Genomic DNA, 72,089 nt, shown 5'->3' with positions numbered 1-72,089 from the left:
TTTGGAACATGTAAGAGTTTCCTTGAATCAAATTTGTTCAAATTTAGTATGATGTTTTTTTGGTTCAACTTTTTCGATACAGTCATAACCCAAATAACAATGATCGAATGTATTAAATAAAATGTTTAAAATTTCGCATAAATTATACTACACAAAGAATCATTAAAGTATGTGAATCAATCTTGATCTAAAAAAATACAATATCCAAACCTAATTTTAAGTTAACTTCAAGCCAATATTATCTAAATAAAAACAAATTTCAATTTTCGTTATTTCAATAAAAAGAATATACATTCTGAAAAAATACGATTCAGATTAATTAAAACTAATTATACTCAGCTTTAAATTAAAGTAAGGGAGAAAAAGAAAAAGAAAAAAAAAAAACTAAGTACCTCTTGATTAACAACTGTGGTATTGAGGGTTTCACTAATGACGAATGCAGTGACAAAAATTGCAACAGAAATTTTCTCAGGAAACTTTTCCATAGCAACAGATGTGGATATGCCACCAAGACTATGACCCACCAAAATCACCTTCTCCTTTGGAGGAAGAGATTTCATGAATGTCATCAAAGGTTCATAATATTGTGAAATTGAACGAATCTCTTGCACCTGTTCTGGATTAATGCCAGAAGCAGCCATATCCAAAGTTGTAACATTATGACCAGAAGATTTTAACATAGTCACCACATTGTACCAACACCATGCACCATGGCCTGCTCCATGAACTAGCACAATGTGCTTCCCCTTAACACAAATGGAAAAAGAGAGGAAAAATAACACCAGAATAAACAAAACGTTCCCTCCCCTTTTGAACATCTTCCAAAATTTGACCTTTATCTTTCACATATTGATTTGAGAACCATTGTTCCTTTATATATGTAATTGGTGTTTGACCAACTATTTTAATATTGAATTGTTCTTTATATATTTAATTATGAGTTGGCTTTTGGGTTTTAATATTCATATATTTCATTAAACAACATATGGTTTTATACTCGAGACATTAATTAACTAAATAAAAGTACAAAAGTGACAGCAAGAAAGTAAATATTTGTTTAAAAAATTATCATATGGCACATCAATGATATAGCAACCCAAACAATTATCATATCGCAGACGACAATAGACATATCAGCAAACATATAATAATAAAAAGAACATCACCTGATTCCGATTCTAATAAAAAAAATAATATTCTTAAGTTATTTCATAAAGGTGTTCGATAACAAAGTCATAGACTCCAAGTTGTTTCATATATTCTTCATTCCATAACTAAAACGCGCATACTTTGAAACACTGTGATATAAGGTTTCGAGAAGTCTCAATGTAAAAATGAGGTTTGGACGGTGAAATTGAATAATTGAGGCTGCGACGGGACTAATTAAAAGACATATAAAATAGATGTGAAAAATAAAAGGTGTGGTGAGTTTCCTAATTATGATTAGAGTAATCTAATTTGGTGATTTTTAACTTTTTGGGTCCATTAACTTGGTGAGTTTAGTTGTAGCAATTTAGTGTGTTAGATTTTTTATTTTTTATTTTTTTTAAATTCTTACGGATTTTCACGAAGCTAATTTTTGGTTTCAGAGTCTAGCGTAGGGAGGACCTAGAAGATGAATAAACAAATAAGGAAGCTTTGCACGTTAAGAGTTGAGATTAATTTTGATATTATGTTAATATAAAAGTTTGAACTCAATCTAAAAAAGTTATGTTTTCTCTCCTATTTTTTGTATAATTTCCAAACATTATGAAAATATGAGTTTTAAAGTAGTTATTATACAATATTTTAAAAATATATAAGAATTTATAATTCATGATAATGTAAACTAATATATTATTAACATATTTTAATTAAAAATTGTAAAGATAAAGTTTAATTATATAATATCATATCTGTCTTATCAAATTATTATTATTTATTTAACGAGTCTCATTTATAATCTAATAAAACATATATAAATGCTATTTGATGATAAAAAATGAAGTACTTGTATGGCAAAGGAGAAATAACTTACACAATTGAATGATGAATATGCATGCATGCTTTAGCAGAATCCCTAAACACATTGCTACATAGCTCCGGCCTAAGTTTGCATTTAGTCATTAACCACGTTAATATATCATGATTCATCATTATTCATTATAGGTTATTATATTAATTTCATAACTTAATTTGCTCCATGTTATTGAATAATACTTCTAGCCTTGGTAAGCTATTATATTTTTCACTTGTGGCTTACCTTGTGTATTTAGGGTGGATTTATTAAAATGGGCTTTTTAAATTTATTCTAATAAGTTTTATAATCAAATTTTATTATAAAGACTCATAAAAATTATTAAATAAAAAGAGTTGGTAATGAATGATACCTTAACGTTAAAACAATAGTCTACTTAACATAGTTAATTCCATATGAAAAGAATAGAGAATGAAAAAGAGTACAAGTTGTACACGACACATCAACAAATAAAAATCAGTATTTGTGGGCAATTTCTAGTAAGATGGAACAAAGTTGTTTTGGATTGGAAAACATGACCATGTGATCTGAATCTTTTCTCATTTTATCCTCAGCAAAGGGAGCAATTCTCTCAACCATCCACATTTGTGAATCTTCTGTCAACAAATAGTCTCCTTTGCTGATGATGAAAACTTTGGGTATCTTTCCATTTTTGTCATTTGTAATTGCTGTTTCTTTCAATAATATTTTATTATCACCAAAGAGATGACAAGGTCTCACCAATGATAACGCAAATGCTATATGTTTTGAGGTTGAATCTATCTTATCAGGGATTAAACTAATTAATTAATTTTATTAATTATGAGTAATACGCTTAAACAGGTATATATCTAAATACTTGAGCTGTCAAAAAGTTCAATTGGCCCAGTCCTAGTGGGTTAGGACTAAAAAGTTCTATGGGCCAAAAAGTCCCATAAATCAAAAGCTCTATGGGCCAAAAAGCCCATTGAATCAGGGTTAGAGCTAGGGCTTTTAGGATCAAAAAATTTTAACAATTGCAATTTTTCAACTCAAATTTAATTTCATAATTAATTATTAATGCAATAACAACAAAATAGAACATAAATAATGAAATTAAATTAGAGAATGAAATTGAAATTTTTCTTAAAAGTAGAAGATAAAAAAACAAATTTTGCTTAATTAATATGTTATTTATTAAATATTATTTACCAAATAAGTATTAATTATTAAAAAATTATAAAAAATATGACAAAAATAATATTAAAGAAAAAATTATATAAATAATATTCTTTCAACAAATATTTTTATTTTTTATTCTTTAACTAGTATTTTAAAGGTGCTAAAATTATTAGTTATCATTTTTATTATATATATATATATATATATATATATATATTAATTATGTATCTTGAATACTATTTACTGTAATTTAAATTTTTCTAACATAATTTTTAACACGTCTTATTACTCACCTGAACGTCAAAAATATTTTTTATTATATTTTTACTTTGGTTAGTTTAATGGTTTACAATTACATCAGGAAAAAATAAAAAAATAAAATAAAAAGGAAAAATAAGATTAAAAAATGTATTGTTGGAAAAAGTAAATATATATATATATATATATATATATATTTAAATAAATAAGAGAATAAAAAATAAGTTACATAAAATAACTTTATATGTAACAGTGATGATAATAAATTTTAGTTTATCTAGTTTTTAAAAAAAATTATATTTTTAATGATTTTTATATAAAAATGATTAATAATATAATAATTTTTAAAAATCACATAATTTCTAGTAAAAAAAAATTAAAAGGTAGCAAAAGACGTAAAATATTCGTCCAACTAGTTACCACTGTAAAGTGAATTTTGGGAAGGCAAAAGACGTTTTTATATATTCATTTTGGAGTAGGGTGTGTATTCAAAGGAACAAGAGAAAGTTAGTAAGAGATATAGTAAAAAAGGAGAAAAAATAAATTAAAAGGTCACAAAGATAAAATGAAATGTAAAACGTGTAAAAAATCTTAAAATACTTAATCATCTAAACTGACCAACGACATGAGTAATCTAGTAAAAAAAAAAATCATTATTGTAAACTAATAATTACAAAATTTTATATAATACTTTATAAACCATTTATAACATTAATATATGATTAGATAACTTTAGAGATTTATGGATATATTTAAATTTTATTTAATTTTATAATATAATTATATTTGATATTATTTTTATGATAAAATTTTAATATATTAAATAAATAGTTTTATATTTTTAAAAAAAGTTTTTATATTTTAAATATAATTTTTAATTTATTTAAATAAAATAATTTAATAAATATTGTAAAAAAATTGATAAAATAGTTATTACTTACTTTATAAAATAAGTGGTTAGCCCAACCCTAACTCTGACCTCAGCCCACTATTTTCTTCATTTTAGGGTTTAGGACCAATATAAACCCACTAACTATAGGACTTTAAAAATTATAGGGCTATATATAGGGTTAATAAGGTAAGGCTCAGGGCTTTAGCCCATTTTCACAGCTTTACCAAATACATATAATCCAAACACCATCATTCCTTACCTAATCAATATCATCAATTAGCAAAATCATAAGAAAGCATGAGTTTAAACTCAACCAAGAAAACCCTATTTTAAACATCCCCTTATTCGTGCTTCCTTATTTCTTGGATTAGGTATCTCTTTGTAGTAATTTGGTTTTATGGAATAAACTTTACTAGCTCTTTAGTTATAGATGCTTATCATTTTAATTTGTAAAATATTTATTTTACTTGATAAAATTGCAAAGTATTATTCACTTTAATTTCTTTAATTATACTATACACTAACATTAAGAGTTAAATTGAATATCCTTTACTGAAATTAAGATTAAAGTGATATGTATAATTTTAGGGACTAAAATAAAAAAAAAAAAAATTCCTATAATCAACTCTTACGTTTGATTTTGAGTTATTTATCTATATAAAATACCAATTTCGTTAGTTTTCATGAGATGTGAGTGTAATTTATTTATAAATTAAAAAAATTATAAAAATAGGAATAGCATAAATTTAGGATTTCAAGAAACTATCTTGTAGGAGGGGCACTGCGAAGCTCTGCTAGGGCTTTCTAACCCTTAGGCTCTGGTTTGTGGGACAACACTCAGAGGGAGGCTTGTCATTATGGAAGCTCACTATCTTCGTGGCTCAAGAAGATGGAGCACTCAGAGGCAAAGAAAAGGTCTAACGAGGAGTAAGATTTGGTAGATCGAAGCAAGAAAAAGGTGAAGGTCGATGTTTTGTTTCAGAATAAGGACAACTAAACAAACATGCAAGAAGATATTGCAGTTGAAAACCTTCAAGTGAGCTTGCAAGAAGATAAGTTTGATGAAGACCCCGCAACATAGGTGTTATCTGATCATATTTTACCTCTTCCTATCTTGTATAAGCTAAAGTGTTAGAATCTAGGAATTTTAGTATGATCCCGCAACACAGGTGTTATCTGATCATATTTTACCTCTTCCTATCTTGTATAAGCTAAAATGTTAGAATCTAGGGATTTTAGTATGATCCCTGGGATGATGATATTGTTAAAATGGTCATTGAAGAGTTTAATATTCCCCCTGAAAATGATGAATTGATTGTAAGCCCTAAAAATAACTAAGTAACATATCCTGAACTTGAAGTTACAAACAATGGTGTTCCCCATGGAAACAGACCCTAATAGTCAAATTACTAGGCAGATCTGTTAACTTTAACTATCTTAATACAATAAATAAATAACCATATAGGGAAAGAACATGTCTTTAAAGTTTTGGATTTAAATAATGAATTTTTCCTTGTCAAGTTTGATAATAGTGAATACTATAAACTGGCTTTGTTTAATAGGCCATGACTCATCCTAGATCATTTATCTCCTGGCCCAAAGATGGAGGCCTCTATTTAGGTCAAGAGATTGGGATCTTAGAAAGATAGCAGTTTGGGTTAGAATACCTAATTTATCACTAGAACTGTACAATAAAAAGTTTTTGGTACAAGTGGAAACTTGCCTAAGGTCTATGCTTAAAATATACCCCATACATCTTTACTGTCTAGGGATAGATTTGCTAAGACTTGTGTTGTGTTAGATTTAAAAAGAAAAGTTATTCCTTCATTTAAGCTGCTAGGACAAGAGTTTAAGGTAGAAGATCTGAGAGTGATTTTGTTTTAAATTAGAGAGTGTTTAGAACTGCTCTAAAATCTTGTGTTATCTAATGTGTTATATTTAAGAGAGCGGTTAAGATTGGAGAGCGATTTCACGCGGAACCGCTCTCCCAAAAATATAGGTGTAAGATTAGAGAACAGTTCTATGTGAAACCGCTCTCTAAAGTATAAATGTAGACCACGAATCTGAAATTTGAAATTGATTTCTTTTTGAGTTTTCTGCTGCAAAATTAAATTGATTTATTATTATGTTTAAATCAAAATTTGGAATTGATTTCTTTGTGAGTTTTCTTCATTTTTATCGCAAATCAAAATTGAATCTTGAGTTTATATGTTTGGTGTTAACCAAATAGTTCACACCTGCATGAACCAAACGAAAAAAAAAAGGAACAAATTAGTAGGATGATTTTTAACTTTAATAAAGAGAAAAAAGAAAGAAACAGAGAATGAATGATTTACCGTTAACAAAGAGAAGAAGAAAGAATGAATGAATGAAGAAGTACCTACAGATGTGAAAAAAAAACCAATTTGTTAGCGCAAAAAATATGAAGCGAGCAAACTAACAAAGAATGAAGAGGTACCTACAGATATGAAAAAAAACTAATTGTTAGCACAGAAAAGATGTAGAGAGCAGACAAATAGAGAATAAAGAGGTACCTACGGAAGTGAAAAAAAAAATTAATTTGTTAGTAAGAAAAGACGAAGAGAACATAAGAGATCAGAGAAGACAAACAAAGCTTACAGTAAAAGAGATCAACTTTATTAGCTAAGAAGAAGAAATGCATTGAACATGTTTCATTTATAAACAACTTTAATGACTTTAGAGAGCAATTAATAGAGAACCGCTCTCAACAGTATAGTTCTGAGAGTAGTTAACAAAGAACCACTCTCAAAAGTATATATCTAAGAATAGTTCTCTATTAACCGCTCTCAGAAGTATAGATCTGAGAGCGGTTAATAGAGAACCGCTTTCTAAATATATAGTTACAAAGCGATTTTTACTAATCGCTATCTAAGTTAACGCTCCAAAAAATCATTTTTGACGTAGTGTAAAAAATATTGTCAAAGGCAAGAGCAATGTGTTGAACCTCTTCCACCCTCTAAAAATAACACTGAGTTCAGTTCTATGGAGGAGAGCAATGATTCTGCTATTCAGCCTAGTAATTATGAGGTCATTGGTGAGAGCTCCTTCAAAATAATGTCGAGAAAGACCAAAATAGATTTGGGCCATAGATGTTGGCCAATAAACTAATGAGAAAGAAACTAAGACAATCTAAAATAGTAGATAATTCCAACCTTGTTGGGAAAGGTAGGGAGTATGCCTCTAGCTCAAGATTTGATGTCTTAAGTAATAAAGAACCTCAAATGGATTAGGAAAACAACCTTAGTCTAACTATATATATTAGCTCTAATAATAATAGGGAGTCTGTAACTGAGCCTCTACATAATAACCAAGTTCAATCTAAAGCCAATAAAATAATTTCAATAGAATCCAAATTAGGCAGCTACCTTAAAAAGGCTAATAAACCTAAAATAATCCCAAAACAAGACAGAGTAAGTGGGGATAATGTTTCTAATCTTCAACCTATGAATATGTCTAAGTGTGAAGTTGGTAAAGAATCTTTAGAAAATTTCAAGAATAAGGTTAGTTTAGGGGGAAAGAGACTTTAGGCCAATTTTAGCTATCCTATAAGTACATTGATTATGCTTCCCTGAATATGTGGCTTAATCTAACAAACTTGACAAGTTTAATTCTATCTCTAATCTTACAACTTACATGATACAAAGGATGAGAATTGTTTTGAATATATTGAATACAAGTAATAACTTCATAGGAATCAGACTCAACCTAACAAGTAGACTGATAAAGGAGTTGCAAGAAAAGCTATCTCGTAGGAAAGAGTAGGCCAGAGAGCAATAAAAACCAGAACACAAAATTACCCTTCCAACCTTTGATGATGCCTCAACAAGCAGCTACTTTCATATTGCCATACATAACCCTATTAGTATTTAATTTTAGCTGACCCCTTGAAGGAGGAACCCATCTGATCCTAGGTTGATCCATAGCAATCGTGGGGAGTGAGAACTGTCTATTCCTCTAATAAAACTTAGAATCCTCAACTCAGATAATTTTTTGAATTAAAACATAGGTCTAAGTAGAATAATTATTGAAAACAAAAGATTCCTATCCTTCCATAGGTACCAAATAATAAACTCAAACAGTCTCTGTCAATTAATAAACTTGCTAAAGCAAGAGCTAGACAAGTTTCCTTAGAGCCAAGCTAACAAGCCAGTAGAGAAGTACCAAGCCCACTAATCAGAAAAAATAAAATGATCCCAAAACAATCACCTAAAACACGCATTATAGAATCATCACCAACACCACACCTAAGACAAGAAGCTATACCAGTCAATCCCCTCTTAGCTCTCTCTTCATTGGTAAATAACCTACAATGGAAAATTTCCAAAGGAAGAAAGCCACTTTATGAGGGTCATCCCATTTCCAAACAAGCTTAAAGACATCAAGATAAACGGAGGGAGGATGACGTGCCTAAGAAATTAGCTGATAGGCTATTTTGACTGAAAAAATACCATTGTTAGACAAGACACAAGAAACTGAATCTAATATACCAGAGAGAATAGAAGGATTGATTTTAGCAATTTCCTCACATATGTGGTCAGGGAGCAGGGAGCTAAGTTTATCAGTAAATAGAATCACAAGAATATCCAAATCCTGCTCAGAAATAGGATACAAAGAATGAGAACTCATATTAGGGCAGCTAGAGACCCATTGATCCTTCCAAAACTTAATTGAAAGACCATTCCCTAATTCCCAATAGAGGCCTTTAGAGAACAGAGACCAAATTGAAGATATACTTCTCCAAAGAGAATAAACCTTATTATTTATCTTAGGACTAGGGATGAAAACAGGCCAGGTCGCCTGATAGGAGCCTGCAGCTTGGCCTGGTTTAGGCCTGACCTGACCTTTTTAATAAATAAACAAGACTTAGACTTTTTTTTAAGGTCTGTTTAAGTAAACAAGTCAGACCTAAGCTGTTTTCAAAGCCTATTAAGCTTGACTGGCCAGCCTATATATATATATATATATATATATATATATATATATATATATATTAAAAATAAATCTATCAATATATGTTTCAATAATAATGTTATTTAATAATATATTTTTAATTTTGTTATATTAAATTAATATATTATGTTATAATTTTTTTATTTATAATTATAATAAATAGAAATTATATTCTATTAAAAAATAAAAATATTTATACACGATTATACTTTTTAAATAATAAATTATCATATTTGTTACATTTAAATAAGTTAAAGAGTGATTAAATCTCTAAACAAAAATAAGACACAATCAAAACTGAAAGAAATAAAATTAAAAAAAATGAAATAATAATATTATATTAATATATTTTTTATATTCTTAATTTTATTATTATTGATATTTAATTATTATATTAATATTTTATGTTTAATTTTTTTCTTTATAATAAATAATTTTTTCTAAATATAAATTATATTTTATTCAAAATTAAAATTTTAATAAAAAATTTAATACAATATATATATATATATATATATATATATAATAGGACCATATAGTAAATAATATAAATAATATAATTTTAAATAAATTATATACAATAATATATATTTTTTGTAATTTAGTATGTATTTTATTTTTATTAGTATAAATTTTTTGAGTAAAACCCCTATAAAAGAAATTTACATGCCAAATACACAGCACACAGCAACACACCTAAATATAAATATGTCAAATTTTAAATAATTATTTTTCACAAATTTGATATAAATGTAAATAGATTTTTTCTAAAAAATATAATTCTTAATATACATTCAAAATTTAATAATTAATAAATATTTACAAAAAAATATAAATAAAAAATTAAATTATTAATTAATTTATCAATTTATATAATATATATATATATATATATATGTTTTAATATATTGTATCAGTTATATTTTCTATATTATATTAATGTTATAGTGTAGTTAATTTTACGTATATTTGTTAATTTAAAATTATTTTTTAATTTAGTAATTATTATTATTGTCATTATATATATATATATATATATATATATATATTAAGTTTTATTCTATATTTTTTAATTAAGATAAAAGTTTAGAAATATAAATTATTTTAATTTAAATATAAATTTTATTAATTTTTACTATGCTCATGTTATTTTTTTGCATACTTGAACTTTATAATATAAATATTTTTTATTTATAATTTTTACAATGATTATTTATTTACTTTTTTGAATATAATAATTTTTTAAGCTGATTTAACAAATTTTGTGAGTGTTATTTTTTATTATCAATTTTATGTGTTTACTGTGATTTTATTTATTGAATATAAGATGTCTTTATTATAAAAAATAATTAAAATCTTTAATACTTTAATTGTAGTTATTAACATATATTTAAAATTCAATAATTTACAAATATTTACATAAATAAAAAATTAAATTATTAGATAATTTATCAATTTATATTTTATATATAAGTATATATTTTAATATTGTATCAGTAATATTTTTCTATATTACATTAATGTTATAGTGTTGTTAATTTTACGTGTATTTGTTAATTTAAAATAACAAATTAATGCAATAAATAAATTAAATATTTTGTAATTATTTTCTTTTTCTTTAATTTAATAGTTATTATTATTGTCATTATATATATATATATATATATATATATATATATATGTATTACATTGAATTTAAATTTATTTAACTTTTAAAATATAATAATTTTCTTTCAGCTAATTTAATAAATTGTGTAAATTTTATTTTTTATGATTAATTTTATGTATTTACTATGACTTTATTTATTAAATATAAGATGTCTTTAAATAAATAAAATATAATCCTTAAAAAAACTAAAATCTTTACTACTTTAATAATTTTTAAAAATAAATCAAGAAAAATAAAATAAAAATTTATTTAATATGAAATATTTATAATTAGTGCTCAAATAATATTTTAAAAATTATTTATAAAATTATATAAAAATTATTATAATTATTTAATAATTATGAGTAACATAGATGAAAAGTAAAAAAATATGTAAACTAATTTGATAATAAAATATTTTTATTTTTATTTATATTAAAATATTTTTTTGTAGCAGGTCTTGTTAATAGGCTTCAAGCCAGGCCACTTAAACAGGCCAGATCAAGCTCAGGCCTAATAATTATATTATAAGTTAGGTCCGTTTAAAGTAAAGTCTGGTCTGACCTGGCCTGTTTCTATCCTATTTAAGACCTAGGTTTTGATCAATAAAAAACTTATATTTCTTACATAAAACTTGAATCTAGAGATCACTAGGAGAGGTGCAAATCTTCCAGCACAGCTTCATTATATAAGCTTTATTTATCATGTGAAGACCTTTAAAGCCTAATCTCCCCTCCTCCCTCATTCTTCTATAGCGATTTTTTTTCCAGCCAATAAAGTGACATTTTCTAGTATCCAACAATAGGAATGGTGATAGTTTGCATGACAAAGAGGGAATACTCATTAGGTATGATTGAGCCAAAGTAACTCTACCAGCTAAGGAGAGGGATGATGTTTTCCAAAAGGAGATCTTTTTCTTAACTTTATCAATTAAAAAGAAGAATTGTTTCTTAGAAGGATTATGATGATTAATAGAAATACCTAAATATTTACCAAACTGATGAGATGACTTAATACCCATAAACTTACTAATTTTTATACTAAGGCTATGATCAATATTCTTGGAGAAAAATAAGGAAGACTTTCCAAGATTAGCCTTCATGCCAAAGGCTTAGTAGAAGGTTGTAAAAATGTTTTGAATGATACATAGTTGAGATCAACTTTAGCAACCAGAATAATATCATCAGTAAATAGGAGATGAGAGATATGCAAGTCATAAGAACTAAAGGAAAAAAGAAACCAAATCATTCTTGAGAATACTATCTTGAATAAGATGGATAAATCTTTCTATACACAAAACAAATAAATAGGTGATATAGGATCCCCTTGACGAATTCCTCTACTAGGCTGAAAGGACCTAGTAGAATTGTTATGCCAATTAATAACCATTGAGAGGAAAGTAATTAAGGCTTGAATGAGGTCTATTATATCAAAGTTGAGGCCAACCTTAATTAAAGTATATCTATGATTAAGTTCCATCTCAGTTTATCATAAGCTTTCTCTAAATCAAGCTTGACTGTCATAAAACCATTTTCGCCTCTAATGATATGGAAAGAATGCATTATTTCTTGAAGGATTAGGAAATTGTCAATCCCTTACCGTCCAAGAATAAAACTATACTAATTAGCAAAGATCAAATAGGAAAGAGAGTCCCTTAATTTGTTAGCAAGAATTTTGGTTATAATCTTATCGCTCATGTTACAAAGAGATATAGGCCTGAATTTTTTTTAAAATGGATTCTGGGTGATTAGCTTTGGGGATTAAAGCTATTTTGCAATTAAAGCTATGAGAAAGAGAGACAGTGCTGCTAATTACTAACTCAACTTTGATCTTAATACCAAGAATCCAATCTACAACTTATTTTCAAGTACTAAGATCACATTGCAAGTGCTTAGTAGTTTCTAGCTATGTTAAGGTTTTCGTTTAACAACTTGATTTTAAGACATTAGAGTGGGGTATGTTATTTTCCCTAAACATGACAAAATGTTTGCTGAGTTACAAAGTGTTCCACTACTTCATATTGGCTCTTTTCACTTTCTTAGAGCACACAAGCTCCAATGGCGTAAAGAATTGTGTAAAAACTTAGAAAGCAACCAACATCCAATAAAGAAAAAAGAAAAGAGACAACTTTACTAAATACCAAGCATGAATGAGGATGAAACACAAACCATATTGATCTTCTTCAATTCTCAACAAGATCCGTCAAACTCCAACTCACAATGAACAAAGCAAAAACACCAAAAGATATCCTAGAGAGAAACCTTCTTTTTTTTTTTTTATAAATAAGGAAAACTCACCAAATACCAAATAGAGGCTGTTTAAGCACTTGGAAGACCAGGGAAACCATTGACATTTGTGGTTCTACTGAAGCAATTCTTCTCCATCCCTCTCACATTTCCATCCACAACAAGTTCTTCACTTTGGCTCAGAGAAAATGCATCAGGGCAGTTCCAGGAGTGGAGCCTAATGCCACAAAAATAATACATATCACATGTCTTAATAGGCCTTGTCAGTTAAAAGCCCCTCACATTCAAAGCCTTTCCCAACTTATTCACCCAGGTTTCTGAGTCATCCGGCAGCATAGGCATCATGTCATATGATGATGTGGCATGGCTATGGCTATGTTCTGCCATGCCAAGTGCAGTAGAAGAGTATGCAGAATACAACAATGCTGCAAGCACTGGACAGTACCTACTGTGGTGCAGTTCTTTGTCACCATCATCTTTGGTGACAACACATGCTCTTTTATCCTATTAAAGAACCCATCCGAGAGAGTAAGAGGGCACGCTGCAACATCAGATTGTTGTGGGAATGCTGGGATTGTTGTCATTGAGGGCTTAGATGGGCTTGGGAAAATGGGCTTCAGGGTGGTTGCTGCTGGATCAGGAATCCCCATGGAGGAAGGGAAGTAGAGAATGCAGCAGAAGAAAAAGAATTCCTTCACAAGTTTGACATCTGGATTTCTCATGATTTTGAACCAAAAGCCAGCTATCATTCTAGAGGAAATATTCCATAACAAGTGTAAGTGGAAAGCATTAGTTTTAATCTCACAACAAGCCTCTAGCAACCATTTCATGAAGAAGTTTCTCGGCTGTATCATTCTCATCTCTTTCAAAGAGAGCACGGATAATTATGTCAAATGTTATAAGATCAGGACTGCAACCATTATCCTCCATTTTTGATATTAAGAACAATGCTTCATCAACCTTTCCCTCTTTACAAAGCCCATTGATCATAGCATTATATGCTGGCACGTGTAGATGATAGCCATTATTCAATAAATCCTGAAAAACCTCTGGTGAATCCTTAAATCTTCCCCCTTTGCATAGTCCATCAATAAGTATTGTGTATGTGTATGCATTTGGATGAATGCCCTTTTTTGTAACTTCATTGAATACTGCAATTGCCCTATCTAAATGATGGTTTTTGAACAATGCGTCTATCAAGGAATTGTAAGTAATTATATTAGCACGTTGACCCTGTTATTCATCTCATCAATAAGCCCAAACATAAGAAATTCTTCCTGATTTGCATAAACCATCAATAATAGAATTGTAAGTTACTGTATCCGGAACCATACCTTTGCAATGCATTTCTTTAAAGAGAACCATGGCTTCATCTATCATTTTAATCTTGGCATAATCCACTACTCATTATGCTGTAGCTATGCAAATCAGGGGTTACTCCATTTCGAATCATGCTGTTGAATACATATTTGGCCTTCTTTATTTCATTAACTAAGATATAGCCATCCATTAAAATATTATTAGTAACAACATTAGGTTTCAAACCATCTTTTATCATCACAGCTAACAAATTTCTAGTTTCTCTCATATTTCCTTCCTTGCACAGTCCATCAACCAATGTGGTGTAGGTATAAACATCTGGATTGATTCTTTTCAATACCATAACAAATCAACTGTTTCTTTCACTTGACCCAGAAGGCAAAAGCCATGAATCAGACTACTGTAAGTGACCACGTTGGGATTAATTTTGTTGACAACCATTTCTAAAAAAAGATTAGATGCCTCCGTCAAAAGTTTATCTTTACATAGGTTATCAACTATAGGTTACCACATCAGACTGAATCAATTGCCCTTCAATCTTTCTAAGCACCTGAATGGCAGCTCTTGTTTCTCCCATTTTACATAATCCATTGATCAGCGTCCCGTAACTAACTTGGTTCATCTGAAATCTTTGAGCTACCAGTCATGCAAATGCAGTGCTCTTCTAACGTTGCCATCAAGACAGAGACCATTCATGAGTGTATTGAAGGTTACTGTAGCTGATAACCCAATCTGAAGATCTTGGTTAATACCGAAAAAGATGAAGCAGTTGGCATAAACAATTGATGTGAATGTTAAAAGTAAAAATGTTTGACTCAATTCCTTTGAATTTCAATAGTTGAAAAAGGGAAATAGCAGTGTGGAATTGCTTGTTCTTAACGAGGGATCCCAAAATCTTATTAAATTGAATGATGGATGGGGAAGGACGGGTATTGAGCATGCGATTGGACGAGGCAACGGCATCATCAACATCAACATTGTGAATGAATCGGGTTTGGAGTGAGGAAGAAGGAAAGCAGAGAAGTAAAGGAGGAAACTTGGGAACAGAGAGAGCTTAACCTTGACAATGACATTGGGAATATCAAAGTCGGAGTGTCTCGACCTCTAGGCTTCGAGAAGATGTTGCATGATTTGGTTTGGAAGTGATTGAATAATATATATATTTAAATAATATAAATATTTATATTACATTTTTAATATTTTATTTTGTATAAAAGAAAAATTTTAACAATAAAAAATTATAAATTAAAAGATATAATAATATTATTTAAAATAAAAATAATTTTCCCTCTAACACATAAAATATTAAAATTAAACAAATAAAATATTAAAATTTAATATATTAACTTAAGGTTATCAGTTATAAATTTTTATATTATTTAATTTAATTTTTAATTTTTATATTTAAAATTAAACTAAATAAATTTATATATATATATATATATATATATTATGGTTTAAATATAAATATTTTTTCATGAAACAAATATTTTTATGTATTTCATTTGAATCATATAAAAAATTTAACAGTTTTTGTAATTTATTTTATTAATAAATATATTTTATATTAATCTTATATAAATAGTTAATTTATATATCATGTAAATATTTATTTTTTGTGATTAATACATTTTTATTATTATATAAGTATTTATTTATTTAACTAATTTAAATATTTATGTTAATTTTTTTATATATTCTATTTTACATAAAAAATAAATTTTGAAAAAAATTATAAATTTAAAAATATAATAATATTATTTAAATAAAAATAATTACTCACTTAACAAATAAAATATTAAGATTAGATAATGTTTGTAATATATTTTTTCAAAAACTCAAAATTATTTAATTAGTTGAATTAAATAATTGATGCAAATTATTTTAATATATTAATTCAAAATTATCGATTACATTTTTTATATTATTCAGTTTGATTTTCAACTCTTATATTCAAAATTAAACTGAATAAAGCTACAAATATAAATTTATATTAATTTTTTTATATTCAATTTTTATATAAATATTAAACATCATTTTAGAATATGTGTATATTTTTTTAAATAAAATCTATTGCACTCATGTAATTGAGAGAATTTATTACTTCTCTTACACATGAAACAATCATCATTGTTAATTTTATGTTATGTTAATATTAATAGATAGTAGAATTATTGTTTAGCTAGAAAAAGTTAATACTCTTTTATCTTTAAAATATTAAAAAAAAATCATAATCTCTTATTTAAAAAGAGTATATAATACTCTTTAAAATTTGAGTACAGTATAAAGTATTTATTTTTTAAATTGATTTTATTTGAATTATAATTTATATAAATTATATTTTATAATTACAATTAATATGGTGAATACTTTTATATTATTAAATATTTAAATTTTTATTTAACGAGTACCGTTAGATAAAAACTTATATATATTTATAAAAGACTTAATTTATAGTCATATTAATTATTGTATTTAACTTGTAAAAACAATCATATACAAATTTTATTAATAAATTTAGATATTATTAATAAATAATAATAATAATGTTAAACAGTTAATTGTAAAATTTATAAAAAAATTTAAAAAGTCTATTACTTCATATTTGCATTATAGTTTAGATATTAATATAATTTTATAAAGGAAACATTTGAATAAAACAAAACCTTAAAAATTGATTGATAACTTAAATTTTGTAAATTATTTTTCTTCCATAGTTAGGAGTTTAGGTCGAGAAATGAGTGTGAGACTTGTGATATTTTTACTCTTATTAATTATGTGCAAATCAAAGAAAAACTTCTACTACCTTTATTTTTTCAAAATTTTCAAAATTCTTCGTCTTTCACATTCTAGCATATTTTAAACTATCCACACTTATCCTTATCACTTTTCATTTTTCATAATGACTTTACTCTTCTTTATTTTCAATCATAATATAAACTTGTCACTTTTATGATAACATACTTTTCATCCATTTCTATTTCTATTTTATTCAAATATACTTTTACATTATATATTAAGCAATCATGCCCAACGTCGGGCACCTTTTAATTCAATACAACATTTCATTCAAGTCATCAAGAACAAAACTAACATATTTCTTTGAATGTAATGCAAGTTTTCTGAGTTAAAATTTCTTAAAAACCTTTCAAATCATGCGTGCTCTCACTTGAGCGAGCTCATCTTTACTTGGGCAAGTCCTTTCTCGCTTGAACAAGAAAACTAAACAAAGGAATTTTTTTTCTTCAGTTTTTCTGATATTCTCACTTGAGAAAGAAAAGGTCCAGAGAGCTACTTAATTTTTCTTTCGAGGCTGCTTGAGCGAGCTCCATCTCGCATGGACGAGAGAACATTTGAGATAACTTTATCTTATCTTGTCTGAGCGAGATTCATCTCACTTGAGCGAGAATGCTCTAGAATCACCTAGTCCAAAACACCCAGTCTCGTTCCCTGCAACTTACACCATAAAAAATTTTCTAATTACAAACAATATGTACAATCAACCAACATAAAAAAGCAAGAATGTAAAAGAAAAAACATTAAGGGTGTTACAACTTCTTTTACATTAAATTCAAATTTTGAAAGAAACTCTATGTGAATAATTGAAAATAATTAATTTTGAAAGGGTATCAATACAAAAAAAAATAAAAATATACATAACGTATTTGAAAACTAAATAAATACATAAATAAAGTAAGAAATTGAAATTTTTTAAGAAAATAAAAAGACTAAATAACAATTTTTCATAGTAGGGTAAGTTACATTTACATTCTTTGAAGTTTAAAAAAAGTTAACTTGATGTTATTTATTTTACATAACTTTGACTTGTGGTTCATATAATTGTACAAGAAATTAAATGTGGTTTGTGTGATTAAAAAAGATATAGTGTTATGCTATAATTAAAATATTAGTGTAATATAAAAAAAATATTAGGTGAAATTTGGTTAACTTCATGAGATGCGAATGTAATTTATTTATATATTAAAAATATTTATATAATGAATGTATTATAACAAAGAATATAATTTAGAACATGAACTACATCAACAAAATCACTACTTCAACTGAAAATATTTACTTCAAGTGGGGATAATTAATACATATGAGATTCCATAAATTTGGATCCAAACAACATGTTGGACGCTTATTGGGCTCATTGAAGAAGAAATGTTGGGTGTCCATCAACGCATCAAGGCACCCTTTGCTCTTTCCTTTAGCTAATATAACAAAAACTCCCCAAATCGATTAGATTTCCAATTATAATTTTTGTTTGTTCTTTCCATCAAATCTCCATAGCACTTAAATGACGTGTTTTGATGCATCACATGATGGATAACAAAATTATTGATAATGAAACTCATGAAAATCGTTTGAAACAAGTTGGCTGAACATGATAAACTCGGATGATGGATATAAAATTCATTACTTAGAATGATTGAAATTTGATGATATACTAATTTTAATGCACTTACCCCCTCTTCAAATTAATGCATTCTCTTTTAACTGTTAATAACATGTTTGAAAATGATTGAGTTTTAAGAAAGAACCACTTATATTGGAAAAAATTTGGTCACAAAAGTAAGAAGCAGAACATTTTTAGTGTTAGCATATTTTTTGTTATGGTAATTACTGTAATTTGTTTGTTAATTCTGTTTAATGTTGGTTAGTTGTTTGGGCTTCCTTGTAGCTCTATAAGAGAATTTCATATGTTAATGAATAAGATGTAAAGTATAATAGCAGTTTATACTTCTTCTTTCTCCACATTCTAACATTCTAACATCAGAGCTCCTATTGGGGCCTTTGAAGAAAGTGAGTTGAATATGTGATAGAGAGAATGTCAAATGCAAATGATAGCAGTTTTGTACAGCCAACAATTTCTCGCTTCAATGGTCATTATGACCATTAGAGTATGTTGATGGAAAACTTCTTAAGATCCAAGGAGTATTGGAGCTTGGTGGAAACAGGATTTGAAGATTTAGAAAAGAGAGGTGCAGCTATTGAAGATCAGCAAAAGAAACGCAATGAGATGAAACTGAAAGATTTGAAGGTCAAGAATTACTTGTTTTAAGTCATAAATAGGACAATCTTGGAAACAATCTTGCAAAAGAATACATCAAAGGAAATATGGGACTTGATGAAAAGAAAATATGAAGGCAATGCAAGAGTAAAAAGGTCAATTCTTCAAAGTTTAAGGAAAGAATTCAAGATCCTTGAAATAAAATTGGGGTGAAAGCATAACTGACTACGTCTCTAGGGTCATGAGTGTGGCCAGCAAGATGAGAACTTATGGAGAGCAGATGCAGGATGTAATAATTATTGAAGATTATGAGATCCTTAACTGACAGATTCAATTACATAGTTTGCTCAATTGAGAAGTCTAAAGATATTGGCTCTCTTTCTATTGATGAACTTCAGAGTTCTTTGATAGTTCATGAGCAGAAATTTCACAAGAAACATAAAGAGGAGCAGGCACTTAAAGCAAGTTCTGAAGAAAAAAATGACAATGGAGGTAGGGGTAGAGCCAGCTATAGAGGAAGAAGAAGAGGAAGAGGAAGAGGAAGAGGAAGGAAAAATCGAGCCACAATTGAATGTTTTAAATGTCACAAACTTGGGCATTATAAGTATGAATATCCTAATTGGGATAAAGAAGCCAATTATGCTGCATTCAATGAAGAAAAAGAGCTTTTGTTGATGGCTCTTGATGATTTACATGATGTGCAAACAACAAATGCATGGTTCTTGGATTCTGGTTGCTCAAATCACATGTTTAGAAACAAATCTTGGTTTCAAGAAATAGATGACACCTTCAAGCAACATGTAAAGCTTGGAAATAACACAAGAATGAAGGTGACTGGAAAAGGAAGTGTTAGGCTGAACATTAAAAGAGTCACTCACGTAATTACTGATGTGTTTTTAGTACTAGAACTCAAGAACAATTTGTTGAGTATAAGGCAGCTACAAGAAAAAGGCTTAACCATAATGTTTCAGTTAGGAACCTGCAAGTTGTATCATCCTGATAAGGGCTTGATTCTAGAGACTAATATGACAACAAATAGAATGTTCATTCTGTTTGCTCAATCTGGAAACAAAAAAGATTCATGCTTTCACATCTCTACTCAGGATCTCTCATCTTTATGGCATCACAGATATGGACATATTAGTCACAAGGGATTAAAAATTTTAAAAAACAAAGGAATGGTTAGAGGCCTTCCCTCTTCATTATCTATAGCAGAAAAGGTGTGTGAAGATTGTATGAAAGGAAAGCAACATCGAGATCCCATCCCAAAGAAAAGTCAATGGAGAGCAAAACAGAAACTAGAATTGATTCATGCAGATATTTGTGGCCCTATCACTCCATCTTCCAATAGGCAAAAAAGGTATTTGTTATGCCTTATTGATGATTACTCTAGAAAGGCATGGATTTATTTCTTAAACAAAGAAATTAGAGGCATTTCACTACTTTAAATGTTTTAAGAACCTTGTTGAAAAAGAATCTGGTCTGATGATTAAGTGCCTCAAAATTGATAGGGGAGGAGAGTTCACATCATTGGAGTTTAATGAATTCTATCATAAAACAGGAATTAAAAGGCAGTTAACAACAACTTACACCCCTCAACAGAATGGGGTAGCTGAGAGGAAGAATAGAATCATCATGAACTTGGTGAGAACTTTGTTATCAGAGAAGAAGCTTTCAAAGTCCTTTTGGCCTGAAGCAATAAACTAGGTAGCATATGTACTGAATAGATCTGCAACATTGGTTGTGAAGAATCAAACACCAAAGGAGGCTTGGAGTGTTGTCAAACCTTCAGTTGAGCATTTTAGAGTGTTTGGTTGTGTAACTCATGTACATATTCCAGATGCAAGGAGAACCAATTTGGAAAACAAAATTTGCAAATATGTTTTGTTAGGAATGAGTGAAGAATCTAAAGGATACAAGCTCTATGATCCAATTACAAGGAAGATTGTGTTAAGTAGAGATGTGGTCTTTGAGGAAGACACTCAATGGAACTAGAATGTCAGTCATAGAGAAGAACTAATAGAAGATTTGGAATGTGGAGATACAAAAACCACTACTGAATTTGAAGAAAAGGGTACGGCAGATAGTGAATCTATTAACAAAGAAAGGAATCAGTCACAACATGAGGAAACTGAGGTGATTAATGGTGAAAGAGGCAGAAATAGACACCCATCTGGCTGGATGAGAGATTATGTAGATGGAGAAGAATTCTTAGAATCTGAAGATGCAATAAAGATGGCCTTGATAGATTGCACAGATCCTGAAAGTTTTGAAGTTGCTGTAAAAAGCTCCAAGTGGAGACAGGCTATGGATGCTGAAATTAGTTCCATTGTGAAGAATGAGACATGGGAAATTTACCAGCTGAAGCAAAAAGATAGGAGTTAAATGGATCTATAAGACTAAGTTGAATGAGATTGGTCAAGTGTACAAGTATAAGGTCAGGTTAGTGGCCAAAGGTTACTCTTAACAGCATGGGGTGGACTATGTAACACCCTCTTTTTCATTATTTAGAAAATGATGTTTTATTCTATGTTAAATAACATTAGGATGTGTTAGGAGTGAATTAAGAAGAGTTTTAAAAGAAAGTGGTGCAAGAAATCTCGCTTAAGCGAGACTGAGTGGTCAGAAAGATGATGTTTTAGGAAATCTCGCTCAAGCGAGATAGGATAGAATTAACTCAACTGTTACTTCGTTCAAGCGAGAGTGATCTTTCTCAGGCGAGCTGGGATCTCGCCCAGGTGAGCTGAGTCGCTCATGGCGAGGACTCACAGGAAAAATATCGTGCTCTCTGGACGCCATCTCGCTCAAGCGAGATAAAGCTTGCTCAAGTGAGCATATCAAGAAATAGTGGATGAGACCACTGTCTGCATATCTCGCTCAGGCGAGATATCTGCCGCTTAAGCAAGACATCTGTCACTTAAGCAAGTTGTTTCTTGCTCAAGCGAGAGCGCACGAGGCTGAGAGGTATTTAAGAGATTTTCAACATGGAAATTTCATTTTCATTTCAAAATTTACGTTCCTCTATCATTTCCTCTGAAGTCTTTCTTCCCTATTCTAAAGCAAAGCCTTGGAAATTCTAAAACTACACCTAATTTGAGCTCAAACTTTTACTCAACAGAATTATTGTGAGTATCTCAGAGCTCGAACTCCTTATTCTTACTTATATCTTCTCTATTTCCTCGTTACTCAAAGAATACTCTTTCTGTAAGGTGTAGAACTACCTTAGTCCGTGAACCATCCTTTCTTATTTTCTTCGCCAAACTTGTCTTTTAAGGTAAGGAGAGTTCTATCTTGTTGTTAAGAAACTGTTGTGTTGTATTTATGAAAATGTTGTGATGAAATGTGTGATTTTTAGTATATGCTGGATGAGAACATGTTTTTATTATGTTTGAAGCATGTGTGTGTGGTGTCTAATGATGTATATAGTTCTTACTTTGAGTGTATGTACATGTATGTTATAGACTGAGTCCGAGGGTGATCTACTCTCAGCAATGATTGATTGATGTATGATGTATTAATGATTTGGATTAAAGTATAGAGAGATGAGATAGAAAATATGGAAAGAGAAATGAAATAAGAAAAGAATATGACAAGGACAACTATGGATAGTTCAGAGATATACTGGGAATATAAAAGATGGGGATGACTAAGAAGTATTTGAGAAATGAGGGTGGTGGATGCTCCTCTTGAATTGCACAAAACAAATGAGAGTAGGAGCACCACAAGCCTTACACTTGTTTCCTAACTAATATTCCTAATTATACTTTTGCTAAAAGGGGCCAAGTCGACACACATTATATCTGTGTAGCTGCGACTATCCAACAACTATCTATTCTAAGAAAGACCTCAAGAGATCCTAGGGACAATGAAAGCGAGAAATGAAAGTCTTAAGTAGTAATGGACCTAAGTAGAATAAGTTAGATTGATCTTGCTAAATGATGATTGTATTATTTCTTTATCTGTATCATTGTTTTACTTATGAATGTATGCTTAGTAATAAAAAAATAGAGACTCGTCCTTACTTAAATATTTTAGGGAACCAAGATGACAACACCTACAGAGAGAATTAGACTTCTAGATAGTTTTGTAATTAATAGACTTAATTATGTATTTAATAAATATTAGAGATTATGTTATTTTAGGATTGCTGTACATGTTAATGATGTGCCTAGGGATATTATTATGATGGAAATGGAACTATCCTATAGTTTTCCTTTTGATTTTCTTGTAAGTAGAATACATCATACCCTTTGTGTATATATATTCTCTGGTATTATGAGAACCACAATAGCCTTAACCTATCTGTTTACATATCATGATCACGTTCATCTTAGAAGACCATCTCGATGGACGTTTAAGCGGATTGCTGGTATACAAGTTACTGCAGACTCAGGTGATCTATATCTTGAATCAGATGATGATCTTGACTTCGATGATATCGCGATGATAGATGGATGACACGGGGATGACTAGTGTCTCTTCGGTCTTTTGGTGGATAGTGATAAATCCACATTTGACTATATTTGTAGTATAGTTTTTGTTAATAAATAAGTAGTAAAGTACTCAATAAACTTAAAAATACCATAAAAATTATATTAATATTCTTAATTGTGTAGTTAGTTTGAAATTTTAGATTTTGTTTCAATTCAGAATAATTTGACTTTAAAAGATTTAATTATTGTGCAGAAGCTTGAGTTGAAGATATAAAGTTGAAGATTGAAGTGAAGAAATTAAAGGAATTAAGTTTAAAAGATGAAGAATTGAGTACTATATGTTAGGCGTAACCACTTTAAGTACATAGAGTTAACCCTTGAAGAAGGAAATCTATGAAGAGCAAGTGAGTAGCAACTTTAAATGTTCAGAGTGAATACTCCAGCAGAAGAAATTTTGATTGACTGCTGTGCGTGTTCACTCCAAGCATCTAGAGTAACTACGCCCAAGGCTGAATTGCCCTAGAACTTTGCGCGTGTACACTCTATCCACTGAGAGTAACAACGCGCAAGCTACGCGCTAACACTCCAACCATTTGCAGTGAACATGCACAAGGTACATGCTCAGAAAACACATGCACGTTAACACTCTGATCACTTAGAGTGTTAATGCAGAAGTAATAGAATTCTAAAAATCACTTCTAAGTGTCAACTTTAGATGATTTGAATTCCTAATTCAATTATAGAAGCTTCTAGAAGACCTTTCATACTATAATCTTTAGTGATTAATGTGTGGATGTGAAAAAAGATAAGAAAAACTCTATAAATAGAAGTTGAAAGTTCAAATTTGCAACTTTTGTTCATTTTAGTTAGTTTTCACTTTGTAACTGTTTTAACTTCTAAGGGATGTCAGAGAGGGAGATTGGGAGCGACTTTCAAGCTTCATTGCTAGAGGAATATGGGTGAAGATTGGGTCTTGGAAGATGTTATTCTTTTTCTTGTCTTCTTCTTCTCTTACTTCTCCTTGCTCTATTGTAATGTTGTTCTAAACCTTTTTGGTTAGGGATCTATGGATCCAGATTTGATGTTGTGATATAATTGTGGATTTAGATCTTGAAATTTTAATTGAATTGAGTGTATGATTCTGTTCCTAATGCAGTTATGAACTAATCTTTCATTCAATTGAAATTAGAGAAATTTTCATCAATAGAAATTGAGTTTATTTCTCATATCTGAATCATATGCCTAGGTTATTGAGATCTTAGAAATAAGTATCATAATCTAGTAATCCTTTAATTTCCAGAACTTAATGCGATATTTGGTTGAATTTCACCTGAGGAATTAGGAAAATTTAATTAGGTATTAGGATCAATGAGGCAAGAAATTTTCCTTTGATTAAAGAAGTGAAATTGATTATCGATCAATTAAAATTCTCAAGAATCCAAAACATGATTATATTGCAATTGAAATCTGATGAAGTGATTCCTAACTATTTTCTATATAGCATTTTCAATACAAAATTCGCACTCTATTTTTACAGCAAGTTTATTATCTTTTATTGCTTTTATTCTTTACTTTTATATGCTTCCAAGTCTTCCAATGAACTGTGTAGCTCAAATGATTGTTGAATTGTGAATTGGTAATTGAAAATAAGATCCTTGTGGACGATATTTGGGAACTCATATTGATTTCTGAATTTTATTACTTGCTACAACTACCTAGTATACTTGCTAGTAGTTAGTCCTCAGATTTTGAGTAATAGATAGGTTGCTCATTAAGACTTGTTATATTTTGTATTTTGTAAATATTGTAAAAGAGTCCTAATGTATTTTGATGTATTTTAATGTAAATTTTACTAAGGTTAAATCTTTGTAAATTCGTTAGAACAATGTATATATATATATTGATATTATGTCCAGGCTTTTATTAAATTTGTTTCAATTTTCATTACTTTATATTTAAGTTTTATAAAGTTAAGTAAAATAAGTAAAATGCTTTATCATTTCACACATTATTCTTACTGAGAAATAGATTTAATCTAATACTTCTTTCTCAACTACAAAACTATTTCTTTATCATATTTCATAAAATAAGGATGTTACATCTAGGGCCCAAACAAGCCTTATACCTCTACTAGAGTACCCTCCTGACTCCGTTTATTATATGCCTTATTTGGTTTCTTGTGAGGTATAGGATCCCCAACTTTATTCTCCTTAAGGTTCATGGGACTAGGAATGGATTCAGTTTTATCAATAACATGTTTATAAGGGTCAAGGTAGAACTCCTGTTTATGGCCATACTTCCCTCAGTGGAAGCAGATAAGGTACAGTGTAACGCCCTGAATTTTGTAATATTGTTAATTATTAATATATACATATATATATGTGTGTGTGTGTGTGTGTGTGTGTGTGTGTGTGTGTGTGAATTAATGTTTTGAATGTGCAATTAATTGTGTAATGAGTTGAATGTGGATGTGATGATGATGAGTATTGAATTGCAGTTTGAACGTGCGTGTAAGCATGTGTAGATATGCGTATGTTTGTATAATATGACTAATTGAATATATATATATATATATATATATATATATATATATATATATATATATATAAGCGAAGTGTGGGTACTGCAGGGTATTCTCGCTGTGGTGAGAAGGCCTTGAGTGAAGAGCATGAAACTGTGTTGTTCTCGCTGTAGCGAGAAGGCGCTGGGAGACAAGGATGAAAATGTTGCGTTCTCGCTGCAGCGAGAGTTCCCTCGTTGCAGCAAGAAGGGATAATGGAGGGTGCATTTGTGGGTGCAGTCTCACTATAACAAGATTCTGCATAAACCAGAGTGTAGTTCTCGCTGCAGTGAGAATATCTAATTGTAGCAAGAGTGTCGCGACCAGAGGACTATTTGAAGGGTTTAGGATTCGGGAAACGTATTTCTACTCTTCTCTCTTCATTTCCGTTTTGATTCTCTCAACTCAAAACTCATTCTTACTGATTAAATTGCCTCCAAGGCTATTTGGAAGCTAGATTGAAGGTTAGAATTGCATTTGGGGCGTTTGGAGGTAAGTTTTAATGGTTAAGGTTTCGATTTCTCGACCATATTCTCTGTTTTCTCGATTTCCCTTAGTTCTCATGGGATTCTTCCATGTATTTAGGACAAAATTCGTGTGGGGGAGCACTTTCCTTGTTAATCTCGTGTGTGGGTCTTCATTCCAAGGTAAGGGGAGGGACTTTACCTTATCTCATTTTATGCTTGAACTCTGTTAATTTGCTATGTGATGTAATATGGATGATTGAAATATAGGAAGATGTATGTTTTAATATGATTGACTTGATTGTGATGGATATTGAGTATAATGTGTGTGATTGTAGCAATTTGGTTGTGATAGGATTTGATATTAAGTTTAATACGAATGAAAGTAGGCATACGTGCTGTGTGTGAATATGAATGTAGTGATGTAATTGAGAATGTGGCTGAAAATGTGTGTGAATGGCATGTTAAATGCGGTTGTGAATATATTGGAAGCTATGAATAATTCAGCGATATACTGGAGATGTTGAAGATGAGAGCGGTAGAAATACTTTGGGGAAGAGATTGTGGTGATGACACTAACAGTGAGCATGGTGCACCAGAGGCCACACACTCTCCTTCTGACTCGACCTTTAACTAACACCTTTGTCGCAGGGCTCGTGACCGCACATGTTGTATCTATGAGGCGAAGACTAACCGGCGACCATCCATAGTGTGAAACTATGATCATAGTGCCACAGTGAGCGTTGCTATGTGCAGTAGGCACATGTGTATGTAAAATGTTGTTGGTGCAGTGAGTGCATCGATTGTGAATTGAAATTGAATGTTTGAAAAGTGTTGCTTGTGGTTGATTAAACTTGAGTAGAATATGTTAGAAAACCTGTGGAGCATGCAAGGTGAGTCTCTATGTTTGTGTGTGTTGGATAGTGTAAAGTACTAACCTTTAACATTTATTTTTTAGGTGACCAAGACGATCAACACCGGGCTCAGTGAAGGGATGGATGACACTGCTATAGGACTTAGAATATTTATTTTGTTTGAAACTGAAATGTATTAATTAAGTCTTGTAGCAATTATTTGACTTAAATTGTAATCCATCCTTATTTTTGAAATACTTTGTTGAACTATGCCTTGAGAAATCGTTTAAATGAAAATTTTTTAATACTCTCATTTTGCAAAATTTATTTATTTTAGAAATCAAATTTAAGGTGTTACATACAGTCCCTCATACTCAACTTTGATTCTTGGTAAAGAACTTTAAAGGAAGGGACTAGCTTTTTCCTAAAGTCAAGCTCTACACAGATTCTAACAAATCTATCTCTAGATTGGATAGAAGTATTAGGGTCAATTTTAAACATTAAACTTAAGCAACATTCTACTTGCCACAAAAATATTTTGTTATATAATTCAAGAGGAAGGTCTAGTATCAGAACCCAAGTAACTAGTTTCCTAAAGGAGTGGTCTTTAGGCCTGAATAGAGGTCTCCAGTGTGGGACCATTCTTAGTCCTCAGTATTATAAAATTTTACTAAAAAATATTCATTGTTCAGATCTAAGATTTTCAAGGGACTATTTTGCCCCCTAATTTTTTATTTAAGTAATTGAAACTTACTTATTTACCTAGTAGTTTAACAATCAAAAAATATTTCTAAGGGGAGCATTAAGGTTAGAACAAAGAATTTGGTCAGTATCAGACAAATCTTGTTCGTCAATTTTAGAGTTAATGTTAAACTCTCCTAGTATAGAAATAAATCTTTTAGTGATAAAGCTTAATCTTTATAAGAAACTTTAGCAAAGAAATTAGGGTTTGAAGACACCTGATCATCCATAGCATCTTGTTTGCTTTCTTGCTACATGTTTGTGTCTAGATCCTTCTCTGAAGCTAGCAAGGCCAGTTTCACCTTCTTAGTGCTCCTTTCTGTCAAGTTAGTCTCTTTCTTGGATCGCTTTTCTACTTTTTGATGAGTCATGCAGCACTTCTCCCAAACAAAAACATGAGTTTCAAGATGAAACCCTCTTAAAGAAGTAACTTCTAGAAACATAGCGGAGCTAAGATGGAGAAGAGAATAGAAGCTAGGGTTTGAGAAAACCCTAACAGAACTCACAACCCCAATTTTACAAAGAGAGAAAATAGAAAAAGATAGGATACCCTGTTGTGCTGATATTGTGGAGAAATATATGGATTAGATATTATCTCTAATTAGCTGTTATATCGTTAAATTGGTTGCCATATCTTTGATTGTTATCAAATCTGTGATTGGCCGTGAGTTTTGTAATCATTAGTTGTGTATAAGATATTTCTAAGTGTAAATAGCATATATTTAGGTAGCAGATACCTCAGTGGATATATTTTAGAAATAGTGCATAGCCTTGTGTATAAATATATCATATCAGAATCAATAAAGGTCATCATTCGGTTTTGACATGGTATCAGAGCCAAAACCGAAATTGATACTCTCCTAGTCTATTCGATTAAAATGGCTGGAGAGGACGGAAAGGTGAAAACCAATGAAGAAAAGGAAGTGAAAGCTGATAGTGGAGCACTCATGAGGAAAACGATTTCTCCTTATGATATAACCTCCAGTGACAATCTTGGAAGTTTAATCACACAAGTGCAGCTGAAAGGAGAAAACTATGATGAGTGGGCACGATCACTTAGAACAGCTTTGAGAGCCAGAAAAAAATTTGGCCTTATAAATGGAACACTTGAGCGACCCAAAGAGGATTCTGCAGATATTGAAGACTGGTGGAGCAATAATTCTTTGCTGGTCTCTTGGATCATGAACACTATTAAACCTTCCTTACGATCAACCATCTCCCATATGGAGGTGGCACAAGATTTGTGGGAGGACATCAAGGAACAGTTTTCTATTATGAATGGACCACGCATTCAGCAACTTAAAGTTGAACTGGTTGAATGCAAACAGAGAGGGTTGACCATAGTGGCCTACTATGGAAAACTAAAGAAACTGTGGGAAGAACTGGGAAATTTTGAGCAGATACCCAGCTGCAAATGTGGTCTATGTACATGCAACCTTGGCTCTGTGCTGGAAAAGAAACGTGAAGAGCAGAAAGTGCATTAGTTTCTTATGGGATTAGATGAAACTTTCTATGGAACAGTGAGGTCCAATCTTCTAGCACAAGAATCGCTGCCAACACTGAACAAAGTGTATTCTACTTTGGTGCAAGAGGAAAGAGTGCGCATAGTTGCTCATAGTAGAGATGAAAAGGGAGAAGCGATGGCCTTTGTTGTGCAAGGTGGATCGCGTTACAAGGACAAGAACGAAGGAAAGACAGGAATATGCATTCATTGTAATTGATCGGGGCATGACTCTGAAAGTTGCTTTCAAATCATAGGCTATCCCGAATGGTGGGGAGAGCATCCTCGAGGTTCAGGAAGAGGAGGAGGACGAGGCAAACCTGGACAAAAGCATGCACGTGGAAGAGGACAAGGGGGCGCTCCCAAAGCTCTTGCGACGCAAGCAGTCATGTCCGACTCTATAGAAAATAATGAAGGGCAAAGCACACCTCCTACTGCCATCAGTGGGCTTGCTGGTGAGCAGTGGCAAACACTGGTCAGTCTTTTGAATACTGCCAAACTAGGACCAGCTGAGAAATTCAATGGTAAGCGTCCAATTTTTTCATGGATTATTGACTCGGGGGCTTCTCATCATATGACTGCTCAATTGGAATGTTTTACTGATGTATGCAACATTGTGGATTGCTCTGTGGGATTGCCTAACGGAGATCAAACAGTGGCTACAAAAGCAGGAACAGTTGTGGTTAATGGCACACTAAAGCTAGCAAATGTGCTTTATGTGCCAAGATTAAATTGCAATCTCATTTCAGTGTCAAAATTAACCAAACAGAACAGCTGCATAGTCCAATTTACTGATGAATCTTGTGTCATACAGGACTGCATTTCGAAGATGGTGATTGGAGCGGGTGAGCAAAGAGAGGGGCTTTATTATCTTCAAGAACAGCTATGAAGACCAAGAATGACCTGACCTTGGATTTGTGGCATAAGCGGCTGGGACATGCATCTTTTGGAGCTGTGAAATTACTTTCAAATGTGGAATCAAGTAGAAATAATGATATATGTAATAAGGCTTGTGAGATATGTCTTAGAGCCAAACAATCTCGAGAACATTTTCCTATTACTGAAAATAGAGCTGCTGAAATTTTTCAATTAATTCATTGTGATTTGTGGGGCCCTTATCGAACTCCTTCCTTTTGCGGTGCTAAATATTTTCTAACCATTGTTGATGATTTTTCCAGAGCTGTATGGATTTATTTGCTTACTGATAAAAAGGAGGTTTCCAAATTTCTGGATCAATTCTTCAAAATGGTAGAACGACAATTTGATAGAAAAATAAAAACTGTTCGTAGTGACAACGGGACCGAATTTACATGCATGAAAATTACTTTCATGATCATGGGATTATTCATGAGACCTCATGCACTGGAACACCACAGTAGAATGGCAAAGTGGAGCGCAAGCACAGACATATTCTCAACGTGGCTCGTGCATTGCGTTTCCAAGCCAATTTTCCCATTGAGTTTTGGGGAGAATGTGTGTTAGCTGCCTGTCACTTGATAAATCGAACCCCTACTCCGCTTTTGGATGGTAAGACTCCTTGTGAGATGTTGTTTGGAAAACCACCTTCCCTGGCACACTTGCGAGTCATTGGGTGCTTGTGTTATGTGCACAACCAAGATCACAAGGGAGATAAGTTTGCAACTCGCAGCAGGAAATGCGTTTTTGTGGGGTACCCTAATGGAAAGAAAGGATGGAGAATGTATGACTTGGAGTTAGGAATCTTCTTGGTGTCAAGAGATGCAGTGTTTTGTGAAGATCAATTTCCCTACCTGACAAACTTAAGGCACAACTCTACTCCCAATCTACCAAGTGACTTTTCCCAGTCTTGCGATAATGATGAACAAATTGATGCTAACTGTGAAGTATATGAATCTCCTCCTTCATTTGAAGATACCACAAATGTCACTGCCCCATTGTCTTCTCAAAGCACAGTTTCCTCAACTTCCAATGATCATGAGGATCACGGGACTACCGTGCCCAGGGGTGGAGCAATAGACGCTGACACTGCTGAATTATTGGGACGTGGTCATCGCATCAAAATGCCATCTACTAGGCTACGAGACTATGTGACCAACATTGTTCATCATAAAAGCCCCTCTACTAGTTCCACCCCTCCGTCATCCTCCTCAGGAACAGAGCCAAAAACCTTTGCTGAAGCTGTTAAAAGCCCACAGTGGCGTGATGCCATGCAGCAAGAAATTCAAGCTCTCGAAAATAATGGGACTTGGAGTGTGCAAACCCTCCTTCTAGGAAAGAGGGCCATCGGGTGCAAATGGATATATCAAATCAAATATCATTCAAATGGGTCTATTGAACGATACAAGGCCAGACTTGTGATTTTGGGAAATAATCAGGTTGAAGGCCTAGATTATCAAGAAACATTTGCACCTGTGGCAAAAATGGCTACAGTTAGAACGCTACTTGCTGTTGCAGCTGCCAAGCAATGGGAGCTTCATCAAATGGATGTAAATAATGCTTTCCTACATGGTGATCTTGATGAAGAGGTGTATATGAAGATGCCTCCTGGTTTTCGATCTCCAGAACCTACCCAAGTTTGTCGATTGCACAAATCATTATATGGGTTAAAGCAAGCCCCTCGTTGCTGGTTTGCTAAGTTGGCAGGTGCCCTTAAACAGTATGGTTTCACTCAATCTTACTCTGATTATTCCCTCTTTACATTATGTCGCGATGATGTTCAACTTAATGTCTTGGTTTATGTTGATGATCTTATTATCTCCAGGAATGATGGTAAAGCTATTCAATCTTTCAAAACCTACTTGAATACTTGTTTTCACATGAAAGATCTTGGATCTTTAAAATATTTCTTAGGGATCGAAGTAGCTCGTAATCCTACTGGAATTTTCTTGTGTCAACGCAAATATACACTTGACATCATCACCGAAACTGGTTTACTTGGAGCTAAACCTGTTTGTTTCCCTTTGGATCAAAATCATCAACTTGCCTTGGCCACAAGTGCTCCTTTGTCTAACCCAGAACAATATCGTCGCTTAGTGGGGTGATTGATCTACCTCATAGTTACTAGGCCTGAACTCTCTTATTGTGTTCATATACTTGCTCAGTTTATGCAAACACCCCTGCAAATCCATTGGGAAGCTGCTCTTCGGGTTGTACGATATCTCAAAAGCAATCCTAGGCAAGGTATTTTGTTGCGTGCTGATTGCGACCTTCAACTTTATGCTTGGTGTGATTCGGATTGGGCTAGTTGCCCTTTAACCCGACGTTCTCTCTCTGGATGGCTTGTGTTCCTAGGGAATTCTCCCATATCTTGGAAGACCAAGAAGCAGCACACTGTGTCTCGCTCATCTGCTGAAGCAGAATATCGCTCTATGGCAACTACTACTTGTGAACTCAAATGGTTGAAAGCGCTTCTGCATTCTCTTGGGGTGGCTCACCCATGTCCCATGCAACTTTATTGTGATAGTCAGGCCGCTTTACACATTACTGCCAATCCCGTTTTTCATGAACGCACTAAACACATCGAAGTAGACTGTCATTACTTGAGGGATGAAGTTTTAAAAGGCAGTCTTGCCACTCAACATGTGTCTACACATGATCAACTTGCTGACATCTTTACCAAGGCATTAGGCAAACGACACTTTGATTCTTTTTTGGACAAGTTGGGCATCCACGATCTGCATGCTCCAACTTGAGGAGGGGGGGGTGTTGTGCTGATATTGTGGAGAAATATATGGATTAGATATTATCTCTAATTAGCTGTTATATCGTTAAATTGGTTGCCATATCTTTGATTGTTATCAAATCTGTGATTGGCCGTGAGTTTTGTAATCATTAGTTGTGTATAAGATATTTCTAAGTGTAAATAGCATATATTTAGGTAGCAGATACCTCAGTGGATATATTTTAGAAATAGTGCATAGCCTTGTGTATAAATATATCATATCAGAATCAATAAAGGTCATCATTCGGTTTTGACACACCCTATTGTTTTTTTTTTTTTTTTTTTGTGTTTGTTACTTCTTTGAATGACTATTGGGCTAATTATTGAATATATTTTTCTGCAACTTAAAATCATAGGTCGACACATATCCCTACTTAGATGTCAAACTCTTTATATATATATATATATATATTCCGAAGTGGATCAAGGAAAACAAAAAGATGTAGAATAAAAGACTGAAAGGAAAGTAGGCAGTAGCAGGACTACTAAATGATATGCAGAAATTAAAAGTGCAGTATGTGAAACAGTTAATTCATAAAGAAACTAGAACGGTGGTATAACCAACACAGATCTAGTAAAGAGAGAAGAGAAGAAAGCCGGAGCGACGGTAGTCCGAACAGGACCGGCTAAGAGGGAGAAGAGAGGAAAATAATTTGAAACAGCAAATTTTATTGAAAGATCTCAAAGAAGAAGAAGGCTTACAAGAAGTTTTTCTCTCAGAGCTTCTCTCTCTTAAATCTCTCTTATCTTGCTAAATGAAAGGGTACCTCACAATATAGACGAGGCCTCCTTATATAGAAATTTTTAAAGTACTATTTCTACAGTTCCGGTTGGTGACTGGAACTATTCACTATAGTACCGGTTACTAAAGATCTTGGATATCAATACCGAAACAATCATCTTCCTTCTGATTATCTTCAATATTGGCATCTTGGTTAGAAGTTTCTCCTTCTTCTTGGCTTTGCAATAACAGGAGAACATCTTGAAGATTTTTCTTCATTTTTTCTTTGGTGTCGCATCCTGATAAGAATGCTGCAATTTTGGATTTCTGATTAAGGAATTGAAATGTTGCTGGGTCAGCAAGATTTAATAATTTGGGATTTTTCCCAAAATATTCAGCAACTCCTTCTGGTCCGGCATGATCTGCATTGAATTGATTCCACCACTTTACAAAGGAATACCTATGCAATAGAGGGAGAGTGTCTTCATTCTCTGTCTTGCCATATCTGTATTGCCATGAGAATACCCATGCCAGGGCAAAGTCAGAGAAGTATTTAAGATCTGCTGGAATTCTTGATTCTCGCAGATATCTGCCTTTGTAGATCTTGTATCCTTCCTTGACAGGGGTGGGAAGGATTTCTTCTATTGGCCCAAAATAATCCCACCATTGGAGGAACCAATTTGGAAAGTCATAATTCTGATTCTTTTTAAAATATATTAACCAAGAATGTCGGTTAAGTTTATTCTGGAACCAGAAAGTTCTTGTCCAAGCGTCAATGTAATCCCAATAATTGTATCCTGCTGGATCAAATGGTTGGGAAAACTTTTTATAAGAATTTAAATTTTTTCCAAAAGCCTTTGGAGTTAAGACTTTCAGGATCTGGATTGTCGAATGGGTTGTGACTGATGGGTCTTTGTGGTCTTTGTAGTGTTTGATGGAAACAGAATCTGAATCTACTAAGATAAACTCATAAAACTGTCTAGTTTTATTAGCCTGATATGGCCTGAAATGAAACCCTGGTGGGAAAACTTTGGTAATTGCCTTGTATGGGTTTTTGTCCCAAAATTCAGGTTCCATTTGTATAACTGAGGAGAATTTTCCTTTGGCTATATAATGGCTTGGACTTGAAGTTTTTTGTTTTCCTTTTTGAAGGTCAAGGGTCCCTTCTGGTCTATTGGTTATTGTTTTCTGGGTTTGGTTGAAGGACTGTATTATAGTGTTTAGGCTGGCTAAATCTAATTCTATTTCTTCTTCAGAGGCAATGTCTGCCCAAGATTTATTTGGTAGGCTATTCAAGCTTCCTTGTTGGACAGCTAAAAGCGTACTAATTGGGAGAGCATAGTCTGCTTTGGTTTGTTTGGTGGTTTTTACAACAGAATCAGTCTTTTTAGAGGATTCTTTTGGAGTTCCAGATTGCTGAGTTGATGACTCAACAATTTGGATTGCCTTTTGAGTCGATGACTCAATGGGGGTAGATGACCCAGAAGAAGAGGTATTTGGGTCTGCCGAAGCAGATTGTGATTTTGATTTGTTTAAAGTCAGAGCTAATCTGACTTTGCCGCCTTTAGTGGTTCCTCCCCTAGAAGGGGTAACTGCCTTTCTAGGCATCTTACTTATCCTGTAAATATTCACGGGTAAGATAATCAGGAAGGGAGTTTGAAGTGCCTTTGAGATATTCTATATCAAAATCAAAAACACTTAAAATTGCTTGCCATCTCGCAAAGATTTGTTTTGAGGCAAGATTTTTAACATCCTTTTGTAAAATTTCTTTGGCAGACTTGCAGTCTACCCTAATTAAAAATTTTTGATTTAATAAATCAGATTGAAATTTTGAGACGCATAAAACAATTGCCAAAACTTCTTTTTTTTACAGTAGAATAATTCTGTTGTGCAGAATTCCAATGTTTTGAAGTATATGCAATGATATGCTCATGAGACTCAATTTTTTGTTTAAGAATGCCTCCATAACCTATGTCTGAAGCATCAGTTTCAACGATTTTGAAGGCTTGAGGGATGGGAAGATATAGGCAATTTATCTTCCTGACTTTGGTTTTGATTTCTTTAACGACATTAGTGTGGACGTCAGTCCAAGAGGGAGGATTCTTTTTAAGCCTATCATGTAAAGGCTTGATAATGTTATTTAGGTGGGGGATGAAATCTCCTACATAATTGAGGCATCCTAAAAACCTTTGCAATTGGGTTTTATCAAGAATCCTGTCAGGAAATTTATCAGCAAATTCAATGGATCTGCTGATAGGAATAATAGTACCTTGGTGAATATTATGTCCAAGGAATCTGATATTAGTTTGAAAAAGACTAATTTTTGATTTTGAAACGGCGAGACCGTTTTGTTTAATAACATTGATAAAAACATTTATATGTTTAAAATGCTGATCAATGGATTGAGAAAAAATTAAGACATCGTCAATGTAAATGATGACAAATTTTGAATAAGGATTAAAAATGTCATTCATGATTTTTTGAAATTCAGAAGGGGCGTTTTTTAGGCCAAAGGGCATAACATTCCATTCGTAATGCCCAAAGGGAACAGTAAAGGCAGTTTTGTACCTATCATTTTCGCAAATTTGGATTTGCCAGAATCCAGATTTCATATCAAATTTCGAAAATATCTTAGCAGAATTAAGTCTGTTAAGAAGATCTTTCTTATTGGGGATAGGATGCCTAATCCATTGAAGGGCTTGATTGAGAGGTTTGTAATTGATGACAAGTCTGGGAGTACCTCTCTCAATCTCAGCAGGTTTATTGACATAAAATGCTGAGCAAGACCAAGGACTCTTACTTTTCCTAATAAGGTTTTTGTCTAAGAGATCAGTAATCTCTTTCTGACAATAATGAAGAAGTTCTTCATTCATCTGAATTGGTCTGGCTTTAGTGGGAATCTGGGTATCTTTGAATCCCGATTCATAAGGGAGACTGACAATATGTTTTTTCCTATTCCAGAAGGCGCTGGGTAGGTCAGAACATATAGAAGCTTGGATTTTGTTTAAAAGAGCTTGGATCTTCTTCTGAAGTGAAGAATTACATAAATATTTTTCAATATTAGCAAAAGAAACTTCTTCTTTTAAAAAATTGATTTGATTAATTTTGTTCTGGATAGAATTAATATTTTTTGTAAAAGGCTTATTAGAAAATTTGAAGGTTACTTGTTTTCCTAAATAACGAGTGGATATGCCATCTTTCGAAATTTGCAAAGGGAAAAGAGCCTTTATGAACGGTGTTCCCAAAATAACTTCATTTTTTAAATTTTTAACAAGAAGAAAATTTGTTTCAACCTTAAGCCCTTGATTTTCAATCACGGCTTTAGAAAGTTTGTAATTAATTTTCAGCTTTGAACCACTAGCAGTGCTGAGTTTTTCAGAGGTTTTTTCAAAATATTTTGTAGGAATTAGACCTTCTAAGATACAATTTGAATCAGCACCTGTATCAAAAAGGGCCAAAGTATCAAGAACAAAATCATCAATAACGATTCTGATATTAATATAAAATTTTTGTATTTTGACCTTGTTGATCAAGCACATAAAAGTTTCTTCTGGATAATCAGAATCATCTTTCACTGAATCATTTTTTTCAGGAAATTCAACTTTCTCATTGTCAGAATCATCATCTAATTGAGAAAGGATAATTTGATGAATTTGTTGTTGCTCTTTGATTTCTCTGATCTCTTTCTTGAGATTATTTATCTCAATCTGGAGATCTTGAATGGTGGTTGGTTTAATACTAGAATTCTTTTCTAATCTTTTGAAAATGTTTGTAATATCAAATTTGTTTGAAGTGAAATATTCTTTAGGTTTAGTTTTGTTTTCTAAAACCTCTTTGAACTTGTTTAAAAAATCTTTTCTTTCTTGAAGATCCGAAATAGAGCTTATAGCTTCAAAAAGAAGGTCTTGTTCTTTTGTCAAAACATTGATTTCTGGAGTTTCATCACTGTCAGAAGAAGAGGCTTGGTCATCATTTTGAATTTGGTTGACCTCTTCTTCGGATTCTTTTATAGAATCCTCATCAGAAGTATCAGCCAGGAGATTGTTGATTTGGTCTTCTAAGGAAGGCTCTAAATTGAGACTACTAATCTTTTTCTTTAACCTGCAATATTTACTAATATGGCCAGGTTTACCACAATTGTAACAAGTTATGCCTGTTCTGGGTTTTTTGGGAATATTGGTGGGGATGACATTATCCCCTTGTTTCTTAGGACTGGGTTTTCTATTGTACCGGCGCTTATAGGGCTTTTTGTACGGTTCTACAGCCTCTTTCTTAGGGACATGTTTCTTCTTTTTGGGAGAGCAGGATGGAAGACCAAACTGTTCGCAGAATGAACCTAATTCTTTCTTGCTCAAAGCCTTTTCTTTGGCAAGCTCTTTTTGGAGTTTATCTTTCTGGCAGGCTTTAATACCGCTATGGATGATAATAGCAGTAAGCTGACCATAATCATAATTATCATAATTAATTTCTCCAGTGGGAGAACGACTTCGGAGTTTACTTCTAATAAGATCTCCGAAGGCTTTAGGAAGACCATCAAGATATTTTTCTTTCCAATAAGCCTGGTTGCAATCTTCCCTAGTAAGGACCCTAGACATGAAGGTATCTTTATACCATTTGAAATGTTCTAGGGAATCACATTTGAGTTTTGAAAGTAACTCACCGGATCTCTCTCTCCAAAGAGAAGGATCACCAAGGAAATGTTGAGATATTGTGTATAATAACGTATACACAGCATCGGGGAGACGCTCATTATCACTGACAATGGTTTTCCCTTTATCATCAATTTTGACTGCAGAGAGAATGTTATCTCTGTCGGCTTCAGTGAGATAATTATCCCACCAGCCTTTGAGTTGGCCCGTAAAGCCAGCGACTAGAATATAGACAATGGTATCTTCAGGCATATTTTGATTAGTAAAATATCCCATAGCAACAACTGACATATTTTGAAGTTTGGCAATGATATTATATTCAGATAATCCATCGATATTCCAAATATAAATATCATTAGAATTAAAACTTTGAATAAAATCTTGTTTTTCTTCTAAAACAAGATCAGGAGCAGTAGCCCTATTATAATAAAGCTTGGAAGAATTTTTCCAATTATTGATAGGATTAATAGCTAAGACAGAGTCTGTTTCAGAACAATGTTCTGAATCAGTCTTAGAGATAGCATTGATAGTTTTGGCAAGAGACCTAGTTCTGGGTTTAGCACTAGATTCTTCAGAAGGTTGAGGAGTGTCTGGGATGGTAGTGAGGAGACTAGTAATTTTACTAAGCAACTCATTTTGATTTTCCTCATTTATTTTGGTTTTCTCTTTTTGCCTAAGTTCTAAGATTTTCTGCTTAGCTTTGGCGCTGATCTTAAAAGGTTTAAAAAGAGGTTTTTCTAGTTGTGGTTGAGAGGATGAAGAAGCAGTTTCTTCAATTTTCGTTTTGACAGGATTAACAGAGATTTTCTCTCCTAAAACCTGAAGGTATTTATTGGTATAATTGGCCTGTTCCATAAGGCCTTGGATGTCATGAGGAGTGATAGACTCATCAGCACTCTTAGACTTGAAAGGAGTGGCAGTAACAGGGTTACCGCCTTTGTCTTTTAAATTAGGCAATTGGTATTGAGATGTGGGCGGTAAATCACTTTGGACTATTTGTCCATCTTTGATTTGCCAGGTTATAACATTAGCAGAGGAGGTGCTAATAACATCTTCTTGCCAGGGATAATTAATATTATTTCGAATGGTATAAGCATGATACCAATCAAAGAATGGAATATTTTGTTTGACCTTTTCGAGAAATTGATAGAATTTCTCTTGGATAGCAGACCTGTCTTTTCCCCTATAATTTTGAAAGAACCACTCTCTTTGAGGTTTCCATTCCTCAGAGTAAAAATCTTTCCTAAGGGTTTCCTTATCTATAATGAATTTATGAGATAACATCATAAGACTCATTAAGGGAAGAGTAAGTTGGAGATTGGATACTCTGATTTTCGTCTTCTTTTTCAGAAGTCTGATAAACATTTCTAGGAATCCTAGAAGAAGTGTCTAAACCTTGAAGATTTAGAGAGGGGTCATGATTAACAGACCTAGGAATATCAGGTCTAACATAAGATCTAGAAGAAAAAGATCTCCTAGCAGAGACAAAATCAGATCGATTACTATAAGCATCGATCCTAGAGGAGAAAGAGTTTCTCCTATCAAAGGTTATTTCAACCTTTCCAGAATTGTCCTGTGAGATATCCTGTATTTGAGGAGCAGGACGAGGAACACTAGGTGAGGCTTTATCCATCACCCATTTTTCTGGGAGAGTAACCTCATCCCATTTAATAATTCTAGGTAGAGAAACATTAGCCTTTGTCATATCAGTGATAAACAAAGTAGTTTCTCCCTTTTGAGGCTTGAGAAGGACTCTAGAGGCACAAGAATTCATGACCTTATACTGAATCCTATAGATTAATGCGGCGGGAATAGATCCCTCTTTCATGTCTAACCCATGAAAGCAAATATTAAGAAATAAGGAGTCTAGGATGTGTTCATCCATAAGACTCACAGTTTTGTTGGGAAAACAGTTAAAATAAATCGGTCCTTGACCGAGACTGGTTTCAACTGTTCCTATGAGAGAATCATCAAATTTATTATGACGAGTATCTCTTAGACAAATTAAGACAGCAGCATCTATGCCTATGTCTATCAAAGGTTTAATTGCTACCTGAACACATCCTATGTGAAGGTATTTGTACTTTCTTTTATGGTCATTGAGGGAGGATTTGGACAGGAGATGAAATTCTTCTCCTATGCCTTTCCCTAAAGGGATATTATTTTCAACAGTCTTGATAATATAATCAGAACTGTTTTTCTTGGGTTGGTCTTCAGGAACATATAATGTATCCTGAGGAATGACTGGAATAGTCCAGTCATCCATACTTTGATTGATCTCTTCAAAACGAACTTCTTCGTCGAAGAGGTTGTGTTTGGGTGTAATTTCAGGAGAATGATTCTCCTGGTCATTAAAGAGATTGGTTTTAGTAGGAGAGGAGGAGGAGGAACTGGAGCCAGAACGAAAAGAAATACGAGAAAAAGAGCGTAAGAGTCTAGACATGATATAAAAACATCTGGCTCATTACCCTCATTTGGTTCCGTAACAATACATCTGTTAATTATTTATAACTTATTCAACTGGATCTGGTTATTTTTGGACTCTTTTTTTTTTTTTTTTTTTTTTTTTTTTTTTTTTAATTTGATTTGTTTACAAAATTCTGAAAATTCTTTTACTATAGCCACCAGCTTCTTATGTTCTTTTTGTTTCTTTTGAATACAGCATCGTCAAATTAGCCTTACTGCCCTTTCAACCATACGGGACTTACTGCTACAGCCCTATTCAAAAGAACGAAGAACTGCTGTACTTCCAGTAAAGGATTTTCAGATATGCAGGACTGTACAAAAGCAATATTTCAGTACCATTAGTTCGTGGCGTTGTTACAGACAGGGACGATCATTACTGATCTCACCCGAAGGGCCTGTCAGCTGTCCAGCCTATAAACCATGGTTACAGAAATTTCATAAAGGAATTTAAAGTCCAGATCCAGAAGAACATAGTTACAGACAATTAACAGTTATATTCCTACTTCCCCATCAGGCTCTGATACCAGATAACCCGAAGTGGATCAAGGAAAACAAAAAGATGTAGAATAAAAGACTGAAAGGAAAGTAGGCAGTAGCAGGACTACTAAATGATATGCAGAAATTAAAAGTGCAGTATGTGAAACAGTTAATTCATAAAGAAACTAGAACGGTGGTATAACCAACACAGATCTAGTAAAGAGAGAAGAGAAGAAAGCCGGAGCGACGGTAGTCCGAACAGGACCGGCTAAGAGGGAGAAGAGAGGAAAATAATTTGAAACAGCAAATTTTATTGAAAGATCTCAAAGAAGAAGAAGGCTTACAAGAAGTTTTTCTCTCAGAGCTTCTCTCTCTTAAATCTCTCTTATCTTGCTAAATGAAAGGGTACCTCACAATATAGACGAGGCCTCCTTATATAGAAATTTTTAAAGTACTATTTCTACAGTTCCGGTTGGTGACTGGAACTATTCACTATAGTACCGGTTACTAAAGATCTTGGATATCAATACCGAAACAATCATCTTCATTCTGATTATCTTCAATATTGGCATCTTGGTTAGAAGTTTCTCCTTCTTCTTGGCTTTGCAATAACAGGAGAACATCTTGAAGATTTTTCTTCATTTTTTCTTTGGTGTCGCATCCTGATAAGAATGCTGCAATTTTGGATTTCTGATTAAGGAATTGAAATGTTGCTGGGTCAGCAAGATTTAATAATTTGGGATTTTTCCCAAAATATTCAGCAACTCCTTCTGGTCCGGCATGATCTGCATTGAATTGATTCCACCACTTTACAAAGGAATACCTATGCAATAGAGGGAGAGTGTCTTCATTCTCTGTCTTGCCATATCTGTATTGCCATGAGAATACCCATGCCAGGGCAAAGTCAGAGAAGTATTTAAGATCTGCTGGAATTCTTGATTCTCGCAGATATCTGCCTTTGTAGATCTTGTATCCTTCCTTGACAGGGGTGGGAAGGATTTCTTCTATTGGCCCAAAATAATCCCACCATTGGAGGAACCAATTTGGAAAGTCATAATTTCTGATTCTTTTTAAAATATATTAACCAAGAATGTCGGTTAAGTTTATTCTGGAACCAGAAAGTTCTTGTCCAAGCGTCAATGTAATCCCAATAATTGTATCCTGCTGGATCAAATGGTTGGGAAAACTTTTTATAAGAATTTAAATTTTTTCCAAAAGCCTTTGGAGTTAAGACTTTCAGGATCTGGATTGTCGAATGGGTTGTGACTGATGGGTCTTTGTGGTCTTTGTAGTGTTTGATGGAAACAGAATCTGAATCTACTAAGATAAACTCATAAAACTGTCTAGTTTTATTAGCCTGATATGGCCTGAAATGAAACCCTGGTGGGAAAACTTTGGTAATTGCCTTGTATGGGTTTTTGTCCCAAAATTCAGGTTCCATTTGTATAACTGAGGAGAATTTTCCTTTGGCTATATAATGGCTTGGACTTGAAGTTTTTTGTTTTCCTTTTTGAAGGTCAAGGGTCCCTTCTGGTCTATTGGTTATTGTTTTCTGGGTTTGGTTGAAGGACTGTATTATAGTGTTTAGGCTGGCTAAATCTAATTCCATTTCTTCTTCAGAGGCAATGTCTGCCCAAGATTTATTTGGTAGGCTATTCAAGCTTCCTTGTTGGACAGCTAAAAGCGTACTAATTGGGAGAGCATAGTCTGCTTTGGTTTGTTTGGTGGTTTTTACAACAGAATCAGTCTTTTTAGAGGATTCTTTTGGAGTTCCAGATTGCTGAGTTGATGACTCAACAATTTGGATTGCCTTTTGAGTCGATGACTCAATGGGGGTAGATGACCCAGAAGAAGAGGTATTTGGGTCTGCCGAAGCAGATTGTGATTTTGATTTGTTTAAAGTCAGAGCTAATCTGACTTTGCCGCCTTTAGTGGTTCCTCCCCTAGAAGGGGTAACTGCCTTTCTAGGCATCTTACTTATCCTGTAAATATTCACGGGTAAGATAATCAGGAAGGGAGTTTGAAGTGCCTTTGAGATATTCTATATCAAAATCAAAAACACTTAAATTGCTTGCCATCTCGCAAAGATTTGTTTTGAGGCAGATTTTTAACATCCTTTTGTAAATTTCTTTGGCAGACTTGCAGTCTACCCTAATTAAAAATTTTTGATTTAATAAATCAGATTGAAATTTTGAGACGATATCTTGGGAATATTGGTGGGGATGACATTATCCCCTTGTTTCTTAGGACTGGGTTTTCTATTGTACCGGCGCTTATAGGGCTTTTTGTACGGTTCTACAGCCTCTTTCTTAGGGGCATGTTTCTTCTTTTGGGAGAGCAGGATGGAAGACCAAACTGTTCGCAGAATGAACCTAATTCTTTCTTGCTCAAAGCCTTTTCTTTGGCAAGCTCTTTTTGGAGTTTATCTTTCTGGCAGGCTTTAATACCGCTATGGATAATAGCAGTAAGCTGACCATAATCATAATTATCATAATTAATTTCTCCAGTGGGAGAACGACTTCGGAGTTTACTTCTAATAAGATCTCCGAAGGCTTTAGGAAGACCATCAAGATATTTTTCTTTCCAATAAGCTTGGTTGCAATCTTCCCTAGTAAGGACCCTAGACATGAAGGTATCTTTATACCATTTGAAATGTTCTAGGGAATCACATTTGAGTTTTGAAAGTAACTCACCGGATCTCTCTCTCCAAAGAGAAGGATCACCAAGGAAATGTTGAGATATTGTGTATAATAACGTATACACAGCATCGGGGAGTCGCTCATTATCACTGACAATGGTTTTCCCTTTATCATCAATTTTGACTGCAGAGAGAATGTTATCTCTGTCGGCTTCAGTGAGATAATTATCCCACCAGCCTTTGAGTTGGCCCGTAAAGCCAGCGACTAGAATATAGACAATGGTATCTTCAGGCATATTTTGATTAGTAAAATATCCCATAGCAACAACCGACATATTTTGAAGTTTGGCAATGATATTATATTCAGATAATCCATCGATATTCCAAATATAAATATCATTAGAATTAAAACTTTGAATAAAATCTTGTTTTTCTTCTAAAACAAGATCAGGAGCAGTAGCCCTATTATAATAAAGCTTGGAAGAATTTTTCCAATTATTGATAGGATTAATAGCTAAGACAGAGTCTGTTTCAGAACAATGTTCTGAATCAGTCTTAGAGATAGCATTGATAGTTTTGGCAAGAGACCTAGTTCTGGGTTTAGCACTAGATTCTTCAGAAGGTTGAGGAGTGTCTGGGATGGTAGTGAGGAGACTAGTAATTTTACTAAGCAACTCATTTTGATTTTCCTCATTTATTTTGGTTTTCTCTTTTTGCCTAAGTTCTAAGATTTTCTGCTTAGCTTTGGCGCTGATCTTAAAAGGTTTAAAAAGAGGTTTTTCTAGTTGTGGTTGAGAGGATGAAGAAGCAGTTTCTTCAATTTTCGTTTTGACAGGATTAACAGAGATTTTCTCTCCTAAAACCTGAAGGTATTTATTGGTATAATTGGCCTGTTCCATAAGGCCTTGGATGTCATGAGGAGTGATAGACTCATCAGCACTCTTAGACTTGAAAGGAGTGGCAGTAACAGGGTTACCGCCTTTGTCTTTTAAATTAGGCAATTGGTATTGAGATGTGGGCGGTAAATCACTTTGGACTATTTGTCTATCTTTGATTTGCCAGGTTATAACATTAGCAGAGGAGGTGCTAATAACATCTTCTTGCCAGGGATAATTAATATTATTTCGAATGGTATAAGCATGATACCAATCAAAGAATGGAATATTTTGTTTGACCTTTTCGAGAAATTGATAGAATTTCTCTTGGATAGCAGACCTGTCTTTTCCCCTATAATTTTGAAAGAACCACTCTCTTTGAGGTTTCCATTCCTCAGAGTAAAAATCTTTCCTAAGGGTTTCCTTATCTATAATGAATTTATGAGATAACATCATAAGACTCATTAAGGGAAGAGTAAGTTGGAGATTGGATACTCTGATTTTCGTCTTCTTTTTCAGAAGTCTGATAAACATTTCTAGGAATCCTAGAAGAAGTGTCTAAACCTTGAAGATTTAGAGAGGGGTCATGATTAACAGACCTAGGAATATCAGGTCTAACATAAGATCTAGAAGAAAAAGATCTCCTAGCAGAGACAAAATCAGATCGATTACTATAAGCATCGATCCTAGAGGAGAAAGAGTTTCTCCTATCAAAGGTTATTTCAACCTTTCCAGAATTGTCCTGTGAGATATCCTGTATTTGAGGAGCAGGACGAGGAACACTAGGTGAGGCTTTATCCATCACCCATTTTTCTGGGAGAGTAACCTCATCCCATTTAATAATTCTAGGTAGAGAAACATTAGCCTTTGTCATATCAGTGATAAACAAAGTAGTTTCTCCCTTTTGAGGCTTGAGAAGGACTCTAGAGGCACAAGAATTCATGACCTTATACTGAATCCTATAGATTAATGCGGCGGGAATAGATCCCTCTTTCATGTCTAACCCATGAAAGCAAATATTAAGAAATAAGGAGTCTAGGATGTGTTCATCCATAAGACTCACAGTTTTGTTGGGAAAACAGTTAAAATAAATCGGTCCTTGACCGAGACTGGTTTCAACTGTTCCTATGAGAGAATCATCAAATTTATTATGACGAGTATCTCTTAGACAAATTAAGACAGCAGCATCTATGCCTATGTCTATCAAAGGTTTAATTGCTACCTGAACACATCCTATGTGAAGGTATTTGTACTTTCTTTTATGGTCATTGAGGGAGGATTTGGACAGGAGATGAAATTCTTCTCCTATGCCTTTCCCTAAAGGGATATTATTTTCAACAGTCTTGATAATATAATCAGAACTGTTTTTCTTGGGTTGGTCTTCAGGAACATATAATGTATCCTGAGGAATGACTGGAATAGTCCAGTCATCCATACTTTGATTGATCTCTTCAAAACGAACTTCTTCGTCGAAGAGGTTGTGTTTGGGTGTAATTTCAGGAGAATGATTCTCCTGGTCATTAAAGAGATTGGTTTTAGTAGGAGAGGAGGAGGAGGAACTGGAGCCAGAACGAAAAGAAATACGAGAAAAAGAGCGTAAGAGTCTAGACATGATATAAAAACATCTGGCTCATTACCCTCATTTGGTTCCGTAACAATACATCTGTTAATTATTTATAACTTATTCAACTGGATCTGGTTATTTTTGGACTCTTTTTTTTTTTTTTTTTTTTTTTTTTTTTTTTTTAATTTGATTTGTTTACAAAATTCTGAAAATTCTTTTACTATAGCCACCAGCTTCTTATGTTCTTTTTGTTTCTTTTGAATACAGCATCGTCAAATTAGCCTTACTGCCCTTTCAACCATACGGGACTTACTGCTACAGCCCTATTCAAAAGAACGAAGAACTGCTGTACTTCCAGTAAAGGATTTTCAGATATGCAGGACTGTACAAAAGCAATATTTCAGTACCATTAGTTCGTGGCGTTGTTACAGACAGGGACGATCATTACTGATCTCACCCGAAGGGCCTGTCAGCTGTCCAGCCTATAAACCATGGTTACAGAAATTTCATAAAGGAATTTAAAGTCCAGATCCAGAAGAACATAGTTACAGACAATTAACAGTTATATTCCTACTTCCCCATCAGGCTCTGATACCAGATAACCCGAAGTGGATCAAGGAAAACAAAAATATGTAGAATAAAAGACTGAAAGGAAAGTAGGCAGTAGCAGGACTACTAAATGATATGCAGAAATTAAAAGTGCAGTATGTAAAACAGTTAATTCATAAAGAAACTAGAACGGTGGTATAACCAACACAGATCTAGTAAAGAGAGAAGAGAAGAAAGCCGGAGCGACGGTAGTCCGAACAGGACCGGCTAAGAGGGAGAAGAGAGGAAAATAATTTGAAACAGCAAATTTTATTGAAAGATCTCAAAGAAGAAGAAGGCTTACAAGAAGTTTTTCTCTCAGAGCTTCTCTCTCTTAAATCTCTCTTATCTTGCTAAATGAAAGGGTACCTCACAATATAGACGAGGCCTCCTTATATAGAAATTTTTAAAGTACTATATATATATATATATATATATATATATGCATTAGGACTTCAGTTGCGCCAACTTTTCTTCCACTTGATTGAAGGTAATTAAACTCATTAGGACAGTAATGCAACTGCAAACAACAAAATCCATGTTATAATTTTTTAAAGTCATGCTTGGTGATTGGTTAATTTAATTTTATAAAATTCAGTTATTAATTATTTTTACTTTTTAAAATTATTAAATTCTAAATTAAATTAAAGTTTATTATAATTATAAGGTTTAGGGTTTAAGATTCTGTAAAGAGCTTTCTCCTTCAAACAAACAAACTTAAGACAATTTAAGACACAACGGATATTTAGCAAAATTTTATTTTTTACATTCCTCTAATGTGAACCAATGCTCACGAAAATCATATTAAAACTTTCATTGAATACGTAAAATCCCACTCATCTATATATAAAGCAAGGTTTCTGTACACGTCTATGTGTCAGATTGATTCTTACAGGTGCTGAAATGCTTTTCATTTTGTTTTTTTTTTTTACTCTTCTTAATCCATACACTTTCAATTTTTTTTAATTAATATGTTTTTATTTCTTTCGTAATTTTACTTTTAAAAAAATTGTTTTAAAAAGAAAACTATATTAAAAAAAGAGAAACAAGCATATTCTTACTTTCAAAATAAATGACACACGTTTCATGTATTTGTACACACGATATTCTATTTTATAATAAATATATATAGTTTAATAATTAAAAGATAAAATTTATTTTTATAAATAATTATATATATAATAAACATTTTAAGCAATAATTTTTTAATATTATTTTAACTTAAGTTTATAACTATAAATAATATTCATCACAATAATAAAGATTTAATAAATTTAAATAATTTTAAATAATATTTTTATTATCACAACAAGAAAAGAATGGAATAGCCATTCAATTTAGCTTAGTGAAATAAACTATCTACCACCAATTTAGCAATTGATCTGAAAAGCTGACCAAAATTTTAAAAAATAAAATAAAATTTATAACTAAATTAGTTTCCAAATATTTAGTCCTTACTTTTAAAATAGCCATCAACATGATTGATTTAAAATAGGAAAATAACAGAATGGTAGAATATGTTTTCTTAAACACTTTTGAATTATAAAACTTGGTTAAATTTAAAACAAAAAAGATTATATAATTGAAAAAATAAATTGTTTCATAATAATTGAGAATGGAAATAAATAAAAGTATGCAGCAATTTGTGTTGCTTCATCCAGTAATAATAGGACTATTCAATTTAAATATACAAACTTTAAATTTTATTATCCAAGTATTATTATATAAGCTTTTTGAGATTTTGCTTCTCCAATTATTCTTGCAATTATAAATATTTTTTTACACACTTTCAGGTATTTTTTTAATGCCTCCAATTTTCTATACATTAAGAATAAATATGTGAAATTGGATTTAAAAAGGACTTTATTTGTGAATAATATAATATTCACATATTACAATCTCTTATCTCTTGCATGGACAACTATCCCGTTAAATAGTGCTATGCTACAATCTCTTGTCTTTTGTATGAATGAAGAATGTCATGTTAAATAATCTTTTATCTTTTGTATGAACAAAATATCATGATAGTTTATATTAAACACATTTCAGTATCCAATTTGGATAGAACAATTTTTTGTTTTTTAAGTTTTCTTTATGAGAACAAGTTTTTGTTGTGCCAAAATCGTTTTTCTTTACTTTTATTATATTAAAAAATAAAATAATAATAATAATAATAAATAAATAAACATCACAACATTTGTTATTTTAAAAAATAATAAATTATTAATATCTTGAGAAAAATTTAACAAAGTCATTAAATTTTATTTTTATATAATAAAATATTTACAAATAAAAACTTATTATCTTAATTTGAAGATGATAAATGATTTTAAATAAATTAAAATATAAAAACTATGTATATTGTTTGAAAATATACAATTATTACGTTTCAAATTCTAGTCTCCTTATTTATGATATCATTATTTGTCATTTTATATTTATAAGCTAACTTAACAACTATTTTTATCAAATACTTTCAATATAATTAGTTCCATTTCATTATTTGTGATTATTTTGAAGGTATATATAGTTAATTTATATAATCACAATTCCTTTTTTTTATCATTGTGGCTTGTGTAATTTGAATCTTTATCCTATATTTTATTTTATCAGTTATAACATGAAATCTTTAACTAATATATATATAATTTTTTATATTAAAATATTTTTAATAATAATCATAAATCTTATACGATTCTTAAAAAATAGGCCTTTTGATTCACTATTAGAATCTCGATTTACCTACCATGATTTTGAAATAGAATAGTAAATTATTGATAAATTGCCAATTTATTCTATGAAGTTTTAACCCATTGTTATTAGAAATTATTATATTATTCTCTCAACTTGTTAAGATTTTATTGATTTTATTATAAGCAGTGTTGAACAACTTGGTAAAAATAAGTAAATCATAAAAGAAACTTGCAGAAAAAAGCAAAGAATAGTCAAAATCAGTGAAAAGAAAAAAAAAGGAACACAAATGGAAGGGAGCATCCCGTGCTGACCTCAACACAACTTGTGTTCCTGTCAAGGGCGTGTTGATGAGATCGAGCATGCTCCATTATATTATTTTTGAATGCAACAAAAAAGTGACTCTAACATAAGTCTTTAGATTATAATACAAGATTCTGTAACAAATGCAAGTATTTTAGTGACATGGGACAACATTTCTGCAAACTGCTGACTAGAAATCAGAAACAAGAATGACAAATCTTGAAGAAGCCACAAATTATGCTATCATATACTCCTCAAAACTGTCATTTATGACTTGGGCAGGCTAACAACAAGAATAATAAAATTGACAAATTGTCTGTTGTCTTTAAAATTTAACAAATAAGTAATAGTACTACTTATCTGTTGTCTCAATAAAAAATAAAATAAAAGCATGTCTCACATATGACTATACTGTTTGAGCCATTTTTCTGATCAATCCCCAACCAATTATTTTGCAATTAAATCTCTGAGAAAGAGAGACAGTGTTGCTAATTACTAACTCAACTTTGATCTTAATACCAAGAATCCAATCTACAACTTATTTTCAAGTACTAAGATCACATTGCAAGTGCTTAGTAGTTTCTAGCTATGTTAAGGTTTTCATTTAAGAACTTGATTTTAAGACATTAGAGTGGGGTATGTTATTTTCCTTAAACGTGACAAAATGTTTGCTGAGTTACAAAGTGTTCCACTACTCCACTATTGGCTCTTTTCACTTTCTTGGGGCACACAAGCTCCAATGGCGTGTGAAGAATTGTGTAAAAACATAGAAAGAAATCAACATCCAATAAAGAAAAAAGAAAAGAGACAACTTTACTAAATACCAAGCATGAATGAAGATGAAACAAACCATATTGATCTTCTTCAATTTTCAACAAGATCCATCAAACTCCAACTCACAATGAACAAAGCAAAAACACCAAAAGATATCCTAGAGAAAAAAAGAACCTTTTTTTTTTTTTTTGTTTATAAATAAGGAAAACTCACCAAATACCAAATAGAGGCTACCGAAGCAATTCTTCTCCAACCCTCTCACACTTGCATCCACAACAAGTTCTCCACTTTGGCTCAGAGAAAATGAATCAGGGCAGTTCAAGGGGTGGAGCCTAATGCCACAAAAATAATACACATCACATGTCTCATTAGGCCTTGTCAGTTAAAAGCCTCTCACATTCAAAGCCTTTCCCAACTCATTCACCCAGGTTTCTGATTCATCGGGCAGCATAGGCAGCATGTCATATGATGATGTGGCATGGCTATGGCTATGGCTATGGCTATGGTCTGCCATACCAAGTGCAGTAGAAGAGTATGCAGAATACAACAATGCTGCAAGCACAGGACAGTACCTACTGTGGTGCAGTTCTTTGTCACCATCATCTTTGGTGACACCACATGCATTTTTATCCTATTAAAGAACCCATCCGAGAGAGTAAGAGGGCACCCTGCAACATCAGATTGTTGTGAGAATGCTGGGATTGTTGTTGTTGATGGCTTAAATGGGCTTAAGGGTGGTTGCTGCTGGATCAGGAAGGCCTATAAAGGAAGGGAAGTAGAGAATGCAGCAGAAGAAAAGGAATCCCTTCACAAGCCTTCACAAGTTTCACAAGTTTGACATCTGGATTTCTCATGATTTTGAGCCACAAGCCAGCTATCATTCTAGAGGAAATATTCCATAACAAGTGTAAGTGGAAAGCATTAGTTTTAATCTCACAATAAGCCTCCAGCAATCATTTCATGAAGAAGTTTCTTGGCTGTATCATTCTCATCTCTTTCAAAAAGAGCACAGATAATTATGCTAAAAGTTATAACATCCGGACTGCAACCCTTGTCCTTCATTTTTTACCATAAAGACAATGCTTCATCAACCTTTCCCTCTTTACAAAGCCCATTGATCATAGCATTATATGCTGCCACATCTAGATGATAGCCATTATTCAATAAATCCTGAAAAATCTCTTGTGAATCCTTAAGTCTTCCGCCTTTGCATAGTCCATCAATAAGTATCGTGTATGTGTATACATTTGGATGAATGCCCTTGTGAATGACTTTACTGAACAATGCAATTGCCTGATCTAGACGATGGTTTTTGAATAATGCATCTATTAGGGAACTGTAGGTAATTATATCAGCATGTTGACCCCTATCATTCATCTCATCGATAAGCTCCCAAACATAAGAAATTCTTCCTACTTTGCACAGACCATGAATAAGAGAACTGTAAGTTACTGTATTTGGAACCATACCGTTGCAATGCATGTCTTCAAAGAGAATCATGGCTTCATCCATCATTTCAATCTTGCATAATCCACTAATCATTGTGTTGTAGCTATGTACATCAGGGGTTACTCCATTTCGGATCATGTTGTGGAATACATATTTGGCATTCTTTACCTCATGAACTAAGCAATAGCCATTCATTAAAGTATTACAAGTAACAACATCAGGTTTCACACCATGTTTTATCATCACAGCTAACACATTTTTACCTTCTCTCACCTTTCCTCCCTACACAGTGCAACAAACACTGTGTTATAGGTATAAGCATCTGGGTCGATGCTTTTCAATACCATTTCATTGAACAGATGGACTGCTTCCTTTAATTGACCCGAAAGGCAAAACCCGTGAATTAGACAAGTGTAGATGATAACGTCGGGATAAATTCCCTTCGCAACCATTTCTATAAAAAAATCACATGCCTCAGTTAAAAGTTTATCTTTACACAGGCTATCAATTATTGTACTGTACATTAACACACTAGGCCGAATCAATTGCCCTTCAATCTTTCTAAGCAACTGAATGGCAGCTCTCGTTCCTCCGGCTTTACATAGTCCATTGATCAACACGTCCCGTAACTAACTTGGTTCATCTGAAATCCTCGTGCGAACAACTTGTCATGAAAATGCAGTGCTCTTCTAACGTTGCCATTGAGACACATACCATTCATGAGTGTAGTGAAGGTTGCGGTATCCGGCTGATGACCCAATCTGAAGATCTTGGCCAATACCGAAAAAGCTAAGGTCATATGACGCAGTTGGCATAAACAATTGACGAGAATGTTAAAAGTGAAAATGTCTAGCTCAATTCCCTTGAATCCCAATAGTTGAAAAAAGGAAATGGCAGTGTGGAATTGCTTGTTCTTAACTAGGGATCCCAAAATCTTGTTAAATTGAATGATGGATGGGGAAGGACAGGTATTGAGCATGTGATTGAACGAGGCAACGGCATCATCAACATCAACATTGTGAATGAATCGGGTTTGGAGTGAGGAAGAAGGAAAGCAGAGAAGAAAAGGAGGAAACTTGGGAACAGAGAGAGCTTAACCTTGACAATGACATTGGGTATATCAAAGTCGAAGTAAGCGTCTTGGCTCCGAGAAGATGTTATGTGGTTTTGTTTTGAAGTGATCAATGGCAGAATCACGTGCTGTCTTTAGGGTTTTGTCGGTTTTTTCAAAATTAAATTAAACTTATTTTTATATTCTTTATGAATTTTCTTTTATTATACTCATGTTATCTAAAATTGTATCACTCTATAACAGTTATATAATTTATCAATTAAAATATATATTTTGATAAATTAGTGAAGCATAAATATTATAAAGAATATAAAATATTTTAAAAAATACTTTAAATAAAATTATTTGTTTAAAATGCCTTTTATATTAACAAAAATTTTATATTATTTACTCTTTTTTCTTTCCTATATCTCTTTCATTGTAAAAATTAAAATCTAAGATTATGATGATTAAATATTGACATAATAGATAAATAATAAAACAGAGTTAAAAATAAAAAATGAAATTATATATATATATATATATATATTATAGTTTACATATAAATATTTTTTTTGTGAAACAAACATTTTTATGTATTTCATTTGAACCATATAAAAAAAATTAACAATTTTTGTGATTTATTTTATTAATAAATATATTTTATATTGATCTTATATATATAGTTAATTTATATGTAATGTAAATATCTATTTTCTGTAATTTAGATATTTATATCATTATATATGTATACATTTATTTAAATAATATAAATATTTATATTAAAATTTTTCATATTTTTATTTTACATAAAAAATAAATTTTGAAAATAAAGAATTATAAATTTAAAAATATAATAATATTATTTAAAATAAAAATAATTACTCATATAACAAATAAAACATTAAGATTAAATAGTATCTATAATATATTTTTTTTAAAAAATTAAAGTTATTTGATTAATTGAATTAAATAATTAATGCAAATTATTTTAATATATTAATTCAAAATTATCGATTACATTTTTTATATTATTTAGTTTAATTTTTAATGCTTATATTCAAAATTAAACTAAATAAAGATACAAATATAAATTTATAATAATTTTTTATATTCTATTTTTATATAAATATTAAACATTATTTTAGAATATGTGTATATTTTTTTAGATAAAATCTATTGTACTTCTGAGAAAATTTAGTAACTCTCTTACATGTGAAATAATCATCATTGTTAATTTTATGTTAATGTTAATAGATAGTGAAGTTTTTATTTAGTTAAAAAAGTTAATATTCTTTAATCCTTAAGATATTAAAAGAATCACAATCTCTTAATTAAAAAAACATATAATAACCTCTCAAATTTGACTACAGTAGTAAGTACTTATTTTTTAAATTGAGTTTATTTGATTTATAATTTATATAAAATTATATTTTATAATTACAATTAATATGGTGAAATTTTTTATATTATTAAATATTTAAATTTTTATTTAATGAGTATTGTTAGATAAAAACTTATATATATTTATAAAAGACTTAGGGAGTGTATTGGATTAAGATTTTAAAAGACTTTTTTAGTTGAAAAAATTTCTATGGATTTTAAAAGACTTTGTAGGATTTTCATAACTTTTAAGACTTTGCAGAATTTTGCAAGACTTTAAAATCATGATTTTAATGGATTTTACAAGACTTTTAAGTCAAGATTTTAATGAATTCTTCCCTCTATCTTAGCAGCAAGATAGGCTGCAACTAAGGAAACAACATAAGTGAGCTTGAAGCAACAAGGGACCGTTGTCCTTTTACTACTTCAGCAGGTTCTAATTGCAAGATTATTAGTGAAAACTGTCTGGTATGTCCTGGCTGTCCGTAGGAGATAGTCCTGGATTTTGCCTGGGCTTCATTCAGGAAGACCTGGATGGCTTTCCACATGAGAACTAGATTCAGCTTTAAAAGGGACTCCGTAATTGCTGTAGTGACTAGGACATTGGCTTAACAGGTCAAACGCCTTAGGGCAACAAAATTGAAAACCTTCCAGACATTTTTCGTTTCTCACAAGCAAGAATCGAACATGCGCTAGCGGATCAAGTCACAAGCTTATAGACAAAACTTTTTTGACTTTTTCTATACAGTCTATATAGGGCTAGCAAGCATTTGAACAGAAGCTCAAATGCCTACAAGTACGGGGGCGTTGGTAGAGATTGAGCGACTCTTCCCGACCTTCAATAAAAAAAAAAAAAGATAAGTTCCGTCGCTGGCCTCTTTCTTCGGGCATGAACCCGACCTGTCAAGAACTCTGATTTAACTGTCAGGCTAGCTAGATGCTTCACACATTTCAATCTATGCTAGTTTCCCTGTGAAGCATCTAGAGTTGGAGGGGTTCACCTTGATAGGGTTCCATTTCGTAGAGCTCGGGATGGAAAACCAATAGAAATGACTATACGATTTTGGTTCTTTTATCAGGTTGGGTTGTCACATCCACGTTAGCGAAACCCCTGTGCTGCAGATAGACCCCTTCCTAACCTAAAAAGCTACTTTCCCGATCTCGTTGATTAGGTCAAGATACCCACCCTAGGGCCATTCCATCTTTCCATCGTAGAATGATAATGAGAAAGCATGGGAGGGCGGATTGATCTTGCGGGGCACTTACTCCCGTTACAAGAATGAAATGACGCCCCAGCTTGACTCGAGACCAAGACTCCTTACAACTCGCACTGAGCGGCCAAGCTCGAATAAGCCCTCATTCTGGTTTTGGATAAACAATTGGATTTTTTTTTTCTTCTATTCCATTCCCATCTGCCCTGGGTTTCTTCGTCCTACCTTTGGATAAGGTTACCAGACTTGGTTGCCTGCCACGGGCCCTTTTGAAACCAACTAAGTCAAGGTCAATTACACAAAGCTAAAGAAAAAGTTCTCAAAAGAATAAGGATTAAGTTAGTGTTCAGTGAGCTCGAGATAGCTGCCTGACAAGAGGAAAGGACACCTGGGTTTTTTTTTGCCTTAGCCCCCGGTTACACCAAAACACACCACACCTGAAAAAACTTGACTTACAATAGACCCAAAACCCCTGCATACCTTTTTTCTACCATAAGGCCTCCCTGGCTTCTTATTTAGGTTTGATCTTTTGTAGATTCAGGTCTAGAAAGAAAGTACCTTTGCCCTGCCTGATACTGCCCATCGTGCCCCAAATCACATTCCATAAATCGAAAGGGGAAGCCTACTCATCCATCAGCTCCTCTCGTAGATCGGTTTAGTTTTACGAAGCATCTAAGCACAGTTCACTCGCGTTGATCAATCAAAAGCTTTACCATTTCCAAAAAATGAACGGAAAGCCGCCCAGCAAGAAACGTCACTATGCACCTCGGCCTCAGTGCGTCCTACTTGTGTCATTCATGTTTTAAGCCTGCTATACATCTGATGAATCTATATTTTTACTGATATTTTAGCATAATTCTAACACAATTAATAAGAAAAATATATGAAGAAAGTAGAAAAACTCAGAAAGAAAAGAAGGAATTGAAGTTTGTTTACATATGTAGTTATTTTAGCAATTATAGAAATTTTGCTTAGAAATTAAGTTTTTAATCTTGTTTTTGAAGGAATAAATTGAGCAAGGATCATGGAAATGGAGGCTTGAAGACAAGGAAGAAGAAAGAAGCAAGTCTGGACTCCAAAAACACAAGACCAAGAAAGTGCAGACTCGGCGTGATCACTATTGTCAGTAAAAATGAGCGTTCCAGAGAGCCTTTAACCTGGCGAGTTGCGCGTAATCACTTTTATTCATAAGAGTGATCACGCGCAACCACTTGAACTCTGCGTAGTCACTTTTATCAGCAAGAGTGATAGTTTCAGAGAGCCTTCAATATCAGGAAAGTTGCGCGTGGTCATTTTTTCTCATAAAAGTGTTAACGCGCAACCATAAACCTTCTGCGTGGCTACTATTTCTCATAAAAGTGATAACGCGCAAATCTGGAAAATTCTATAAATAACAGAAACATGCAGATTTTTCGGAGTTCAGTTTTATTTTTTCATTTTTCTGTTAGATCTCGTTGAGAGAGATTGAGAGAGAAGATTGGGGTCAAGTCTTGAATCTTCCACAAAGAGGAATCGGATTGGAGCTTCTGGCCATGACTTCTTGGAGTTTTTCTTCTTCTCCTTCTTCTTTCTCTTTCTCTTCTCCCATGTCTGAGTAGTTTTCTTGTAGTTAGGGGTTTATGAAACTCGAATTGATGTATTAATTTGACTCTTGCTTCTGAATTTTGAGTTCTTGGATTAATTGAATTGTGAATTCTGTTTTTCTTGCAATTTATGAATGAAAATTCATTTGATTCATCTTAGAGGGACAATTACCAATGGAAGTTGGATTTGCTTCTCCGATCTGAGTTAGTAATTAGAATTTGGGGATTTCTTAGGGATAAGGAGACCTAATTCTGCAATCTTAAGGTTCTAAGTCTTAATGCAACTTGGAATTGAACTTCACCTAAGGGATTAGGGTGGTTTAGTTGCTTGTTAGGGTCAATGAGTTAAGGAATTAACCTTTGGATATTGCTATGCGAAACTGATTGTCAATTAACCAAGTTCTTGAATGTTCAGAGGCATAATTGAATTAATACTGATATTCTTGGGAAGTAAATTCCTAACTATTCTTCATTCCTATCTCATTTCATTACATACTCTATTTTTCTGCAAGTTCTTTGCTTTAATTACTTTGGTTTACTGCTGTTATATGTTACAAATCTCATTCCAAAATTCGTATGGCTCAAATGGTTATAATTCTGTGAAGTGGTACTTGAAACCTAAATTCCCTGTGGAGACGATATTCTGATCTTAAATTTACTCATCACTTGTTGTAATTCTAGTGCACTTGCTAGTGTTAGATTGCGAACAACAAGTTTTTGGCGCCGTTGCCGGGGAAGCCTACTCATCCATCAGCTCCTCTCGTAGATCGGTTTAGTTTTACAAAGCATATAAGCACAGTTCACTCGCGTTGATCAATCAAGAGCTTTACCATTTCCGAAAAATGAACGGACCAAGCCTTATCAAAGGCCCAACAAGAGACCTCACTATGCACCTCGGCCTCAGTGCGTCCTACTTATGTCATTCATGTTTTAAGCCTGCTATACATCCTTGCTCCATCTACCATTCCTGACAATCCATCCTATCTTTAGTAGTGGCCTAAGGCTCAATGATGGATCTTCTGCGCTAAGGCTAGCATCTCATCCCATCTATCATCTACTTAAAGTTGCTACGTAGGGAGAATGGCTAAGGCAGAAAAGACATCCATGCATGTCACCCATAATAATCTCACGGATAACATCTATCAGCCATCTATGAACAGAGTTTAATAACCTTTGATTCAGCCAGTTTCCTATGGCAAATATTCGTCTCTTCCCTGCTCCTTCAACCGATTGACCCATTCTGTAAGGACTCTGACAGAAACCCTCCGTGGTCGAGGTTTGAAAGCAATAAATCGAGTTAGATTCGGTACGGTAGCAATCGAAGGCGAGAAGCAGAAGCAGAATTAGCTGCTGAATCCGCAGTTTCAGTTTTAGTTGTTGAATCTGTTGCTGGAGCAAAGATTGTTGCTTAGAATATATCGCCTACGCCTTTTTCTTTGTGAATAATTCTGGTTTTTTGATTAGACGATCCCTTAAAGTTGTCAATCCGCACCTTTGCGTGAGCAAAAAGCGAAGACTTTACTTTTTCCTTTGTTTTCTTACTATAAAAAAAAGAGTTGTGGTTGGTTGTTGACCAACAGAAAGAAAAGCATGGGAGAAAGAGAAAGATGCACATAGGGACTCATTTAGCAATCTCCGAGAGCAGCAACCTGCTGCCAATCCTGTGGAGGAGCACCTTTCGCGCCTTCTGGCACATCGACCTCTCCCACTTTCTTGTTTTGTCCTGCGCTAAGCAAGCGAGTCTTTCATTCCTTGCTCAAGTAAGTGAGGACAAGCCCCTTTCGTTTATCCGGATCTGCCTATCCGGGGACTTCTCCAATAACCTATTATGGTAAACTTCAAGCGAGATTAGGACATTGGTATATTGTTAATTTTCTTTTAGTTGTAAAATTAATTATTTTACTTTTTGACACGTCAATTTGTTTGTCACATAATATCTAACACATTAGAATTTATAATATTTATAAATTTTTTAAATACAAATTGTATTCTTCTGATAACTGAATAAGATTCCCTTTTTATGGGTTTATCAATTGTGTATCAATATGATTGCAGTTCCAAATTCTTTTCAAATCACTTTGGAGTGTTTTTATTTTCTCATCAAATTGAGTTAAATTTCTTAAAAACCTTTCATTTGTGTTTGAAGAGATAAATCCATGTGTATGCATAGGTTTGTATACACAAATTCAAATGGTTCAATAGCAATATATAATAGTTTGACAAAAAAAAAAAAGCAATATGTAATAGAGAAAAAAAAAGTATTTTGCCACATTGATAAGCATAAGAAAAATGAAATTTATTATCTTTAATCTCTATTATTATAATCTTTCCATATTAGATCAAGTACTCTTGAAACTTTATTTTCTATTTTTTTTTTATCTCTCTTTATTCTACATTCCACGGGTAAGTACAAAAAAAGGTTATTCTAAATTATTAAGCCTACAACAAAAAAAGAAAAAGAGAAAGTAAAGTCTCAAAGCTATTAATAGAAGAAAAGCAACTAAAGTTCAAAATTTGTAGGCAATATTTAGAAGGTGAGAGCTAAGCTTTTTGGGTTTGGAAAGCATGACCATGTGATCCGAACCCTTAATCTCCATCACCTCAGCATATGGAGCTGTTCTCTCAATAACCCATCGTTGCATATCCTCTTTTACGAGTTTGTCACTTTTGTTCATGATGAAAACTTTTGGTACCCTCCCATTCCTCTGCTTTGTCATGACTGTTTCTCTCAATAATAATTCAACATTGTTCCTGTTAGGGAAACACTAGTCTTCCAGTCTCTGCTCTGAAATGGTGACGTCCTTCTAACTACCGCTGACGTGGGGAGGGTACCTGCAAAAGGCACTCCGATGTTGAAGCCAAGATTCGGTTTTGAGCAATAAATGTTATTTAATAATGAAAAGTCAACCCTTTACCTATACTTCCTACCTTCCTTTTATAGGCATTGTTATGGGCTAATGGACCTACTGAATCAGCCTTGATTTTGACCCTTTACTTTAAAGTAGATAATGCCCTGATTATTACTCTTAATTGGGTTAATTACCTTCTAATTTTGACAAAAGGTATTCGGCCAAACTGGGCTGAATAGGTACTCGGTTTCTTTTTTCTATATGTAGGACTGAGTAGTTCCTTATCCAGTACACTAGTATCCCAAGCACGAAGAGGTACGAGGCAAGGGCATAATAATATACAGGTGCCAAGAACTTGTAGATGAGAGGGTACCCGATTTTTTGGGATGGATAGGAATACTGAGGGGGGTGTTCAGTTTAAGCAACGTAAGTAAGCCGAGTAGGGTATTCGGTTTAAGTATAGAAAAATTAGGGGGGTGTGTGCACCGAAGGGTAAAAATAAAAAACCATAAAAATAAAATAAATAATAATGAAAAAAGATCATTCTAGAACTTCAGGTTTTTTAGGGTTTCAGGATTTTTTAGGGTTTCCTCGATGTGTGTGCGTAAGACGAAGGAATGTCCGCTTTGAACCGTTGAGCTGGATGAGATCTAATGGTTCGGAAGGGAGGCGACCCTTCGTATGTCCTAGAGCACATCTCCTATAAATACATGGTGGTCCAGGTCTTTTATACTCCACTTTTTCTCTGAGCCGAGAAGTATACACTGTTGCTCCAAACAGAAGGGTACTCAAATTTTCTCTCTTTCTTCCAAACCGACTACCTGTGAGGTACGTTTAGTCTTGTCTTCTCTCTCTTATTTTATCATGGCCGAATCCTTAGAATGAGAGGACTCGTTGTCAGACTCATCTAGGTTGACCAGTATTGGTGGTCAAAATGTTTAGAGAACCAAAAGGGGGGTGAGTTTTCTTTAAGATCGAGTGGGGTGAATGAAGAGGAAGTAGAGACTCATTTTAGAGAATGCAGTGATGAAGCCAAATCGTCTGGGTCTACTGATTCTGACTCTTCCAAACTCCTACCAAGCATGAGCCCTCCTAGGGAAAGACCAGTATTTCTCCCCTGTGCAGTTCCCGGATACGAGTGGGTATACAGTGAAGTAGCCGCCTACTTCTCTCAATTTAGAAAAAATAGGACTCTTCAATCTTTTGTTGACCATTACGAAATTTCATTATGGGAATGTTCCGATCCCTACCCCATATCCATCAACCCTTGTTGAGGAGAGGAAACTGGGAACCCTGATTTTGTTTTTCTAGGGGGTGCCAGGATGACTAACACCTTCTTTGTATATGATTATATGTTTAGAGAATTAGGTATAAGGCTGCTCTTTGACGACTTCCAAATGGGAGTACTTAGGGTTTTAAATGTAGTGCTGACACAACTCCATCCGAATGGGTGGGCAGCTATCCACCTTGCTAAGTCTGATGGCAACCGGAATTGCCACTGTTTAAGCCTTATGCTTCATCTTTTAAGGGTTTCAAGACCAGCTACTTCAAAGTAACCATCCACCCTGTAGGTAGAAATTTTTTCTTTGATAGTGAAAACAATCCCCTCTTTCCCTTCTACTGGACCCGAGTGCCTTGTCGGTACGACTGGATTCCTGAGGACCCGTTGTCGGCTAGAGAGTTATCGACTTTGGATTACTTGAAGTCTCTTCCCCGAGAGCTTCCTGCCCGACACATACTCCTAGTGTTAAAATCTCCTCATCCTCGTCTGAACATGGATGATATATTTCGTCCTTATGATTTAGTTTTTGAATCAAGTTGTATTGATTTGACTTTTTGTTTTTATTGTAGGTTTGATGGCTCAACGTGGTGTTAACGTACCAACATATCGTTAAACCTTGAAGACCAGGACAGCTGAAAATACACCCATTGAGGAGCACCAAAACCTTCAACTCGACCACATGCCAGAGATAACCGAGCTTCGTCCTTCTCCCCGAGACCTTGCCATTACAGAGAGTTAGCCCAAGAAGCGTAGAGAAAAGGGGAAGGAAAAGGAGAAAGGCAAAGAAAAAGAGGCCAAGAGGGAGAAAAAGAGAAAGCATTCCCATTCGGGTAGACCGAGTGGCTCAGAGGGGGCACGAAGTCAAGCTCAAGGTGATATGATGGCTGGGGTCAGTAGCTCTACAAACTCTGCTATTCCCCCAGCTATCTTATCCGACACCTTCCTTGTCCCAGGGGTACATGTTGAACGAGTGGTTGCCCTTGACTTGCTTTCTGATTTAGGAAAGGATGCGGTCGGCAACCTGGACCTTGAGTCCTTGTGGTGATGCTACGTAGAGCTACAAATTCGATCCATGATGATGCTCCAAAGACTAGCTTTGGAGCCCATACTCGAGGTGAAGAGGGTGTAGAACGAGTGCTCCTCCTCTCAGCAAGCTTTGGCTAATAACGAAGAGATTCGGTTGAATCTTTCTGAGACCAACAAAGCTTTGGAGGCCAAGATTATTCAGTACAAAGAACACTATCATATAGTGGAGAGTCGGCTCCAGGCCACCGAGCAAGCACTGAGGGCTAAGGAGGAAGAACTAGAGGCTTTAAGGGTAAAGTCTTTGGGAATAGAGGAGGCCCTAAGGGCCAAATCTATTGAAATGGAAGAGGCATTGGCTCTTGACAGGCAAAAGGCTGATGCTGGGATGAAGGCCTTTGCTGACAAGTGTTCGGTCCAAGTGGCTATCAAACACGAGTTGGGCATGTTCACCAATGCTATGGTTTCTGCCAAGTGCCAGTCGACTTCCATTTTGATCTTACCAAAGACTTTTTCGGTGGCAGGTTTTTACCATACAACGAAGTAGATGATGACATGGAACCTGACACCGAAGTCCCCTCCCGAGTCAAAGTTAATAACAATGCTCTCGCTTCTGAGTCCCCTGGTCCTGACGCACCTTGTCCTGATGCCAAAGAGGAGGGAAATTAAAAATAGGTCTTTGTTTTTTCTTTGTATTCATGGGCCGATAGCGCCCAAATTTTGTAATCCATCTTAGTTTTGAAATACAATTTCTCTTTTTTTTCTTCTTCCTGTGCTTTGTACATTTGAAGTATTATTAAATAACTTAACCAAATATAGTCGAATACTTGTTATAATCCAAAAAATATACGTAAGAGAAACATCTGTAACCGAATACTTGTATATTTGAAAAATACTTATTAATTTAATAATGATTCATCCTTAATCGAGTAGGGGTATTCGAGAGGGAATTAATTCAACCTTAACCAAGTAGAGATACTTGGGAGGGAATTTAAATAATGATTCATCCTTGGCCGAGTAGGGGTACTCGGGAGGGAATTAATTCAACCTTAGCCAAGTGGAGATACTTGGGAGGGAATTTAAATAATGATTCATCCTTGGCCAAGTAGGGGTACTCGGGAGGGAATTAATTCAACTTTAGCCAAGTGGAGATACTTGGGAGGGAATTTAAATAATGATTCATCCTTGGCCGAGTAGGGGTACTCAGGAGGGAATTAATTCATTGATAAGGTGCCTCATTAAAAACCTTCCCAGAAAACCCCTTTTTACTTTCTTTTAAGAGGACAAAACCTGGGCGGGGAAAAGAGTGCACCGATTATATGTTACAGGTGTTTAACTAAAATAATGCTTTAAATGCGTGATGTTCCAAGTTCTCGGTATAAGCTTTCCTTCCAATGTCTCTAACTTGTATGCTCCATTGTCTAATCATGCCGCTACCCGAAAGGGTCCTTCCTAGTTGGCTGCTAATTTCCCTTCTCGTCAGTCTCAGCATGTTTCTCCAGTTACTCGCCATACTAAGTCATCCACATAAAACTGTCTTTGGTTGATTTTGGAATTGAACTTCCTTGCCATCATTCTTCTGCTAGCCTCGGTCATTATTGCCGCTTGGCCACGTACTTCATCTAGTAAATCCAAGTTGACGGCTAGAGATTCATCATTAGCCGATTCCTCAAAGTTTTCCCTTCAAAATGATGGTCCTCTAATCTCTACCGGTACCATGGCATTAGTACCATAGGTAAGCCGAAAGGGAGTCTCCTTTGTGGTGGTTTGCGGCGTACACCGATAAGCCCATAAGATCTCAGGTAGTTTCTCTACCCATTCTCCTTTGGCTGAGCCCAACCTTCTTTTTAACTCATGTAAGATGACTTTATTGGCAACCTCAGCCTGGGTTGATTTTGGAATTAAACTTCCTTGCCATCATTCTTCTCCTAGCCTCGGTCATTATTACCGCTTGGCCACGTATTTTATCTAGTAAATCCAAGTTGACGGCTAGAGATTCGTCATTGGCCGATTCCTCAAAGTTTTCCCTTCAAAATTATGGTTCTCTAATTTCAACCGGTACCATGGCATTAGTACCATAGGTAAGCCGAAAGGGAGTCTCCTTTGTGGTGGTTTGTGGCGTACACCGATAAGCCCATAAGATCTCAGGTAGTTTCTCTGCCCATTCTCCTTTGGCTGAGCTCAACCTTCTTTTTAACTCATGTAAGATGACTTTATTAGCAGCCTCGGCCTAGATTGATTTTGGAATTGAACTTCCTTGCCATCATTCTTCTGCTAGCCTTGGTCATTATTGCCGCTTGGCCACGTACTTCATCTAGTAAATCTAAGTTGATGGCTAGAGATTCGTCATTGACCGATTCCTCAAAGTTTTCCCTTCGAAATGATGGTTCTCTAATCTCAACTGGTACCATGGCATTAGTACCATAGGTAAGCCAAAAGGAAGTCTCCTTTGTGGTGGTTTGCAGCGTACACCGATAAGCTCATAAGATCTCAGGTAGTTTCTCTGCCCATTCTCCTTTGGCTGAGCTCAACCTTCTTTTTATATCATGTAAGATGACTTTATTGGCAGCCTCGGCCTGGGTTGATTTTGGAATTGAACTTCCTTGCCATCATTCTTCTGCTAGCCTCGGTCACTATTGCCGCTTGGCCACGTACTTCATCTAGTAAATCCAAGTTGACGGCTAGAGATTCGTCATTGACCGATTCCTCAAAGTTTTCCCTTCGAAATGATGGTTCTCTAATCTCAACCAGTACCATGGCATTAGTACCATAGGTAAGCTGAAAGGAAGTCTCCTTTGTGGTGGTTTGTGGCGTACACCGATAAACTCATAAGATCTCAGGTAGTTTCTCTGCCCATTCTCTTTTGGCTGAGCCCAACCTTCTTTTTAACTCATGTAAGATGACTTTATTGGCAGCCTCGGCTTGGGTTGATTTTGGAATTGAACTTCCTTGCCATCATTCTTCTACTAGCCTCGGTTATTATTACCGCTTGGCCACGTACTTCATCTAGTAAATCCAAGTTGATGGCTAGAGATTCGTCATTGGCCGATTCCTCAAAGTTTTCCCTTCAAAATGATGGTTCTCTAATCTCAACCGGCACCATGGCATTAGTACCATAGGTAAGCCGAAAGGGAGTATCCTTTGTGGTGGTTTGCGGCGTACACCGATAAGCCCATAAGATCTCAGGTAGTTTCTCTACCCATTCTCCTTTGGCTGAGCCCAACCTTCTTTTTAACTCATGTAAGATGACTTTATTGGCAGCATTAGCCTGACCATTAGTATGGGGATGTTCAACGGATGTGACCCTATTTTTGATGTGGAGCCCTTCCAAAAATTCATTAAATCGGTGATCCTGTAATTAAGGCATGAGGAAGACCGAATCGGGTAATAATGTTTTTCCATGTGGACTTCTGCATGTTATTGGCCATAATGGTGGCGAGTGGTTCATCTTCAATCTACTTGGTGGAGTAATCCACAGCGACAATAAGGAATTTACATTGCCCTTTTGCCAAGGGAAAAGGACCGAGGAGGTCCATTCCCCAAATGGCAAAGGGCCAGGGAGAGCTTATGGAATGCAAGGTGTCGGCACTTTGGTGTAAATGAGGATCGTATTGTTGACAGGGGATGCACTTCTTCACAAATGCTTGGCAATCTTAGGTGAGTGTCGGCCAAAAATATCTAGCTCTTAGTATCTTAGCCGCCATGGTTCGTCCACCCGAATGGGTACTACAGATATCTTCATGAATTTCCCTCATGACATAGCTAGCTTGATCTTCATCAAGACATTTAAGCATAGGTATTGAAATTCCTCTTCTGTATAATTCTTTGCCGAGAAGGAGGTACTTAGCTGTATGCATTCTTATTTTCTTAGTTGAGGTTGGATCCATTGGCAAGCTGCTGCTGGCGAGGTATTGAATGATCGGGGTCATCTAATTTTGAGGCATATTTTCTATGTCCATGCACTCTTGTTTGGCAATGCTAGGTTGGGGGATTTCCTGATGGATCACGCTTTGTAATTGCCCAGGTTTCCTTTGACTAGCAAGCCTATCGGCTTGTTCGTTCATAGTCCTCGGTGTATGTCAAACATGTACTTTGTCAAAATTATCCCTCATATTTTTGAATTCGTGATAATATTGGAGCATAACTGAATCCTTCACTTGATATGTTTCATTGACCTGTTCGGCCACTATTTTTGTATCACTCCAACAAGTTATACGTTTTACTCCAATTTCTTTTGCCAATTTGAGACTAGCTAGCAGAGCTTCATATTCGGCTTGGTTGTTGGAGGCTTTGAATCCAAACTGAATAGATCGTTCAATAGTTATAGTGTTCGGCCCTTCAAGTATAATTCCTGCTCCACTACCCAGTCAGTTTGATAATCCATCAACATGCAAGTTTCACATATACAAGCTGGTGTGTTTCTATCGTCTAGGCTACTAACCGACCAGCTAGCTCTGGTTTCCTTAGAATTTTGGCTATTGGGCAATCGGTTCGCACCACCACCCGATGACTTTGGAAGTAATGTCTTAACCATCGAGCTGTGTGGATTAGGGCTAACACCACTTTTTCCATTAGCTGATAGCGAGTTTTGGGACCTTGGAGTGTCCGGCTGATGAAGTAGATAGGGACCAGTTCAAGTATTTCTTGTAGTACGACCGAGTTGATGGCATTTTTTGATACAGCCAAGTAAATAATTATATCTTTTTCGGGCTTCAGTTTTGTTAACACAGGCGGTGTTGCTAACATATTTTTATATTGGATGAAGGCCGCTTCACATTCGTTAGTCCAAACAAACTTTTGGGATTTTTTAAACAAGTCAATGAAAGGCCGAGACCTGTCCACCATGATGGGCAAAAATCTGGCAAGGGCAGCAATACGACCGGCAAGTCTTTGGACCTCCTTGATATTCTGAGGACTGGTCATTTCGATTATAGCTTGGCATTTGTCAGGGTTCGCCTGAATTCCCCTCTCAGATAACATAAACCCCAGAAACTTGCCACCGGCTATCCCAAATGTACACTTTTCGGGGTTAAACAACATCTCATATTTCCTGGCTTCCCCGAATACCTCCTTTAGATAAGCGAGATGCTGTTTCAAGGTAGTAGATTTAACGACTATATCATCTACATAAACTTCTATGCATTTTCCCACTTGTCTTTCAAAAATTTTATTCATCAACCTCTTATACATCGCCCCTGCATTACTCGATAACAAAAATTTGCTGAGTTTGTAATGAATGTCGTCTTCTCTTCATCGGGGGGATACATCCGGTTTTGATTGTACCTAGAATAAGCATCCAAAAAATTGAGTATCCTGTGGCCAGCTGCGCCGTTCACCAGGGTATCAATATTTGGTAAAGGATATGCGTCTTTTGGGCATGCCTTGTTGAGGTCTGTGAAGTCTGTGCACATTCGCCATTTGCCATTTGTTTTTTTGACCATGACCATATTGGCCAACCAAGTAGAATATCTAACCTCTCGGATAAAACCAGCCTGTAGCAACTTAGCAGTTTCCTCTTCCATTGCCTTTGCTCTGTCGTCACTAATCTTCCTCTTCTTTTGTGCTATCGGTTTGGCCCTCTTATAAACCGATAGGCGATGACAGAGAAATGCAGGGTCTATGTCGGGCATGTCCGAAGCTGACTAGGCAAACAAATCAGCATTACGTTGCATTATTCCCTGAAAGTCTTGCCTCTCTTCTACAGACAAACCGACACCCAGATAAGTAACCTGTTCAGGCTTTGGTCCAATCTGAAAAGGCTGCTTATTTTCATTGGGTTCAACCCGACACCCCTCATCAACCCTAGGGTCCAGTTCAATTTCCAAATCCTCTCTAGACCGAGGGGATACAATATTTACATCTCGTCTATAGTCTTGGAGTGGTTTGAGGCATAGGCTTGCAAAATAACATTTCCTTGCTGTCTTTTGGTCAGCATGGACTGTGACAATTTGACCCCTTTTTAATGAAAATTTCATAGCCAAGTGAGGAGTGGACAATATGGCCTTCAACTTATTAAGGGATGGTCTGCCGAGTAGTATATTATACGAGATATTTGCGTGTACAACTAGATAAGTGACTTTGATATGCTTTTCCTCGTGCTCTGACCCGAATGAGGTGTACAAGTCAATACATCCCAGGGTTTCTACTCATTCCTCGGAGAAACTGACCAGTGGTTCGTTATATTCTCTGAGTTCTTCTTTTGGTATGCCCAACTGCTTGAACGTAATCCAGTACAAAATATTGGGCGAGCTCCCTTGATCAATTAGTGTTTTCCGGATGGTACAATTAAGAATGTCCATGGGATCATCTTGTACCGGTTCCACTCCTTGAAAGTCATCATCTGTGAATGTGATAGGTGGGATTCAGATTCTACTGCCAAATGAAATGTTATTAACAGAGAGGACCTGCTTGAGATGTCTCTTTCTAGCTGAATGAGTGGGTCCTCTACCTGCAAACCCACCAGCTATGGTGTTAATAACTCTCTTCGGGTATTTTTTTCTTTCGTCATATCATTTTACAAAAGGTTCTCGTGATCGGCTCCACTGTCGTTCGGGTTGCCTATCCTCGTACCTTCTTGAGGATTTGGGGTACCGATCTCTCCCTCTTTCGGTACAATTGGTAGGGTTTGTTTGGACAAATCCTCTAAGGTTCCCGTCCTTGATCAAATCTTCAATTTTATCTTTTAGGGTCGTGCATTCCTCTGTCGTATGACCCCTATTGCGATGGTATCGACAAGATTTGCTCTTATCTGCCCGAGGGAGTGTGTTGGCATGTCTAGGCATACTCAAGATTTCTGTTGCTAAGGCCTGATCAAGTACCCTGGATCTGTTAGTGTTGAGTGTGGTGTAAGAGGGGTATTTAGGCCCCCTGGGAGGCCTCTCGGGCTCATTCCTTTTATTTTCTTGCCGGGGTCTAAAAGTTTCTCTTTTGTCTACATTTTTTGAATTAGACCCCTGGTCCATCCAAATTTGATTTTGATACTCAACTAATTCCTTCATTTGCATATACTTTGCAGTCGACTCCTTAATTCATTCAAGTTAGCTGGCGGTTTTTTGCAAATGCTATTAACGAAAGGCCCGACCTTAAGAGCCGTTGTAAGGTGGTGTATGGCCACAGCTGGAATGCACACATGGTTCTGAAACATGATCACCTCGTTCTCATCACAGTTGAACTTTAAGTCCTTTCCCTCACTCTTCTGTCTCATCATGTCTTGCAGGAGAACATCTCCCTGCTAAGCCTCTCGGATGTCCACCAAGAAGTCATTGTGGATCGTCGTTGTCGCGAGATACAAACTCTTTGGCTTTACCTCTATAGCCAAGTTCATGTCCCGAAACTCCTCAATCAACTCCATTTCCTTCACCATTATTGCTACCATGTGCAATAAGTTCCTACTCAATGCATCGGCCACCACACTTGCCTTGCCAGGATGGTAAGACAACGTGAAATCATAGTCCTTGAGGAATTCCATCTACCTCCTCTGCCGCATATTCAGCTCTCTCTGATTGAATAAGTATTTCAAACTCTTGTGATCACTGAATACTTCAAACCTTGCTCCATAAAGGTAGTGCCTCCACACCTTGAGTGCAAAGTCCATCGTGGCTAACTCCAAGTCATGCGTCAGGTAGTTAACTTCATGAGGTTGCAATTGCCTTAAGACATAGGAAACTACTCTTCTGTCTTGCATCAAAACACACCCAAGTCCATGCCCAGATGCATCACAAAATATAGCAAACTTCTGCTTCGGGTCAGGCAGAACTAACACAGGTGTTGAGGTTAACTTCCCCTTTAGCTCTAGGAAACTAGCTTCACATTCTCTGCTCTATTCAAATTCTTTCCCTTTATGGGTCAGCTTTGTCAAAGGTAAAGCTATTTTAGAAAATCCTTTAATAAATTTCCTGTAATAGCCTGCTAGTCCTAGAAAACTGTGGATCTCCGTCACATTCATTGGTCTCGACCATTGGGCTACTGCTTCCACCTGCACATGGTCCACCATAATTCCATCCTTGGACACTACATGTCTCAAAAATTGAATTTGTGATAACCAAAACTCGCACATGGAGAATTTAGCGTACAACAGCCTTTCCCTCAGAATCTGCAAAATGATCCTTAAGTGCTCGACATGCTCCTCCTGAGTCTTTGAATAAATTAGGATGTCATCAATGAACATCACTACAAACTTATCCAAAACTCATGGAAGATTCTGTTCATGTAGTCCATGAACACAGCAGGTGCATTGGTCACTCCAAACGACATCACCAAGTACTCATAGTGAATATACCACGTCCTGAAAGCCGTCTTGGGTACATCCTCGTCCTTCACCCTAATCTTATGGTACCTCGATCTCAAGTCAATCTTTAAAAATACTGCAGCTCCCTTCAACTGGTCCATCAAATAGTTAATTCTAGGAAAATGGTACTTGTTCTCTATCGTTACTTTGTTCAACTGCCTGTAATCAACACACATCCTCATATTCCCATCTTTCTTCTTCACCAAGAGCACTGGTATTCCCTATGGTGACGCACTTGATCTCACAAACCGCTTCTATAACAAATTCTCTACTTGCTTCTTGACCTCTACTAATTCCACCAGTGACATCCTATATGGTGCAACAAAAATTAGGCTCGCTCCCAGAATAAGGTCGATCGTGAATTCTGTCTCTCTCTCTAGCGGTAACTCAGAAACATCTTCAGGGAAAACTTCCGAGAAGTCTCTCACCACCGAGATATAATTCGGCTCCACTCCACTTTCGG

General features: G+C 34.1%; 1 protein-coding gene and 4 pseudogenes across 1 annotated transcript in view; all 5 read right to left on the bottom strand.

The window, feature by feature from the left end:
* The window catches only part of LOC113851418 (salicylic acid-binding protein 2-like), a 1,895-nt gene extending 1,077 nt beyond the window's left edge, over positions 1-818 (bottom strand). Inside the window, exon 1 of the mRNA XM_027481884.1 lies at positions 393-818. Coding sequence (XP_027337685.1) covers positions 393-818 — 426 coding nt within the window. The remainder of the gene's footprint in view (positions 1-392) is intronic.
* Positions 819-8,594: 7,776 nt separating this feature from the next.
* LOC113850797 lies at positions 8,595-13,894 on the bottom strand (annotated as a pseudogene).
* A 79-nt stretch (positions 13,895-13,973) lies between these two features.
* LOC113850796 lies at positions 13,974-16,623 on the bottom strand (annotated as a pseudogene).
* Positions 16,624-37,915: 21,292 nt separating this feature from the next.
* Positions 37,916-52,389, bottom strand: LOC113850795 (annotated as a pseudogene).
* A 52-nt stretch (positions 52,390-52,441) lies between these two features.
* Positions 52,442-60,902, bottom strand: LOC113850794 (annotated as a pseudogene).
* Between the last annotated feature and the right edge of the window lie 11,187 nt (positions 60,903-72,089).

This window comes from Abrus precatorius, unplaced genomic scaffold, assembly GCF_003935025.1.
Source record: "Abrus precatorius isolate BTA unplaced genomic scaffold, Abrus_2018 Scaffold9, whole genome shotgun sequence".
NCBI lineage: Eukaryota > Viridiplantae > Streptophyta > Magnoliopsida > Fabales > Fabaceae > Abrus > Abrus precatorius.
This window is presented reverse-complemented; position numbering and strand designations above follow the sequence as displayed.